The sequence below is a fragment of the Leguminivora glycinivorella genome, chromosome 17 (assembly GCF_023078275.1).
Source record: "Leguminivora glycinivorella isolate SPB_JAAS2020 chromosome 17, LegGlyc_1.1, whole genome shotgun sequence".
NCBI classification, from domain to species: domain Eukaryota; kingdom Metazoa; phylum Arthropoda; class Insecta; order Lepidoptera; family Tortricidae; genus Leguminivora; species Leguminivora glycinivorella.
The window spans coordinates 12,436,795-12,490,698 of record NC_062987.1 but is presented as its reverse complement, the minus strand read 5'-3'; the positions used below and the strand labels follow the sequence as shown (position 1 = coordinate 12,490,698).

Below are 53,904 nucleotides of genomic sequence, written 5' to 3'. Positions count from 1 at the left end.
CAGGAGGGGCAGGGTAATTGCTTGAGATGATGTTTAATAAGTTTTTAATGGCTGCGACGATGCGGACCCACCGTTTATCCGATACCTACACTCCACCAACTCTCCTTGATCTTCCTTACCCCTCTCTACCCACCAAATTTAAGGGTTATTATTCACAATTCTTACTTGTCGTGTCGGCACATATGTGAACCAGTGTAAGACTTTTCGCCAATCTCAAAATATTGTAAAGCAGTGAGTTCAAGTTTTGTTAGGGAACGTGATAAGTGTAAATAAATGCATTGTGAATTAGAAGGCCAACGCTGAAAAACAAAGGAATAACAGTGTCATCAATGTAAGCTTAATGCACAACCATTTAAGATCGAGAATATAATTGTTAATATTTTCCTTGAACCCAATGGATTTTAAAGATGGAAATGACACAGCGCTACTTCTATTGGTGTCGAGATATTTTGTCTGTAGTTCTCAGGAACGTTTCAATTTTGCTTTAAAATGCACCCTTTGCCCTTTGATGGTTAACTTTACATTTTGCACGAGCCTGACAAACAGCAAGTGTTCAACGGCGTTTATAAAAACAATTCATTTTATGCAAATACATGAATAAAATTACAGTTTATAAAAGAGCGGAGGCTGGCAAAAAATCATATTTGGGAGAATCCTGAGTTTGAAATTGTTGAAATATTTATTGAAAAAAGTTACTCATGTCAAAGTGTTTTGTGTATAAATCAATAAAATTAATAAATAAATATAAATAAATAAATATTATAGGACATTCTTACACAGATTGACTGAGTCCCACGGTAAGCTCAAAGAAGGCTTGTGTTGTGGGTACTCAGAAAACGATATATACACGGTGTTTCCGTTATCACTCAAAACCTCAGACACCCCAACTGATTTTAATTTTTTTAAACTTATCTTTTCTTATCATTTTTTAATCTGATGTTCATTTATTTTTTAAATTGAATGTTTCAATTTCTGTGCAGCTCTACTCGACTTTTAACTCTACACTAAAATAAATAGTTGCTAGCTACCATCATAAACCTTGAAACTACTTATTTGTGTACGTTACTGCAACGACATAAGGTTTACCATAATGTCACTGTAAAACATTTTAAAGCTTTGTCACAGCAAACTTCAAATTGGACAGATAATCTCAGTAAGCAAATTTAAACCCAACATTTAAAATAACAAGGTTGTAATTAGGTACGAGTTCAATTTGTTATGACTTATGACTTATTAGTGTAAACATTAAAGTAAACATTAAAATTAAACTGACAAACAACGTCAAACTCGTAGCGGAAAAAATAGTCGTCCAAGTAACCAGCCAGTATGAATACCTCTAAATACTGAAAAAGGTATAAAACCTCTAGCAATGCGATATTCACACTGTTGTATTACGAATTTGTAGAATGGGCACGTAAAAAATAACTAATAATACAAAAAAAAAAATATATTACCCCCATCAAGATATAGCTCAATCGATTCTACTCTCGATTCTGAACAAACGGTTTTCAGGTTTTGAGTGTTAAGTGAAACACGGTGTATAATATATAAATACTTATATACATAGAAAACATCCATGACTCAGGAACAAATATCTGTGCTCATCACACAAATAAATGCCCTTACCGGGATTCGAACCCGGGACCGCGGCGTAGCAGGCAGGGTTACTACCGACTGCGCCAGACCGGTCGTCACAACCAATTACACACACACACACACACACACACGCACGCACGCACGCACGCACGCACGCACGCACGCACACACACACACACACACACACACACACACACACACACATCACATCACATCACACACACACACACACACACACACACACACACACACACACACACACACACACACACACACACACACACACACACACACACACACACACACACACACACACACACACACACACACACACACACACACACACACACACACACACACACACACACACACACACACACACACACACACACACACACACACACACACACACACACACACACACACACACACACACACACACACACACACACACACACACACACACACACACACACACACACACACACACACACACACACACACACACACACACACACACACACACACACACACACACACACACACACACACACACACACACACACACACACACACACACACACACACACACACACACACACACACACACACACACACACACACACACACACACACACACACACACACACACACACACACACACACACACACACACACACACACACACACACACACACACACACACACACACACACACACACACACACACACACACACACACACACACACACACACACACACACACACACACACACACACACACACACACACACACACACACACACACACACACACACACACACACACACACACACACACACACACACACACGCACGCACGCACGCACGCACGCACGCACACACACACACACACACACACAATCACATCACATCACACACATCACATCATATTAATCAATTCAATTCATATATTTTAATTTTGAAATCCAAAATACCCCGATTTGTATACTTATCCCAATGGTGAACTAAGGAAGCCAGTAAGACACGTATATACGCGTCTTTAATGTCCCCCTTACCTCCCTTGTTGCACAATGTACTATTATAGCTTAGTCAAATTTTGTTTGTGCAATAAAAATCCTTGGCAGATTGAAACATCCTTTGCCTGAAGTATTCTACGGATGGTATTAATTTTTAAAACTAAATCCATTATTCCCTTGGGAATAAAATAATACATTATGCTTCAGTACACGTAGACGCAATGTTACCTTTAAACAGCAAATGTGATGAAAAATAAGCAACTAGTAAATATAGGAAGCATAAAGACACTGCGTTTGTGTGTCAGTAGCTAAGTACACTACTAAATGAATAAACTAATAAATTATTCTACTGCCGGTTTGCTTCAGTCGGAAAGACCTTGCATCAGTATCTCTGGACCCCTGGGCCTCCTCAAAGGTCCCTCACCTGCCAAGCCCATACGTTAACCCCTTAAAAGCTACCTTTACCCGCCCCACGAATCGTTTGACGACTAATTCCATAATTCATCCTTTTTAGACCATTTTCCGAAATTAATTATTTATATGCTGTCCCCGATTCGTTCAGGTTAAGAAATAATTAATCTTGATTTGAAACGACGTATTTTATTTATCTCGTAAAATTAACAGGCCAATTATTAGGGAACTGGGGAGTGACTCCACCCAATCATTTGAAGCATTGTTGGTGTTACAATAGATGTTACAAGTAACTATTATGCTAATTGTGGTTTTGTTTTGTTACTTTTCAAGTGGGTGTTAAAAAATAGGCGATGAAAGCGCGCTTCGATTGTTTGCAATAATATTTTGACAGGCAAATTATAGTTTTATACCTCGTTTGGAGTTCCACGGCCACTCGAATATAGTACTGAGTGAGTTGACTTAGGGCTTCTGATATGTGCCGAATATAGTTGATTTGGCACGTGCCACCTTTTGTGTTCATTGAAACGGTTAACTTTTTTACTCGAGACACGTGGCTGAGACTTTTTTGTTCGGGAGAGGCGTTTTTGTATTAGATTTGGAAATAAATTGGTCACTCTGAGTTTTTGTTGACGTTTGGAAGCAATGGCGTCTAACAAAAAATATTAACTATGAAGATAAAAATTGCATAAGTACTTATTTTAATGGATACTTTGTTTTATGGAAAAGATAAATGAATAAAAACACGGTTTTTCCCATGTTTTTCTAAATAAATAATTCAGGTACCTCTAAGCTGTTTATTGGTTTATCTATACTAGTTTTTCAATCAAATTTTTGATTCTCAAATATTTTTGGCCAACATTTTTGAGCTTTATAAACTTTTGTGAGTGTCTTTGTGTTTGCAAAGTTGAGAGACTTGAGAGGCGATCATTAAATAGAAACATGTCTGTTTATTAGCTTGTCAGAATACACACAGAATATATCAGTTTAGGTTATAGTGCGTTTTCACATTATCCGATCCGATATCGGATGTAGGACCGATATCCCATACATTTAAGCAGCCATCTTTGATTTTTACTGAAATCTTTCCGACATCCGATATCAGATCGGATAATGTGAAAACGCACTTACATTAGTTTACCCTTAAGCCTTATTAGTTTAACCTTATTTACATTAATAAAACTAATAGGTTAATAACCTAACCACAATATTAAAATGTTCAAAAAACCCCCGACCGCGACATAGTCGACCGATTTTCATGAAACATGGCTAAGAACACTCCCGACTAACTCAGCTTTCAGACAAAAACAAACTAAATCTAAATCGGTTTATCCGTTCAGGAGCTACGATGCCACAGACAGACACACACACACACACAGACAGACAGACAGACACGTCAAACTTATAACACCCCGTCGTTTTTGCGTCGGGGGTTAAAAACAAGCGACAAATATCCAAGATAAACAACTTCGCTTAACCCCACACATTAACAAGATTGTGACTAAGAGTCGGTTTCTAGATGTAGGTACCTAAGTACGCGACTAACTCGGTTTGCCATCATACCTCTTAAATCGCGAGTCGAATGTTTGCTACGCTGTTTCATATGACCACAGTCGAGTCGAAAATTGTTACAGATTTATTCTGATTTACATATCACTGTGTTTAAGTAATATTTTAGTTATTTACAGGTGACTAAGAGGTGGTTTCTAGATATTTGTACCTAAGTACGCGGATAACTCAGTTTGCCATCATACCTCTTAAATCGCGAGCCGAATGGTTGCTACGATGTTTCGTTCCACTGTTTCACATGTCTACAGTCAAGGTGAGAATTGTTATGAAAAAGGTGAGAAATTGTTGCTCTCAATCTTATGCTTTGTGTAAAAGTAGCAAATAATATCATAACTACACTCTGCATTTAAGTTGAAGTAGATAAGATACATATATACATTATGTTATGTAACATGTAGTTTAAAAACTGTCTGGAGGTAATATGTAGAACGAAAATAACTTATTTAATATTTTTTCTTTTTCTTAATTATTTCTAAGCTTGGTTACAAAAACTTATATTTTTATTGTAGGTATATTTCGGCTAATTAATAGGTATTTTTGAAAAATGTTGTAGTTGTGTATAAAAATATATCTAAGTATCAGAAGAAAAATGTCATTTCCCTTTATGTTTTGTGTAGCCTACAATAATGTCAAATTTCTTTTTTACCGACGCAACTATAACCGTTGATCAATTGTGGACCACAATTTGTGGCCAAATTTTAAAACATAACGGTACATATGACAAAACCGGCAAAGCAATCACCGCACCAACCTACACCCCCTTTTACTTTTTTCTACACGCTTTTTACTTTTTTAAAACAGTATTTCGTAAACAAAATGTCCGCTTAACTCGTCGCCAGTATAGCCTAAGAACGGTGCGATATTTTTGAAAATAATTCTACAACAGTAGTTTTTTTTCATATACAGCGTTTAATCGCAATTTAAAAAACCTATATTTTCGAATCCACCAATAGTTTGGAATGGAAGATATTAAAAAAAACTACGCCCAAAAAATAAGCATTTTCTTTCGGCAAAATACCTCACAGTAATTTAATGGTGGACACATGTAAAAAAAAATCAGTTTTAAGGTTTACAACCCGAAGCCACCTAAATATATGACGGGAAATAAGACTTTTTTTAATGATATAGAAGTTTTGAATTTTTTCTAACGTGCTCTAGAGCAAATATAACAACAGATATTTTTAAGCAGAAATGAATAGCACATAATATTTCAGATATTTAGCATATAAAAACCACCAATATATTTATATGGAAATAAAAAAATCTAAATATTTGACCGGGCAAATTAGTAACAGATAATAGTACTAGGTTGACTTTTACTGTCCCTATTTAACAATATTAACAGCATGATAATCCACCCAATAAGTTTGACCTTTACTTAATACTTTAACTTAATAATATATTTACATTTTTGCGTGGTTTGGTTTGGACCTTAGTGTCTTACATTTAGGAATTCATATGGCAAACCACCACGCCAGTGAAACTGGGCCGAGAGTAGGTGATGAGCCGTGTCGCATGCTTTTTATTCTGTTCTTCTATTACACATTAACGTAAATGAGGAGGCACACTGACATTTTACCCCGCCAGGCGGCGCCTATGCAAGAGTCTAGGCATGTCACTGTCATTCATATGTGAGAGAGAGAAAAAAACATAATTATCAGCTTCTCGCTCTCACGTCTCACGGACTAATAGGGTGGCGCCATCTGTCGTATCCTTTGAGTGTTCCTCCTCATTACATGCCTATTTCTACATAAGTAATATTTTAGGTAGATTAAAAACAGACGTTTCCCACCGATAATAAAGTCCAAAGTAATTTAAAAAAATACATATTTATTTTAGGCATGCGATTTGACAGTCGTCGAAAAGAGTATATACTTGTCAGTACATACATCTATCTCACATCTCACGTTTTTCTCTTCTACCATTTGACAGATCTCCGTCATCTTGTGAAATGTATTCTTCCATTCTTCAGAATCGTTGAAGCAACGCTTGTTACAAACACGCGAAAGCTATGCAAAGTCTAATTTCGACCCATATGTCACGGCCAGGTATAGCCCCGGCGATTATCGTTAGACTTACAAGCCACAGGTCACGGGTTCAAATCTCAGTCGTCGCATACGTAGGTGCGGATATTACAGCTTTTTTAATTAATTATTTTTAATGTTTTATTTATATTATAAGTTGATAAGTACAAGCTACTGCAATGACATTAAATACAAGGACGCACAATTCATAACAAAAATGTTTTAAAAACCTGGGTCTAAATTGCATTTATACCATTCTTGTTGATGCTAATAACGTTAACTTCTTATCTGCTTAGGAAAAAAATCGTTCATGCCATAACCAACTTAGTGTATAAAGACCTAAGTATCAAAATTGCAAATAGAACTGTGACACACTAAAAACTCTTTATCAAAATACCTTTTGTCATAATATGCTCAAATGACTTAAATGTCAAAATGAATTGCGAACGAATATTGAACGAATGGAGCCGCTACCAATATATAATAAGTATAGAAATACCTAAAAAAGGCCGCAATTTTACTTCTTCATTACATAAACTTTAAAAATACCCTACTGTATCATCTTTATCTTGGTCACTTGTACTACGTTTATTACAATAAATGTATGTAATGTATGTATGTGTAAATTTCCTGACATGTCATATCTAGTTGTCACAAAGAAAAATTTACAGGGCTTCCAAGAATCTCGAGCTGGAAGGATACAAATTAAAATATTTTCTATGAAAATAATTAAATTCGACAGCAGACAACCCAAAGGTTAATCGGATTTATTTATTATAGGCATTTGTTTTAAATTAAATACCTGGCTCTGATCTGATCAGATAGTGGGATATTCTTTAAAATTTATTTTCAAAAGGAGATTTAATGTTGGTAATGCCATTCAAATAATATTAGAAGTGTCTACGCGAGTGTCCGAATTTAATTATAGGATAGCACATATTGAAAGTACTGTAATATGGGTACAGAAGCCTGCCTATTGAAATATAAAATACATAGCAAAAAGTATAGAAAGAACCTACTACTTTTCGACTTTTTATTTACACTACATACCGACCATACAACTGACTCTAATTAATCTTGGTTTTCAAAAGTGTAAAATGTAGACCTAAGTGCGTTTTCGCATTATCCGAACCGATATCGGATGTCGGACCGATATCCCATACATTACAGGCGGAATCTTGGATTCATCTATTGATATCCTTCCGACATCCGTTATCGGATCGGATAATGTGAAAACGGTCTAATAGCGACTCAATTAGTTTTTGTTCCTTGACGGTCATTAATTTGAACTAATAAAATTATTTATTTAAATCTATACAATTACGAGTATTATACATTCATTTTGTAATGTAATCCAACGAAATAACTTATAGAAATATATTCTACCCTTTTTGCTTGTTTTCCGATTACTATTTAGCCAATTTTTCATTGAGTCATACCATGGACTTTCAATAGGGACTGAGCTCACACTTTTTTTGCCATAATAAATTGAACTTTATCACCGGTGCAGAAAAACGTTCTTATTAGGATAGTAAAAGTGTATCCACATGAGAGGGTCAAAGTTGGGGCTGGTGTCCCTCTCGCACGTGTGACCAGTGTTAAAGAGATTACTATAGTAGTAGTATTTTTACCTGTATGATAACTAAGTTAATAAACTTCTTAAATTATTTTTGTATTATATCGAGGCAAGGATATTAATACCTTGCAGCGAATTGGTAAGTCATTATTATGAAGCCATAAAACCAAAGATTTGCGCAATTAAAAAAACCTTTAATTTCGGTATTAGTAGATTTGGTAGTAACTTTGAATATTGACTGGTATCCCCAAATAATGACAGTGATGACGTCATTCAAATAATTTTGACAGTCGCAATAAGTGCGAGAGGGACACCAGCCCCAACTTTACCCTCTCATGTGGACACACTTTTTGGCCTAACAACTCAATCTAGCTTAATAATATATAAATCTATGAGTCATACCGGACAACTGTCACTGTACATTTGTAATCCTTATTACAAGGGCATAACGTCTAGCGATGGTTAGCTAAGACAGAGTATTGCGGTTGCGGGGAGGAACGATGTTGAACCTTAGGTTACCTTCAATCAATACTAATACTGAAATACAGTTTTCAACCTTATTGCATTACATGTGTCTAATAACATTTTAAAATGGCTAGGGAATTAAATATCTTGACTGTACCTAAATTACTCGCAGCATTAAATAAAATGTTATATACAACAAAAAAAACAATATTTTAAATAAAGGGGGTAAAAAGGCGGTAAAAGAAAAATAAAATAAAAATAAAAACCAAAAAAAGTTCATTTCGATTTCGACTGCCGGGGATCGAACCCACGACATCAGGACCGTCCGTCATTTTACGTTACGCTAGTACAACCTGCCCCTCTAGCACAACTTGCCTTGTCGCGCGCGAGTCCATACTGGAAGTCGCGCTTGATGTATGGACTCGCGCGCGACAAGGCAAGTTGTGCTAAAGGGTCTGAGCTATTTAAGCGATAGTAGTGGCGACGAAATATATTATTATACCATGATGTAATGAAAATGCGGTTGAACACATGAGTCACTTTTGAAATAATGCAGGAAATTACATCGTCAATGGTAGAGAGTTTGTAGGCAAGAAGAATATGAAAATACTTATTTCAGTACGTATGTGGTTTTAGCGCTTCTTGGCGAGCATTTAAAGGTGGATTAATTTTTATTCTTCTTTATTATGATCCTAACGAAAAGTCTGTTCCAATTTTTTTGCTTATGTAATTTTTGCCGTGAATGTTATTCCGAGCTAGTAAAATATTGAACATCCGTCTTGTTTTTGGGGTGGTTTCAGTTTTCATAGTGTTTCAACACATAATGTATATACAAAACAACCATAACTTCACTTGTCCTTTTATTGCTTGTGTCATAACTGATTTAATTAGTCCGCTTTTTGCTACTACGAAGTATCATTCACAAAAATAGGTGGTTTCTTAATGTGTTATAAAGGTCATAAATTAAAGTAGTCGAATTTAAAACAAAAGTCCTGATTCCATTTTCGCCTGATTTTTAGTGAATTAAAATAATTTTTTTTAATTCTATTATACGTTTTTTGTCACAAATTTTGGTGGCTTAACTAAAAAAACTATTTCAAATTACCAAACTTAATTTTTGGTGACATAAAAAGTACTGTTATAGAATTAAGTTATTTTCCCAGTAGTAGCAAGACCGGATGGTTCCTAGGCTAGTACCTCTGCGACGTCAAACGAACGCGCGGCAAACTTAAAAGCTCACCAATTAGGGGCTAAAAGCACCTTCGGGCCCTGCTTGCGCGGTTTCCTTCCTTCATCAATTTTGTACAACGCTCTCTGCTGCTAAAAACTTTCTGCTACAAAAATACGGTAAACTTCGGAGCGGCGCTTATGTTTTTTTTTTCAAGGTTGGGGTCGATTGAATTAGGAGGGAATAGGCTTTTGTTTCAGCTCAGGCTGCCATTCAGGTCACTTGCGATGAAATGTGCGTGAAGGGTGTACAGAATTCGAGACTATTGTGCACTTGTACAATGGTCTGCAATAATATTTCGCTGAGCTATATTAAAACAATGTATGACGGAAACTGCTCAAATAAATAAAAAAACGTTTCCCTCTTACAGGTCTTCAAATAAGTCCGCGATGGCATAATTATATAACTATCTACGTAAAGCTTCCTATCATCATATTTATGATAAACCCCGAGATTTATGATAAATGAATGATCCCAGCAGTTTATTATTTTTCACTTAATAAATAATGTTAATGAAATACAGTTTCTCACATCTAACTTACAAATACGAGTAAAGTTTCAGAGAAAATTAATAGCTTAAATATTTTCCTTTAATTGAAAAAGTTACTAAAATATGAGAAGATTTTAAGAAATATTAAGTGTGGCGTATAAACGTATAATTAGCTAGAAACTAGAGACCTATAATGTTGTGGATTTGGAATGGATGACACACAATTTATGCTAATTTGTATTATGAGAATCTATTTTAAATACATAGACCGTATCGTATATGATCGTGAAAGCTTTTAAGTTCCAGTATCTTGTAAAAATTAGTTTAAGTAGAATTATTTCGACTCGGGACGGGAAACTTCGCCATTACGAAGCATATTATCTCTTGCACGTTTTTCATCCATCACGTTGTTTTCAACTAAAAGAAAGCGAATCTGAGAGCCACAAGCAAACCTTAATAACTTTCCGACATGAAAGTTTAAAAGTGATCCGAGTCCCCACCCCACGCCGTTTGGGGTGGGGGGAGGGGGTTGCCTGGCAACGACTCCCCGCCCTACGCCGCAAATCTCCGTTTGATACGGAAAACCGAAAATTTATTGTTTCTAACAGAGATTTCTGCTGGTCATAAAATGCTGGAGCAAATTTTGCCGACTGACAAAAATATGTGGCTTCGTGTTTCATTGATATTTTACAGTTTACGTATTTTGATAACATGATTCTGACTTTCTGACATACCCAATGTTTCTTTCTGGGTAATATTAATACCATAAAATATTATTGTTCATCACACCCGCTCCCTGGGCCTGGGGAGTTATGACATTTCTAGTACCTACCGTATATACTGTTAGTATTGTACCTTTTTTATCTTTTTACCTGTTTTTATACCACAAATGTGATGAAAAACTTTTTGTTACTTGGGTTGTAAAAATATTGAAAACTCGAGTCTTTATATAGCTCTGGCAAGCCGTTGCGATTATAACTTACTTTCGTTAGCAATATTGTAATTAATTGATTGCAGACCAAATCAAGGATTTTATATCTGTATTCCGTATAATTGTATATGTATGTTACTTATAAGTACAGCGGGACAAATTTTGACAAATGTAACTGGTCCATTTTTTATGTTTTACAATGAAGGCTGTTGTAGGAGATGGTAACTTATTACACACAGAAGAGGTGTGTATAAATTATAGATGTTGTTAGTCAATTTATAAAACTGCATAATTCCTAAATTGTTAGACGTACGTTGACACACTACAATTATCAAACCGCATTAAAGTTATTCTCTGTCCAAAGCTGAATCGTTCACACATGGAACAAAAAACCTCCACGGCTGAACGGAGAAGGCAATTAGCATGCAAATGTAAGAAAACGACCATTAGGGAAGCCTTCGCCACGCAGTACGCAGCCCCGGCCGTATCGATCATGCGGACCCCACACGCTTACATACGCCCGTCTCTTTTTAACTCCCTCACAACAGATCACTATTAAACATAAATATTTTCATTACCAAAACGTCTTGTCTCTTTCTTTCATCCAAACCAACAACAACCATACTGTCAGAAATTTAAGATTCGATTTCGGAGGTTGTAACGCAAAAGGCGTTTAGCATTTTAGGTTGTCGGCTGAAACGTTGTTGTGCTAGCAAATTCCGTATCTATTCTTAAAGGAATAAAGATCTATTTCACGAGTGGGTTAATAGAAAATGAATCCTATTACGGAATTTGAGGGACGATTGTCGATAGGTAGCGAGACTTGACGAGGCCCGCTTTAAGTTGTTGACAAGTCGGATTTTGTATATAAGGAGGGTATACGAGGAAATGTTACATTTTAAAGTTGCCTGCAGTTTCGAGTTAGTACTTGATAAGTTGATAAGTGTATGTATTTAGGCAGTACTTGTTCTCGATGATTGGATTTAGGAAACAACTCCAAATAACCACAAAATTAAAATTTTGAAAAAACTCCCGACCCCGACATAGTGGACCGATTTTCATGAAAATGGCTAAGAACACTCCCGACTAACTCAGCTTTCAGACAAAAAAAAACTAAATCTAAATCGGTTCATCCGTTCGGGAGCTACGACGCCACAGACAGACACACACACAGACAGACAGACAGACAGACACGTCAAACTTATAACACCCCTTCGTTTTTGCGTCGGGGGTTAAAAACTAGATAGTAAAGAGAGATCCAGGACGGGAAGCATGGTCGCGCGATAAATGATAAAACATCTGGCCGTCCCTATCGCACTTACTAATAGTGCGATAGGGACGGCCTGATATTTTATCGTCTATCGCGCGACCATGCTTCCCGTGCAGGGCAACCGCGACTAGAGAGAGGTCATGTTAGGTGTACCTACTCAGATAACACGGTTGTCGTCAAACCAGAGGTGGCGCAGAGCCAGAGGTTGCCATAGATGACTAATATACTACCTATAGGTATAGGTCTGTTATCTGTTATATTGCTAAGAAATAATTTTGGTTTGGTCGAACCCATATAAGATATTACCTGCCTCTTTCCGTGGCGGCCTTCATGCCTTGTTTCTTAATTTTTTTTTCTTAAGAGGATACGGTAGCGAAAATGCTAAAATGGAAAGGAGCCCCTCTTTCAACTTGGGGATTTTAGTGAAATATACAAGTGTTATTAACTAGATTTATCAAAAAAAAATTGTCCATAAAGAACAACTCAGTGAAAAGATATTTCAAAAAAATCTTTAAAATCGAGGTTCCGCTCTCGACTCTTTCCTCCTTCAAAACTTAATCAATCGGAACGAAATTTGAGAATCTGAATAACAATGAAATAATCAATGTCGGACCGTTTAGCTTTTTTGATTAATTGTTACCAATCTTGTGTATCACACCTTTTTTTGCGCCACAATGAAAAAGGCCGTTTTTGGAATTTTTTGATTGGCTCTAGAATCTTTAAAAAGCAGAACATCAAAAAAATCAAAACGGTCCGACACAGATAAAAATAATAACAATTTGTGTTGAAAAAATCATTGCTCTATCTTCAAAAACCAGGGAGGAAATAGTCGAGAGCGTTTGTAGGGAGAATTGACCCCTACCGTTTCGTCTTAAGATGTTTCTTCTTGAACAGTCTCATGTTGTGACAATTGTTACAGTGTAAAGTACTTACAGATTCCTTAAAACTACACTCATGTTTTAATGTCTCTCATTATGCACCAGTCACATAAATAACTATTATTAAAATGTTACCTGTGTTACTACTTAATGCGGTATATGTATTTAAGTACCTTGTATTACCTTTGTGAGACTTTCCGCTCAAGTGCACATTTTGACCTGCCCTGCATTTTGAATTTCTGCGCCCTGTTCTTTACGAGATCTAGACATTATAAATTGGATATTTTTGTACTGTTGCACTGCACATGCCACCGTCACGAACTAACACACACAAACACACACACTAATATATCTCAAACCTATTTGTTTATTTTATTATTCAATTATATAACTAGGTAGGTACTTATTATACAATACGTACCCATTATTCAATACAGTAAAAATATGTAAGTGATATCCCGTGTGGTGACGGGTTAAGAATTTCACCATCCCTTTTCTTGAAGGGTGTCGTAGAAGTCGACTGTGGGATATGAGTTAAATTGTGGCGTAGGCGAGAGGCTGGAATGTCACAATGTATTTTTTTTTTTCAATCCCTTATTTGCCAAGAGTTGCACTGAAACTTGAGTAGCTTCATGTGCTATGCCTACCACCTTATGGGATACAGGCGTGATTGTATGTACATATGTATGTAATAAACTTAAATGATCATATTAACATGAAATTTGTAGCATCTACTAGTACATGTTCGGAACCCAACCGAGAAATTAAAACGAGACCAAGAAATATTAAAATTTAGCGCTACGACGGTGTTGTGAATTGATATTTGGCCGTAGTTACGCAATAACGTTCCAATCCATCTGAAATTGTCATTGAAATGAAAGACTTTTGTTTTTCATACAAGGTCTAAAACTTAATGACAATTTCATGTGGATTGGAACGTTATCGCGTAACTACGTCCATTTTGTTCCTGAGTCATGGATGTTTTCTCTGTATATAAGTATTTATATATTATATATATCGTGGGTACCCACAACACAAGCCTTTTTGAGCTTACCGTGGGCCTCAGTCAGTCTGTGTAAGAATGGCCTATAATATTTATTATTCATTTATTTATTATCCTACCTAAGTAACTGTACTAGTATACATAATCAAGTTAAGACATAATTTTTAAGAAAAAAAAAACCGCCGCCTTTGGGGTTCTGGTGAAAGCTACTTGCGAATGTTGGATTACGTATTTCGGTTCTGACCATCACCAACAGTTCCACTGCACCAAATGTCACTATTCTGGACGTAAGTGCATGCTGTTCTTATAAAAATACCAAAGTCACTATAAACGTGCCGTTCAGATTTGAGGAGTTCGGTTCTGACCATCATCAGCACTTCCACTGCACCAAATGTCGCTGTTCTGGACGTAAGTGCATGCTGTTCTTATAAAAATACCAAAGTCACTATAAGCGTGCCGTTCAGATTTGAGGAGTTCCGTTCTGACCATCATCAGGAGTTCCACTGCACCAAATGTCACTGTTCTGGACGTAAGGGCATGCTGTTCTTATAAAAATACCAAAGTCACTATAAGCGTGCCGTTCAGATTTGAGGAGTTCCGTTCTGACCGTCATCAGCACTTCCACTGCACCAAATGTCACTGTTCCGTACGTAAATTCATGCTGTTCCTTTAAAAATACAAAAATCACCATATGTATGCCTTTCAGATTTGAGGAGTTCCCTCGATTTCTCCAGGATCCCATCATCAGAACTGGGTTCTGAGAAAAATGGGACCAATCTGTATGCATATACATATACATTCAATCAAAAAAAAATAATTTCAAAATCGGTCCAGTAACGACGGAGATATCGAGGAACAATCATTAAAAAAAAAAACATACAGACGACTTGATAACCGTCCTTCTTGAGAGATATGAGGCGACGGTTAATAACTAGTAAACACGTTGTTTACACCTTTCATGCATCAAAATGTCCGAGGCATTATCGACACGTGTCGAACTGAGTAACTAGTAACTACATGCTAACGTAGTTTGCATGTTGAGCGGAATTTAAGCGTAAGTAATGCGTATTTTTGCAGTTTCGCAATCCCGGCGCGACGAGTTGATTATGGTGACGTATTTTAAATTAAATTAAGTTACGCTGAAACTACATGAATATTTGCTTAAGCATATTTAAGCTTTATGGATTTTTGGAATGGATTATGTTTATTTTATAGGTATACTAACTTTTGCCCGCGGCTTCGCTCGTGTTAAAAAGAGACAAAAAATAGCCTATGTCACTCTCCATCCCTTCAACTATTTCCACCTAAAAAATCACGACGATTCGTCGTTCCGTTTTGCCGTGAAGCACGGATAAACAAACACATACACATTTTCCCGTTTATAATATTAGTATGGATGGATTACAAGAACGATATAATACGGGACTGACAAAGCCCATACATAAAAGCAGTACCCTGGTAAAAAGGTACCCCTGAAATGTATTGGCTTTTTATGCTTAAAACTAGATGACGCTGTTTCGCAGCCTGGAAGTGGCCAAAATTATAATTTCCCCTAATATTTTTGCGTGTTTTTATTTTTTATAAGAACAGATGACATTTTGTCTGTTTTACTTTTTTCCAAATGTGGGAAATTGTATTCTTTGTCTACTCAGAATCATGAGCTCTTTCGATTCCGTAAGAGAAAAAGGTTTCACATTTTTTATGCCGTTACAATTTCTCATAGAACTTATACACGGAGATATAAAAAGGACCGTTCAAATTTTGCATAGTGACTTTTGAGGTCATAATGAACAAGATTTGCTAAGATGCTGAAATTGCAAAAAAATTTCTATGAAACAGCCAAAATTTGGCTTCGATTTCATTGATTTCGCGATTTCAGCATTGGTCCCAACTTTTAGTTGTTCATTACGACCTCAAAAGTCACTATGCAAAGTGTGAACGGTTATTTTTATTTTACCCTGTATAATCGTTTAATCGTTATTGAGAAAAAGGAAAAAAAAAACATTTTGGGATATGGGAAAGGGTTCATGATTCCCAATAAAAAAAGTATTAAATTTTCCAAACATTCATGCTAATATTATAAATGGGAAAGTCTGTTTGTTTGTCCGTCTTTCACGGCAAAACGGAGCGACGAATTGACGTTATTCTTTAGGTGGAGATAGTTGAAGGGATAGAGAGTGACATAGGCTACTTTTGTCTCTTTCTAACGCGAGCGAAGCCGCGGGCAAATGCTAGTAAAAAATAAATAAAGTCGACAACGAACTATATTAATCCGCTCAAATACAGGTAAACGAAACGGGCTTCTTTCGTTACATGTAACGACATCTATGGAGTGGCGCAAACACTAAACAACACCTTAAGATGACATGCGCAGAATCTTCGCATCTTAGCCAGCGATTCTATGATCTATACAATAAAGTTTGAATTCGCTTGCAGTTTTCACGCAGGCGCCCTACGATTGATTTTCAGTGTCGCTGTGAGCTTGACAGATGTATGTTGTGGAAATCTATTTAAGATCATTTAAAGGCAACAAAATAAGTGTTTGATTCAGCAATAATGAAGATTGAAGGTAATTTACTATACTATTTGTTTAGTAGCTATTACCCGAATCTTTAGGAGTTCCCTTTTGTGAGATTATCAGACCACTGCGTTACAATTCATTATTGTGGATCTTATTGCTTTGTTATCAATAATTTAGAAAAATACCTACTTATTATTAGAAGAGAAGTTTTAATTCAGTAATAAACGTAAATAATTATCTTTGTACATACACCTGTGTTTAAAAAATAGCCATTATAATGTTTTTTGGTTATGAATGTTTACATTGTTTACGATACAGTTACACTTATCAAAGTTATCAATCATCATAATCAGAGGATGTATACCCGGGTAAGATGAGCAATTTTTCTGCGATACCCACGGGAAGAAAGGGGGTGGCGAAATTCTTAACCCGTCACCACACGGGCAAACAAATAATACATTATTAAAATGTAAAAATCTACATCACTACTTTTGGTGCTATCTGCACCTGTGATTAAATAACTTTTTTTCAAAAACAACAATAATTATCCTCGTATTATACCAGACTTGATATCAATCAACATGCTCATTGTCATTGACATACATGTCCACAAAAGTGTATTTGGTGAGCGGATAAAGGAATTTTTGACCCGTAAGGGCATTGTGAGCGGTGGGATTAGGGCGTTATCGGCGTAATACGGTGGGTCGCTGATGAGTACCACCAGGGGCCTTGTTCGATGAGACACATTGCCGGGAAGAATGGTAAGCTTTGTCAACATAATTGGGGCAATAATATTTTTTATTGGTTGTACGGTCATTGAGCTTAACCATATTTCTAAAGAAAGAACTATCGAAGATGACAAGACGAGACGACGAAAAGACGAGAAGGGGCTTAAGCTACTTAATATCCCCACGAGACATTATGAGCGCGAATATTTACATTTGGTCATAATGATGCCCAAAATAATAATTTTACATGTTCCCATTCAAAGTCACACATACAGACCCAACCACAACAGTAGGTGCTGGGAATCCACAGCCAACTCGGCACCAGCCCCTCTAGCACAACTCTAGCGCGACAAGGCAAGTTATGCTAAAGGGTCAGTTGTCTATTCGTAGTCGTTTCCCTCGACAAAGTGAGAAACGGTTGGATTCCCCTCCAAAAACGTTGGCACTGAATTCGATAAGATGGCTGTCTATACAATTGGCCAGTGTGTCAGTTCACTCTCTCGCCGCTTGTGACAGACACCCCGACATATGGACCGCGCACTTGTCGACGCAAGCGCATAATTTGTCCTCCATTACGCCTACAGGTCCACAACTTTACAAACCACTTGCATCTACCACTAACCTCGTAGAAATACTGTTCATTTTGATCAAAGTAGGGGCTAAAATAAGTTGGTGGAACATAATAGAGAGGGTCCGATTAAAGGCTCGTCTTTCTGCCAACTGTTCGATCCGAGAGAGGGTGGCCACATTTAATTATGCATTCCGACTATTGAAAGTAGTACTTTGTAATGGATTTTATAGTGACACAGTACCTACTTAGGAGTAGATGTTAATAATATTAATGTCAGTGATCAAAGACTGTTAAAAACACAAGTATAGGGTTCTTCAAAAAAGGAGTGTACAAGTTTCAAATGGGTCGGCAACGCGCATGTGACACCCCCTGAGTTGCACGCGTCCATATGTTACAGTGACCGCTTTCCATCAAGCGGACCGTATACCTGTGTGCTACTGACGTGGTGTAAAAAATGTGTTTCATAAAGAATAAAAATTGTAATTAATTTTACTTTTAGAAGCAAAATTTTACTTGCTTACGTAAATAGCCCTAGTATAGGCTATTTACGTAAGCAAGTAAATTTTCCTCAATAGTACATTAGGTACATTTAGTTGTGCTTGCGTTATTTTTACCAACCGTAAAGTAACGTTCACTGGCTATTTTAAAAATCAACATAAGACTAAAAAAACTGTCGTTTTTAAATTTCTTTAAAGTAATTTGCCATTCGATGTGATCTTGATCAGTTCAAAATGTGTCAGACAAAGTTTGTATATACAATGACTCATAACATAACTATTAAAATTTTTTACAAACTTTAACAATATGTAAAATAAGCTAATTTGACGTCAAACATTTAATTTGACGTGCATTTACAAATGAAATGGGCAGGAGTGAAATGAAGTGTGAATATTGTCTCCGCGGGGTATGGGAGTCCCCTGGGGTTGCCAGCTGCCCTACCCTACCCTTTAGTACTCGTACAATGGCGTTCAAATTACAGACAGGTACCATTCAGTGTTGATCTTGTTTCATTGTTTATTTGTCGCGAATATTGACGGCACGTGCGGACTGTTGTGACCGAGTTTCGACTTAAATTGATTTGGCAACTGTTGCGTGTTTTGATTTACTGTTATCTTGTATTGTTACTTGTTTGGCACACGCATTTTCTTATGGGAAAGAAAGAAACCTAGGTACTAAATCTGCGAATTTAACCCGGATATTGAACCCAAAATCTAAAAGTAAATCCTGCAGATTTAGTAAGTCAGAAAAATAACTAGCAGACTTCTGGGTACCTAACTAACCAATCTCACAATCGCTTACGCTTCGCAAAGTCGTGACAGAGACAGAGCCAGACTGCGTTTCGATAGCGACGTAGTGACAACGATTGTGACTTCGGCTAGGCCAGCTGGTTGGCAATGACCTGAATGTTGACCACTTATGACGAGCTGTTAGTTGAGTTTGCAGTTAGTGCCCTAGTCTGGACACACAAATAATACTTTTAATTTCTAAAATATTATAATCTATTGATTTAAAGCATTCATAGTACTGTTCCTGTCCTCACTGGTATCTGCACTGCGTCGTGGTCCACATCATCCCCACGGGCAGTCGCCGGTAGACCAGAAACATCACCACTACAGACCGCCTCGTAGTGCGGAGTCTCTCACGTCAGACGCTCAGTTACTCCACGATGTGCAGTGAGTGCTTTGTTTTGAAATTATTTCTAGTCTCAATAGCCTTGGTGATGCGGTATGGACCACATCAACCCCACGGGCAGTCGCCAATATACCAGAAACACCACCACTACAGACCGCCTCGTAGTGCGGAGTCTCTCACGTCAGACGCTCAGTTACTCTACGATGTGCAGTGAGTGCTTTGTTTTGAAATTATTTCTAGTCTCAATGGCCTTGGTGATGCGGTATGGATCACATCAACCCCACAGGCAGTCGCCAATATACCAGAAACACCACCACTACAGACCGCCTCGTAGTGCGGAGTCTCTCACATCTGACGCTCAGCTACTCCATGATGTAGGTACATAACCGGGTGTAGGTACAGTGAGTGCTTTGTTTTGAAATGATGTCTACTCTCAATGGCCTTTGCAATGCGTTCATCCCCACCACATCATCCCCACGGCCAGTAGACTAGAAACACCACGACTTCAGACCGCCGTCATAGTGTGGGGTCGCTTACGTCAGATGCTCAATTACTCCAAGATGTACGTAAGTAAAGTAAGTGCGATGATTGCTAAGATTGCTAAACAATAGAACTTTGAAATCCAAATGACCTTCAACTAACGATAAGTCTCATGGAGATATTAAAAGAAGAAGATGTTTGCCTGGTTGTGATTTAATTAAAAATTGACTTGTCTCCTTTCAGGCACATAGAAGAAGACTCAAAGGTTTTGACGCCAGAGGCGCTTGCGAAGATGACACCTGAAGAACTGGAGTTCCACTATTTCTCCGCTCACGATTTCGACAGGAATTCTAAATTAGATGGGCTAGAACTACTGAAGGTAATAAAACTTTAATAATTTAAAGAGAGAAAAGAAAAATGGGTAGGTAGGTACTTGACTTTCATTTCCAAAAAAAGTTTATGAGGTTCAAGCACAGAAGGCGATTGTAGCTCCCAGACATCGGATTCCGTGGGGCGAAACTTCTTGACAGCTAGGGACTTCCTATATCGATAAACTCATTTATCGATACTAGTTCTATATAAGGTCCTAATTTATTAGTTGCAGATATTTTAACACATGATACTTTACATTAAAATAATTAACTTTAAATATAAATTAAGAAATCTTTTCATGTAACTTTTTTGATTTCATTTTCCTAACAAAAAAATTAATTATAATTTCGTCTAAAAAAAAATCATCATGTGACAATAACACTGTCTGTCATGTCAACAATTGTTTGTTGTAAATGTCGTAAAGGTTCGGCGGGAAAACTGCACATGTCATTGAAGTGGCCAGTTACAGTTAAGTGGTACGTAAAAGAGGTACTAGAATCTGTTCAATGAGTTTTCATTTAATAATCACATAAACAGGGTGTTTTTACGTAGCAAATTTGTTTTTCCGTTTTCTCCAAAAAACATCGTAAAAGCTGTAATGTTTCACGGTTTAATATACTCCAGAGACCGAGTACTATCAGCTGTAGAAATATCTGCATCTAATAAATTAGGACCTTATATACTAGTGACCGCCCCCAACATTGTGTGTGTTTTTTGTAACTATTGTTCTGAAGACCAGTATGAAATTCATACATAGCGTCTAAAATAAATAGCGTCGAAATAAATTGTGACGAGTAAACTTTTAAAAACGTTTTCAAAAAAGAAGAAGAAAATTGAGTTCTTATTTTATTATATAATGTTTTTTTTTATACTACGTCGGTGGCAACCAAGCATACGGTCCGGTGCGGTGGAAAGCGGTTACCGTAACCTATGGACGCCTGCAACTCAAACAGTGTCACATGCGCATACTCTTTTAATAAAAAAATATTTTCTAAGCAAACCTTTGTGTGATCACTAGTATTTAGAACTAGTATCGATAAATGAGTTTATCGATATAGGAAGTCCCTAGCTGTCAAGAAGTTTCGCCCTACGGAATCCGATGTCTGGTAGCTCCACATGGCATGATAGTGTAATTTTGCTTTCTCATTTATGCAGCTAAAAACCGTAATAATATAAAGCATTATTTTATCTTCATTTCAGGCAGTGTATCATACAATAGAACACGAAGCTCACGATCCTGATAACGATTCTTCTATAGAGCCTGAAGCAAACGAACTGGATGCATATATAGGTATGTAATTTTCATCACACCATTATACACGGCTTTCTTTTTTTTTATTCCACGTCGGTGGCAAACAGGTATACGGTCCACCTGATGGAAAGCGGTCACCGTAACCTATATGGACGCCTGAAACTCAAAGGGTGTCCCATGCGCGTTGCCGACCCATTAGAAACTTGTACACTCCTTTTTTGAAGAACCCCATACTGTAGTTCATCGGAAATACCTCGGCAGGGAGCTCATTCCACAGCCGGAGCGTCCGCAGGAGGAAATTCCTCTGAAACCGCACGGTACGCGACCATTTAGGTTGCAAGGTGTGTGGATAAGCGCCCGCCCTGTCGATGGCGAGCGGTGCGATGATGAAAAGTGGACGTTGGCATCATGTCAAACAGTTCCTCAGAACACAACCCATTGTACAGGCGATAGAACACACATAGGCGAAGTTTCTCCTTAGACTAAATAATCCGAGTATATTCCAATTACTATGCCCATTTCAATTGCGCATGTAGCCGTTAAATAAATAGTAGTTAGGAGTATTTATTATCACGTGGGACTCCTTAATATCGTTATCAGGTTTTTGGACCTCATAGCTAATATCTATAGGTAATTTCTAATTTATATTCCTTGAAGAAAGAGGTGCACCAATATATGCCCCAACTGGCAGGCAAGCATGGTCGCGTGATTAATGATAAAGCACTAGGCCGTCCCTATCGAACGTACAAATAGTGCCATAGGGACGGCCTGATTTTTTATCATTTATCGCGCGACCATGCCTGCCTGCCTGATCTGATACCTCTGCTAGACATTCGACGAGCGGCGTGGGAAGTAGCGAGGGAAGTAGGCAGAGGCATAGTGTGGCCGCGCTACTCGTCATGCCGCTCGTCATGCTCCTCGTCATGCCCACCGCTCTCTATTTTGTCGGTTTTTTGGCGCGAGTCAAAGGGCCGCCAACAATTTAGTGCGATTAGTCGCTCGAGTAGGGCAGTGTGTGGCCGGAGAGGGCACCACTGCAGCAGCGCGAGGGGCAGCGCGAGGAGCATAGTGTGGCAGAGGTATGAGGTACTATGTATTTTACAGCACTAGTGGACCGGACTCTACAAAGTGACGACACAGATGGCGACGGCTACGTGTCGTACGCGGAATACCGCGCCGCCCGCGCCATCAACCCCAGCGAACGGACGCCGAGGGTTCTCGCTGCTAACTCTCCGCCTTAACACTGATCCTTGTCATTGTTAGACTATACATAGTTGGATTAATCAGGTCGTATATTTTATTTAAAAAGCTAAAGCCATTGGTAGCGAGTATGTATCTCACTGCACAAATGGTTCGTGCACATATATATATATTTCGATTTTCGATTTCCGATTTCTGTGGCGGCGACCTCAGCAACTATGGATTACGCCTTTTATGGGCTCTAATATAGCTGGCCAGGCCGAACTTCGTCTTAAAGACTCTTTGGCAAGTGCTACAATAAAGTTGGCCGGAGGTATTGTATGTATACGTAGGAGGGCTTCGGTCTGTCTTTGCGTTGCTGGCGTTTGGCATCTAAAGTATTGAGGCGGCTTTCCTCGAATACTTTGATATTCTTAACCTCTACCTACGTAGTGTCACAGGTAGTGTCGTCAACTGACAAGAAAGAGGACAGTATGTATCAAGTGATAAGATGTACATGAATCATGTTTTGGCCTGTCAGATAATTATGAACAAACTGTCTGTCGCTGCAGTCAGCATAAAATAAGAATTTTCTGTTGATTTTGACAGAATTTGACAATAAAGACAATGTTTAGGAATGGAATTGGTTGAGCCTAAGAATGGTCTAATAATGTAGGTACCTAGTGTTTTTTACCATAAAGTAAGAGTCATATTTGCATCTGGTTAACAGTGTGCAGCAATGTGCGTAGCCGAATGCACAAACGCTCACGAAACGCTCACGATAATATCTCTTTCGTAGCTATCTATCTCTATCGTATTGGCGCGACAGAGCCAGACTACATTTCTGCGGCGTTTCGGTGGCGTTTCAGCTACGGGGCCAGGTTACATATCTTTATTTGTTTTGGATAGATATAACTGCAATTTTTGATTGGAGGGGTGTCACTTTTGACACAGACAAAATTCATAACATGTTATTAGTTATTATTACAATCAAAATATTCCTCTAGGTTTACTTAAGTATGAAGAAAATGTGACCAAAATACATTAAGAACAAGGAGTAATTGCAGTCTATATTTGCTTGTCTGCACATTACGTGTACAAATATTGTCAAAATATTTAATTATTTATTACGTAATTATGTTCCTTTAAAATGACAACACGATTATTGTAAATAGAATATGTAGTTTAATTAAATGTTACATTTTAAACCTTCATAGGTATTACACATTCCTGTACGTGTATACTTATTTACTATTTACATGACTAAACAGTTACGAGACCATTAACTGAGAACAGTCAAAAGTTAAATATAATAAACTGAGCCCAAGTAGCAATTGATAATATTTACAGTTCTTCTTATAGCTTTGTTAAAACTTATTCTGATAATGACGAAACTAACACCCGGTAATCAGACATGTATAAAGAAATTTGGGAAGAGAAACTAAATTTAGGTACGTGAATATAAGTAGGTACATAATATTTATTTACAAAATACTGACTTATAAATAAGGTAAGATACTTATGATATTCTCTTTCCCTGATTACTTAGAATTACCAAGACTGTAATTTTGGTCAGACAATTGTTTTGCAGGGTTTTGGAAGAAGATATCATTGTGTGTCAGTTTGTTTGTAGGAAAAAAAAAATTCAACTTTGTACATTTGTCAAACAGGCTGCCTTTTCTACTGTCCAACCAGGTATGTCAGACTATATTATTAATTAATAGGTCTATTTGTTTGGTTATCCATTTATTTCTTCACATTGGTAACGAGTGTCGCAGTTCATGCCTTCCTCGCCCCAGGCTGATGCTTCCTTGATGCCCTTTGACACCTCTTCGTATGGTTCCAATTCGATGCTGTTCCTGTAAAAAAAAGTAGTCCAACTACAAATGTGTCCAAAGTTTATAAATTGGGAGTTCGTAACAGCACCCAAAAAGATCCAATACTTGGGTTTTGGTATAAGTTCCACAGAAGAACTAATCTATGGCATTCAGTAGATACGGTCACCAAAATGTATGAAAGCCAAAGTTATTTTCGCTAAACTACGAGTAAAAGTTGCTCATCATAACCTATATAAATTAATTGACTGTGATCATTTTGTGTGGAGTTGGACCATGCTTAACACGAATTTCCATGCTAAGTGTAAATAGTACTACGAAAATATACATGTATGTATTGTGTTGTCACTGCCCGGCCTGCAAACTCTTCCTAACTATCCTACCAAAAGGGTACCAGTTGCCGTACCCTTGCAGCAATCTCGCTCCTTGCAGCAGAATCTCAGCTCCTGATGAATACAGATCAGCCTACTGTGGCTTATTGCACTAGACGTGATACAGGCGCGCACTCTCTGGTTTGTTGTCCCGCTAGGTAACTTAGGTATATCAAAATCTCATCCTCTCACCTATGCGTTGTTACTTGTTACTAACAAGACAGTAAACTTAAAGTTAGAACACCAAGCGTGTAACTGTAAAGTCAACCAATTTGAATCATAGGCCACTGAGAACCTTTGCGCAGTAAACTTATTAAATAAAATATCTGTGTCAAATAGAACACTGTGTTAATAGGACAGGGTTCTAGAGTGACAAATTGTGCTTACCCTTGCAGCAATCTTGCTCCCTGCAGCAGAATCTCAGCTCCTGATGAATAAAGAGCAGCTTGCTGAGGCTTCTTGCACGAGAGGCGGTACAGGCAGCCGTAATCTCTACTCTGTTGCCCAGCAAGGTAGCTCAGGTACAGCATGATTTCGTCTTCCGTGATGTATGAAGCGTTTGTGTTATCTGGGAAATTAAAATAGTGAATTTAGAGATACGAATAAGATTGATAAAGGACCGGTACCGATTTTTGAATCTCGAACGCACGAATTCGCCGTTCAAAAGTCTCTGGAAAACGACGAAATGCTATTTTTGAAAAAGAACGACTTGTAATTTTGAATTTAATGATAACATCAACTCACAGATGTCATATATACCATAGATCAAGCAAACGTATCTACTTAGCGTGTCAAATGAACTCAGTGAAATCCACTGAGTTGTCCGTCTTTACTCGCAGCTTGCAGCTTTCGGGCGTCAATTTTTGTAAGTTGAAGTCAACCAAAATATAAAAAATGCCTCGTTACGTGATATTCAATTGCAACAACACAAAAATTATGAACAATCAAGAGCCTGAGACATATTTAAAATTACAGGCAAGAATCAACTTCAGAACAAAATTTGACACGCTCGGCCCCTATACAAATATATGAATTTGTTTCTTCTATCTAAATTAAGTTCTGTGCATCAACTCCTTTTCGATTCTGTTAGTAGAATTTAAATCGCTGGTAGTGGAGATATTATTGAAAGAAATTCAGGAAATCGAGTGGTTGTGGTTGACATTCAAAAATTGGCCACCTGACCAAATAGATTTGGTCTTTGATATTAGAATATCAAAAGGCTTATCAATTATTTTATTACCTACACCCAATTATACAGAAGGACAAACAAGGTTGCAATCCACGATTTTAAACTACAATGCACCAAATAAATATATGTAAAAGTTACTTTCGAAATTAAGTGTTGAATATCGGGTCAAATATTCGATCGTCGAAATTCCCAGTAGAAAAAGAAATGTTTATGTTTAGTTAGACTAACAAATTGATTTCTGTTTTCTCGGTTTCTTTACATTTTGTTATTATAGTTTGTGTTATCGACTTATCATGAACGAGAACGATTGGTAAAGAGGGCAGGCAGTTATAGTAACTGAGAAAGCCTGTATCCAGTTGTCAGCAGTGGTTTCAAGTGTTCATGATGAGGTACAGCGGGCCAAATCTCGACTGGAGGGCAATCGTACCTGATCATTTTTTTCTATTAATACACTAAAATGTTGAGACTGAACACGCCTACCATGTATAACCGGTGGACACCCTATTTAATAATGCTGACATTGTAAAACATGGAAAAAATGGACCAGATACATTTGTCCCCCAGTCGAAATTAGCCCCGCTTTACCTTATGTAAAATTAGCACTGTGCTTGTCTAACTTATTCATAAATTAGTTGACACTTTGGGACGATATTAAATCCTCCGGGAGCTGGTTCCAAGCATAAAATTAAATCAGAATACTGGTGAATTACTCCCCAAATGTATGGGTCTATATTAATTCGCATAACTGAATACTCCTAATATGAATTGGCATACCGTTTATTACGCATAACGTTTAATACGCATATCATTATTTCGCATAACAGATTTCGTATAATGCTAATGCGCATAATGTAAATTGTTATAACGATGAATTGGTATAAGTATAATAAGCATAACTTTGTTTCGTAGAATGTTTAAATGGCATACAAGAAAATTATATTTTCACCACACTAACGGGTAACGGCTTACTTTTCTGTTCGAAAACAGATAGCAAAATTGCATTTTATCCACAAGAGTGCAAAGTAATTTCATACAAATTTTAACTTGATGTCTTAAGCTAGCTGATAGAATTTTACCTATAAATGATGATTTTGAATCATAAATATTGAAGAAATCGATGGATTTGATTTAGTTTGATGTTTTATAGTCAGTATTTTGTTCGTGTTGGGGTGGTGAAAAATTTGGTTTTCAAACTTATATTTGAATCTTCCGCTTGCTCGGGTATCAGTATCGGCACGTGCGATCAGCGAAAATCTGAACGATGAGATAATATTATTTATTAAATACTATCCATTTTCAATTTCTTTAGTAAGGTACAGCGGGGCAAATCTAGACTAAAAGGCAATTGTAACTAATCCATTTTTTTCATTACTACACTATTTCCATTATTCCATTATTACATGTACCCACTGAACACACTTACTACATAACTCGTAGACATTCTATTTTCTGAAATAATAAGTAATGTATAAATAAAATAAAGACTCCTTAACTCAAATAATCTTTTTAATTTAAGATTAGTAGATAAGTTCATAAATGCATGTATGTTTCTTAAAAATAAACAGTTTTTTTTTTAATAATGCAAACATTGTAAAACATGGAAGAAATTGACCAGTTACATTTGCCCCCCACTTGAGATTTTCCCCGCTGTACCTTACTTAGCCCTATTTTTTTCATGCTTAATAAGTGAGACAGTATAAAATTAAACACTCAAAATCGAGCGCTCGAAATTGGAAAATCAGCCCCTGATTGATCCAATCGCTTTCTCCATACAGTTAGTAAGTATGGCAATTCATTTTAGGATAATTAAAGTTATACGAAATAATAGTATGCAAATTTCAATTATGCAAATTCATTGTTATGCGAAATAAGAATTATGCATTTTTAATATTATGCTTATTCAATGTTATGCCAAATATGTTATGCGAATTAATGATAGGCGAAATAGAGGGCACCCCAAATGTATAGTTAAGGCATTTAATTAATTGTATGTAACAATGAACACTAACACTTAGTACGAGCTGATCAGGAGCCAGACGTGTCGGATAATCTCCACAATGGGATTAAGTGCGGACACGACAACCACATCAGAGGGTGGACTCATCTTTGACAAAAATAATTCGTACGTATTTAGCGAGGCGTTTAAATAAAGGTACTTATATATTGAGCCATTCGCGGCATGCATCGCCTTAATACGGCTTGCACTGAGACATGCATGGCTTAAATAAGTACAGTCGAGTTCATAAATATGTGTACAGTTTTTCATCTTATTGCAACGAATTAAGGTGAAGAAATGTACACATATTATGAACTCGACTGTACATGGACTATATATTAGAATTTAGATGTCAATTAGGTACATTTTTATTTTGATAATGCTAAGTAATTTTGTGAAAATATTTCTCGTTTTTAAGCAAGACAATGCACTTGGTCGATTGCTACAGGAGCGCTTTGACAGGACATTTGTGTAAAGCCTGATTTACGAGATCTCGCGCGAGAGTTTCATTACAATGCGGTATTTGATCGGCCAGCTTAAGTTGATATAACTGTCGCACCAGTCCGCCATGCAACTAAAATCGCATGCGAAGTCGCGGATGCAACCAAGTCTTGTCCGTATGGTAAGCGATAAAGTAGGCCGGACTAGACTTCGACTCGTTGTTAGTTTACATCAAAGAAGAATCCTTATGCTTCATGTGCGATAACATCCTTGCCGTCTAACATTCCAACGATTATGAGCCACATTTGGGAGTAATTTCCAGTATTTCGATGTTCACGATGACGTGGCGATTTAGTGAACTTACAAAAATTTAAAAGAAAAAGAGAAAATTGAAATTAATCTATTTAAAAATATTTTAAGCGGGTTACTCACGTATTAAGTCGATATAGCGTTCGACATGTTTCGGTTCTATTTCGAGAACCTTTCTCAAGAGTAGCGACCCCGCCTTTACATGTCGAGAGCGCGACGCATACTGCGGGCGCTTGCTCGAACTCGAACATGTCGAACGCTATATCGACTTAATACGTGAGTAACCCGCTTAAAATATTTTTAAATATGTATGAATCTCACGGGAGTTTTATAGTTAAAATTGAAATTAATCTATCTAAACATTTCCTTTTCCACTAGTTAACTGGGAATTTCGACGATCGAATGTTTGACCATACTCATTTGATTTCAAAAGTTACTTTTGCATATTATTTGATTTATTTGGTGCGTTAAAGGCTCAAATCATGGACTGAAACCTTGTTCGTCCTTTTAAAAACTGTGTAACAATCTATAGGGAACTTGACTGTAGTTAAAATAATAGTTATTTGTTTTACAAGGGGGCAAAGTTGTTTAATCGCGCGTGCCAATATTGAAACCCGAGCAAGCGAAATATTCCAATAAGTGGAATCTTGAGCGTTGCGAGGGTTTCAAGGCACGGAGGTTAAACAAACTTTGCCGCCGAGTGAAACACAAAATGTTTCACCACACCAACACGAACAAAATACTGACTATAAAACATCAAACTAAATGAAATCTATCAATTAAATATTTATAATTCAAAATCATCATGTACACTTGTACAGGTCATTTCTACCAGCCAGCTCAAGATCCAGCCAGCTCTTGTGGATAAAATGCAATTTTGCTATCTATTTTCGAATAGCAAAGTAAGCCTTTATCAGTTGGTGTGGTGAAAAATATTTTATACCATACACGAAATAAAGGATCAGATAATTATAAGAAAAACATGGACAGAAGTTATTTTTGTCCAATACAAAGTAACCGAGTTGAACGTGACGTCACTAAATTCGATTTAATATAAATTCCATATTAACAAGTCGTTGTAATTCATTTTGACACTTCTTAAAAAGAAGCTGATTTGACTAGGAGGCAAGTAGCCTATTGACTCTTGCTTTAAGTCTTTTCATAATAAATTCGGTGAGAACAGTTAATAGGCTAGTTTCCTATACTTTAAAATAATAGTACATTACTACAGAGGCCGGGACAAATGTCAGACCTATCCGGCCTCGCTTCGCTCGGCCGTCTATATGTCTTCGGCCGGCAACCCCACTTCCCGCCGAGGTATGTATAGTGCTTTTCTCAAACATGGTATGAAATAAATAAAGTCTACTGAAAATAGTAAGTTTGGATGGCTGTATCTCCTAAACGGTGCGTCGTAGCGCAAAAATAATTGAATTTTCGTTCCCCTTTAATGCCCCGTATACGCCTATAAAAAAACAAAAAATTAAAAAAAAATAAAAATAAAAATTAAAAAAAAACGAAAAAAATTTTTTTTGTATGAAAACGCACCCAAAATCAAATATTGTCTAGGGCCCGTACCAGTTGCAGTCGGCACGTCTATAAAGCCCCTTATAGTTTTTTTTTTAATTGGCTAAATACCTGGATGTTATGTCACAATTATCTGTGTTTGGAAATTAAAAAAGAAGACTTTGCCGGCCTTGGTTTGTATGAAATTCCATTATCTATCAATCGTCCTAGCCGCACCTGCAACGTCATACTTCGCTGCCAATTATAAGGCACATAACATCAATATTTCATACCATGTTTGAGAAATAGTTATTTGTTATACAAGGGGGCAAAGTTGTATTTTAACGCCGAGTGTGGAATTGAAAAACGAGCAAGTGAAAGGATTCTATAGTTGAACCACGAGCGAAGCGAGTGGTTCGAGAATAGAATCCTGAACTTGCGAGATTTTTAACACACGAGAAGTAAAATACATTTGCATCCGAGTGTAACACAAAACTTTTCCCCTCAATGTAGCGAGGAAACTACAACGCAAAAAATGCGTTTATCACTGCTTCCAATAGTTCTACAGGTGGTAAATCATCTTTATTACTAGATTCACCTACTTTTATCAATTTTAAAGCAGTTAATTTGACTTTATTCAAGGTCAAATTACTTTATTCACTAGTGGATAAAATGCGTTTTTACCCGCTGGTATTAAACGACAAAACACGTGTTTCCGAGCTAGTGAGGGGAAAAATATTTTATACAGTGCATGAAATAAAGCACCACATAATTAGAAGAAAATATGGACAGTAGTTATGTTTAAAAATAATTTCTGTTTAATAAGTCAAAAAGAAAGATATAAAGTAAATGAATTGACCGTGACGTCACTCCTCAGTATTTCATAGTAATTCCATATTAGCAAATCGTTTTGACAGTTCTTAAAAAGAAGCTGATTTGACTAGTAGGAAACTAGTCTATTATCTATCTATGTTCGTATGTGAGCAACGTGTGACCGTAACGGTCTAGTGGAGGCAGATGGTCACTGCAGATTAATCGCTTGATGGTCAAACAGTCACCGTGATGGTCATTTATCGAGAGTGCGCCGGATTTCAGTAAATGGATTAAACCGAATTGCCGGAAGCTGTTTTTATTACGTTGTGTACAACGCGCGCTATCAATAATCTTGTTAAGCATGTTTGAGTAAACACCTTTAATAACATCGAATGGAATAGATGTTACATAAGTTACATTTGGTTACTCAGATAACGGTGGTGACTGTTAGCCCTTGTGATGTAGTAGTTAGATGTAGTTTAAAAAAAGGTTGGTAAATGCGCAAAAGCAAGAATATAACTGTTTGTTTTTTCAATATTGTCCATCATGGTATTATGAAACAAGATGGAAAAGCATATCTATTAACTTAATTGAAAATACTAAAACATGAAGTACAGGATGAAGAGGGATAAAAATTTGACGAAAGTTAGTAGGAAGTAATTTAGCGGATTTTAGAGGCAAGTTAAACCATGGAAAGGAGGAGATGAAATCTAGAGAATTAAGAAATGACCTACGACAGTGAGGCATGGAAGAATGAAGTCGGTTAGGGCCACTTGCACCAAGGTTAACCCGAGGTTTAACCCACCATTTTATATGGAATTTGACAGATGACATGCCACTAACCCTGACTTAACACTTTCGCTACCAAGAACCCGACTGTCGGGTACACCGCTCGTAGAAGCGTAGCCGATTACATGGGTTTCCCCGTATGTAGCGAAAATGTCGTAGCGCCGCGTAGAGCCCGGTTTCGAAAGTGTTAAGTGGTTGGTGCAAGTGGGCCTTAAAAATATACAGCGTGTGTATTCCATACGGGCGAATATTTGAATAACGATTAGTATTGGACCTAAGGAGCCTACATGGTTTTTTTATTGAATAGATGAGATTTTTTTTTTCATACATAATAATTCAGCACGCAATGTATTACGTCCACATCAATTAGCGTACCTACATAAACGTCATTACGACATGACGTTTATGTCATGTCAAGTTAATATGGACGGCGTACATTTTAAATCTGACCAAGTAGGTCAGATTTAAAAAAATAATTTCTCTTAATTAATAACACTTTTTAATAAAATGATTATACTATATGATTTGTATGGTTAGATACTATAACTGGATACATTATTCGCCCGTATGGAATCCACACGCTGTATACCGTACCAAGCACAAGTGGGAAAAGCGTAAGCGGCTGATAATTTGGATCGTCCTATTTTGAAACCTACCATCGAGACTCCTGGCGTAGTGATGGCCGCCTTTCCACGCTCCGGCGCCGAAGAACCCAGCAGCAAGGATCAACGCCTTCAGCACGATCAGGATCACCAGGTTTGTCAGGTTCAAGCTGAGGACCTGAGAGAGAGGCGTGTCAATAATTAGATAACAATCAAAACGGAAAATTCGTGCGTTTTCACATTATACGATCCGATATCGGATGTAGGACCGATGTCTCATGCATCACGGGCGCCATCTTGGATTATTTCTATTGAAATCCTTTCGACATCCGATATCGGATCCTATAGTGTGAGAACGGTGGTAAAAGACGTGTGGGTGTTAGAGCTAGTGCCATAAAATATTTGCGTTTTCATAACCAGTTACTAGCATGTACAAAACTAAAGTCCTGAGTTAGTTACCAGTGATACTTAAGGTTCGTAGCGCAAAAATAATCGAATTTTCGTATCCCCTTTGATACCCCGTATACGCTTATAAAAAAACAAAGTTAAAAAAAAATAAGAACTTTTTTTTTTCTCAAAGAAGATATATACAACTTCACTTAAATGAGAATTAAATTACTTATAGTTTAGCATGCATAACATATTATTGTACGCTATGTATTCGTTTACAATTACAAAATTCGATTCGAGTGACTGTGTGTAGGTGACAATTATTACAATATACAAGCAGTAGTTATATTAGCAATTTGAAATTTTTAACAAATAAAAATAACAGTGAAGAATTAATGTGATGAAGAGAAAAGAATAAGATTGCGTCAAATTTTGCAAGGTGCGTAAATAATATCGTTTAATGTAATACATTACCTACCACGGTTACCAGTGCAAGAAGTATAATATTATAATCGAAAGGTTCGAAAAGTGTCTTATAACAAGGGTGAAATAAAAAAGCGAATGTCTATTATGTGAATGTGTTTAGTAAAACGTCCCACTATGTCGGTTACTATTAAGGCGAGATCTACGAGTACTATTGTATCTTTATATGAATAAACTCATGACGAAACCTGCGTTGCGGATACTAGGTTGTAAAATATTTAGTGTTATTTTTGTCCAATAAATATTTCATAAATAAACTGACAAAGCGGCTTTATAGCAGTCGACAATGTGGGACGTTTTCCCGTGCACACTCACATATATATACTTACTACATTAGTTTGTAAATAATAATATGTTCATTCTTCATAAAGGGCATGTTCTTGCCTTGTTTTGATACGACCCCTGAATAAGTCATGCTGATTGGTGCGCGCGAAATTAAGTGAATGAACTTGCGAAAGTATAAGAGCACGCCATTACCAAAATGTACATACATACATACAATCACGCCTGTTTCCCAGAGGAGTAGGCAGAGATGTAACGAAATGTAATAATTCAATAAGCTATTACATTAGCAAATACATTATTTTATTAATTTATTCTTTGTGTATATTTTAGTTATAGTTTTTTATTTATATTTTTTGCAATACTCTAACAGGGTCTCATGTTGTGTTGTGCCTTGACTTTTATATCTGACACCTGTAATAATCTTGTACCAACATGGAAGCAATAAAGAATTGAACTGGATTGAATTGATCTTCAAAGTCGTATCATAACCAGTACAGGACCATAAGCAATTGATAAACCGATATTTAGGTAGGACTTCTTTGCGTCTATGGAATATTTAAAGATACGAAAAAACTTATCCGGCATTATTTTGGCAGACCTTGTATTATATTGGCCACGTTACCCACATATTTGATCGCAATGTCACTAGTAACATAAAAAAAATCTAATAATACTCAACGACGTATTACCGCTAAAGAAATAAACCTTGTATTATTTGGAAACAATGGCCTGCGCCGTAACAGTAACAGTTATCTATAAGGGTGCTTTTTTAAGTGTGCACAAATGATAGTGTATGCGTCATAGTTATTGTATGTAGGAAACCTTTTAAATATTACGTCATCGGTCTGAGAAATAGTCATTATCAGATGACTCAGCGACAGCCCTATTTGCCAAAAATTACTAAAAAAGGGCTTTTTTATCTTCGCGCACAGCCGACAATTTCAAATGCATGTTCTAGGTCTATCTATTCTAGCAGTACTAACATACATACATACATATAATCACGCATGTATCCCATAAAGGGGTAGGCAGAGCACATTAACTACTAAGTTTCAGTGCCTTGTCAAAAAGGGGTTGAAAGAAATCCAAATTGTGACATTGCAGTGACAGGTTGCCAGCCTCTCGCCTACGCCACAACTTAACTTATATCTTACAATCGACTTGTACGATACCCACGAGAAGAAAGGGGGCGGTGAAATTCTTAACCTGTCACCACACGGGGCACGAAAACAGGGCTTTTCAATCTTAGCACACAGCGGACAATTTCAAATGCATGTTCTAGGTCAATCTATTCTAGCAGTACTTACTAACAATTTTAAACTAAATGATATTAAGGTAGTGTCATGTCGACGGTGAAGCACCATGAACTCCCAACTACTTAGGTTTTCGTACTTAGTTAGGAGTTCTAGCACTTCGCCATCGATGTGTAATATAGGCCAAAACTGTCGGAAGCATGAACTGTTGGATTGGAAGGACCATGAATTTATGGCCATATTGAATCGAAGATAATAAATAGGCTTTGGATTTAAATATAAAACAGAAGTTGTTAGTATTTCATTACAGTAAATATTGTTTAATAATGAAATGAAAGTACATAAAGTAAAGTAAAGAAAATAAAAATATAAAGCTACGGATGGAAGGTAACCTAAAACTATTTTTCCGCAGGATTAAATATTTACATGTGATCAAATAGTACAAAAAAGTTAATTGTATGTAGTTAATTCATCATGCATGAAAAGGATCTAAACTTTGAATATCAAAGATGGAGATCTGTTTAGTTTCCGTACACAAAAGTTTTAGGAATCATTCTGGCGTTGATCGATAATTATAATTACTTACGAGTAAATGCAACTGACACTAAGGGCCAATTGCACCAATGAAAAAGGAGGGTTAACCCACCATTCTGTTTGTAATTTGACAGATGACAGCCTACTAACCCTGAGTTAGAAGACATATATAACTCCGTATAGACAGATAAAGTCTAAGAAAAAAGCGTACCTCAGTACCATACAGAAAAAGGTACGGTGGCCTAGATGGCATTACACCATTGGGGTACGCTCAGCTAGATGGCGCTAATGTTAATATTTGACAGTTTAAAACATATCAAGCTAAAAATATGGGCTAAATTGTCAAAACTGAGGCTCAAAAGTTTTAAGCCTGTGTCAAGAGATGGCAAACTATGCACTGTGATTACACATTTTACTTCGACAGTAACTCTCTATAATACTCGATCCTCTTTGGTTGCAAGTAAACATTTTTACAATAATCCTGGCACAGGCAGATGTTCAAAGAATGAGTGCAAAATAGAAAAAAGTGCGATACGAACCTGCGAGACGCAGTCAAAACCAACCTGGCTGCTACCCGTCGACCGCCCCACAAACTCCTTCGCTAAATTCGTGAGGGCCTGCCCCCCAGCACCACTCAGGAAGCTCCCCGCCGAACTCAAGAACGACGACCTTCCGTACTGAGCCGTATCGTTCCCATCACTATCATATCGATCAATCTGCCTCTTGAACGGTATCGGAGGCTTCTCATTAGGCAACAACGCGTTCGTATCAAAACTGTCAAACTTCGGATACATTTTCTTAGCATACTGAGGCGAGGAGTACGCTCCAGAATGCTCCGAAGCTACCAGGAGCACAGGAACGAATAGGAGTGCGTAGGCGACCATGTTGGGCGAGGGTGGGTCCGCGACTGGAGGAACAGGTAGTGCTGATAGGATTGAGACGGCTCGGACATGCCTGGCTGTTTTATCTCTTCCTTCGCTTTTGTTTGTCGCACGCACGATGACATCTGCTAATGGTGCTATTGTTGTTGCTTTGTAGTGGCCGCGTGGTTATTTCCATGGGGAATGTTGACGTTTTGCAATAGGGTATTAAAATGTTGGTATGATTTTGTAATGTGTATAGTGAATTAATACCGTCCTAAGTAAGGCAGTAATAAATACGTTGTACGTAGAGTACATAATGTAGGAATGCTTTTAAAGACATTTAAGAAATGCTCTATGTTTATACATACATAGTGTAGTTTGTAATGTAAACAAATTTCTCTTGTTTCATGAATAAACAAAAATTTCAAGCTAGCCAGGATGTCGCCGTCGACGGATACGTCTGGGAGGACATCATCATCATCAGTTTGTAAGTAATAATAGCCATAACTCGAGCAGAGTTTTATTAATAACATTGACATTTGTTCGTGGTATGATCGTAATCATTTTTTTAGATGGGCTTATTCTTGGCCACAGACTAGCCAAAGACGTGGCTTACGATGGAGTGACATCGTCCAGAAGATGCCTGTTCACCCTAGATTTGAAGGTTGCCGGGTTATATGATTTCGGAAATATAGCCGCCGGAAAGGAATTCCACTCCTTAGCAGTGCGCATAAGAAAAGAAGAATCAAAGCGCTTAGTGCGAATTCGCGGAATATCTACCAAGTAAGGATGGAAACTGGCCATGCGTCTAAGAGTCCGATAGTAGAATTGGCTGCTATGTGTGTAATGTTATTCAGCTGCAAAGAGAAGCAACTCCTTGTGCAGACAAACCTCTTATGTAAGCGGGTCATTTCCTCACTCCTCTCAGCAACTGTACATACAGCACCAGAGTAAAAAGGCGACGGTCGCAATCTCTGCAGGGTGGCGACGGCAAACGTGGCGGAACATCTTTGTTTACCTCGCGCGTCGATTGTTTCCGCAATGCACGGAATGTGGGCCACGCTGCATTTCGGTAACTCTGACATAATGGCCCAGCACCGTGGCGACACCATTTTGGTATGATCTAATTATTGTTTGTTTGACCTACTTAAATTAAGACGTAGACGCAACAGGAGCGAAAATGCTAAAATGGAAAGGAGCCCCCCCCCCTTTCAATTTGGTAATTTTAGTTACAGATAGGTACGCGTGTTACTAACAAAATTTATAAAAAAATCCATTAAGAACAACTCTGTTAAAAAATATTGCAAATAAAATTTAATCAGCTCTCGACCGTTTCCTCCTCAAAACTAAACTTAATCAATCGGAACGAAATTTAAGAATCTGAATAACAATGAAATAATCTGTGTCGTACCGTTTAGTTTTTTGGCTAACTGTCACTAATTTTGAATAACACACCTTTTTTGCTCCATAACGAAAAAGGCGCTAGCGTCTTTAAAAATAAAAATATCAAAAAAATCAAAACGGTCCGACACAGAAAAAAAAATCTGTGTTGAAAAAATAATTGCTCTAGCCTCAAAAACCAGGGAGGAAATAGTCGAGAGCGTTTGTATGAAAAATTGATCCCTCCTGTTGCGTCTTAAGGTGTTCATACCCGTGGTTCACACAGATTGTACAGCATGGCAAAAAATTCTAGAAATTAATAGGGGCGCGGGGCGCCACCGTCTATGTAAACCGTTTTGCATGTGGCAAATATTGAGTCAGTTTTGTACAGTCGAGTTCATAAATATGTGTACATTTCGTCACCTTAACTCGTTGAAATGAGGTGAAAAAGTGTACACATATGAACTCGACTGTATTAGAACCAACAGTAAGTGTTGCTCTGATAAAAAAATTCACCACACCAACTGGTAAAAGCTCTCTTGATGATTCGAAAATATAACAAAATTGCATTTTATCCACAAGTGTGCTAAGTAATTTCATTCAAATGTGAACTTGATGTGTTATAAGTTGGATGTTATAGATTTTAATTATAGATGATGATTTTGAATCATAAATATTAAAAACATTGGTTGATTTGATTTAGTTTGATGTTTTAAAGTCAGTTTTTAATGCGTGTTGGAGTGGTGACAAATTTTCTTTCCCTTGGTGGCAAAGTTTGTTTAACTTTCGTGCCTTGAAACCCTCACAACGCTCAAGATTCCACTTATCGAACCACTCGCTGTACTTGCGGTTCAATACTGGAATCTTACGCTTGCTCGGGTATCAATATTGGCACGAGCGCTTAAACAACACCTTTGCCCCCTTGTAAGGTAACAGACCCAATCATGGACAGTTTAAAAAATTTTCGCCTCTTTTTGATATTTCACTCATAAACGTAAAATTTTAACAAAAACTATCTATTCCAGACTTAGTAACATAAAAAAAGAAAGTGGTTCCACTAAGCGTTCTGCAAAACAAAATATCAATTTTAACATAAAAAAAGAAAGTGGCTGCCCTGCAAGTAACAACGGAATGCCCCGCGGACAACGGAATGCATGTGCAAGTGCACTAAGATTGTATCGATTGTGTTCGTAATATTCGTTAAATGGGGCGGATAAAAACTTTGGATAGAGATTCTCAGTTTATTTGTGAAACGAAAGCGATACGCCGCTGGCTCTGTCGCGCCAATACGCAAGCGCGATAGAGATAGATATCTACTAGCGCTTCGTTTCGTGAGCGTTTCGTGAGCGATTGTGCCATTCGGCTAGCCACCCTGTTTTACGAAAATCGTAGTTTACGTAGACTATGATACGATACTAATATTTAATGAAAGTTTTTTTTATTGTATCGATTGTCTTCCTTTAGTTTTTAACCCCCGACGCAAAAACGCCGGGTGCTATAAGTTTGACGTGGCTGTCTGTCTGTGTGTATGTCTGTCTGTGGCATCGAAGCTCCCGAACAGATGAACTGATTTAGATTTTTTTTTTTGTTTGAAAGCTGAGTTAGTGTTCTTAGCCATGTTTAATGAAAATCGGTCCAATATGTCGGGGTTTTTTCAAAATTTAAATTTTGTGGCGGCAAGGAATTCCACTCCTTGGCAAAGCGCATAAGAAATCGCAGAATATCTACAAAGTCCGATGGCAGCATGGGGACGGTGGAATAAGCTCGTGTAGTTCTTGAGCACACTCCCCGAAGTGCAACCTGTAAAACACCGACAGACCGGCGACTTCAATGAAATACTATATCGTCACTACTAATCTCGATTTTCATAAAAAAACTAAATCTAAATCGGTTCATCTGTTCGGGAGCGGCGCGAGAGAGCCGGACTACATTTCTGCGACGTTACGGTGGCGTTTCGCGTCGCAGAAATGCCATTCGGCTACGGGGCCTGATATTTGTGAGTACTTTTCCCTCTCCGATATATATATATATATATATAGCAACCGTACAGAGCGTTGGATAAAAACATGTTCATTCGAATATTCTAGTAATAGGTAACAATAGGCTACTTGCCTCCTAGTCAAATCAGCTTCTTTTTAAGAACTGTCAAAACGAATTTGAACGACTTGCTAATATGGAATTAATATGAAATCTAATTGAGTGACGTCACGGTCAATTCAGTTACTTCATATATTTCTACCTCGCTTGTTAAATATAAATTGGATTTAAAAATAACTTCTGTCCATGTTTTTCTTATAATTATCTGATGCATCGGTTCATCTGTTCGGGAGCGGCGCGAGAGAGCCGGACTACATTTCTGCGACGTTACGGTGGCGTTTCGCGTCGCAGAAATGCCATTCGGCTACGGGGCCTGATATTTGTGAGTACTTTTCCCTCTCCGATATATATATATAGCAACCGTACAGAGCGTTGGATAAAAACATGTTTATTCGAATATTCTAGTAATAGGTAACAATAGGCTACTTGCCTCCTAGTCAAATCAGCTTCTTTTTAAGAACTGTCAAAACGAATTTGAACGACTTGCTAATATGGAATTAATATGAAATCTAATTGAGTGACGTCACGGTCAATTCAGTTACTTTATATATTTCTACCTCGCTTGTTAAATATAAATTGGATTTAAAAATAACTTCTGTCCATGTTTTTCTTATAATTATCTGATGCTTTATTTCGTGCATGGTATAAAATATATTATTTTAAGAACAGTCCTTATAGGGGACATTACGCAAAACCCTGCTCAGAGGGCACCTCTAGCACACATGTTAAACATGATGCCCCTTTGTCGCACTTCTAATTTCGCACGACATAAGTTCGCGCGGTATGAACTTTGTAACAAACAGATTTGAAATGTCATATTATTATTCATATTTGAAAAAAAGCTGTTGGTTTATGTGCGATAGTGCTGCATTCTGGCAGCAAAAATTTTAAGTAATATTCCCTATTCATATATTACACGTGGCATCCTCTAAAACAGCATATTTTCATTTGAAATAAAACGTAGTAAGGTGACGAACCCAATCATGGACAGTTTAAGAAAAAAAATCGCCAGTATTTGATATTTCACTGATAAATGTAAAAATTCTACCGCCAAGCGTGTTAAATCTTGAATGTCCTATCCTTCTTCTACATTTCAAGCGTATTGCAGAATAGATATTCCTATTGGTTTCTTCATAGTTAACAAATTAAAACTAGGTGTTTTTTCTCCAATTATGGACGGCAGTTCTCCAGTAATGGATCCCCCATTATGGACAGTGAAATAAGTTTAAAATTTTACTTTTAAAGCCAACTGATACGCAATGAGTCAATTTTATACACCATAAATACAATTAGTTTGGGTTATTTTAACATAGGATTGTTTCTTGTAAATTTTGGTTTTGTAAATTGTTCCTTGTCCATCATAGGAGGTAGGCAGTTTTTCGGGTCCAGTAATGGACACTTGCAAAATAACATCATTTCTTTATATCTTTGGAGCAACAAACTAGTATGTTTTATACCTTATATCATGCTTAATGCAGTAAGTAAAACGCATTCAAGATTACACCGTGCGTTATTTTTTTATTATTTTATACATGAACTCATCTCTCTTAGCAACATTACTAAGAATTCGTCTTGATATTTTTTTCAGTAAACTGGTGAATTTTATCTTGTCTCCAAATCCTTCAGAAATAACCGAATTAATTGAAACTTCAAAATTAAACAGCTCTACAACTCTAGTTTATGGTACATAGCCGTCAGTTTTTAGAAACGTATTTTAGATACTTATTTTTAAGGATTTGTGTTTTTTTGTCCATAATGGCATCACCGTCCATTATGGGGTATTTTACCTTAAACTAGTAATCTAAATTAGGTATAATGCAAGTACGACAACCATCAATTTAATGTGAGTCTGGTAGATTTTTTACTGTCATTTTTAATCATTAAATAGCCATTAATCTATGATTTTAAAATGAATACCGTCCAATGGTACATGTTTTTACAAAATAAGTCACTGATTACTGAATAAATAATTTAGTATGTAGCTATTTGACGAGATAGAATGAAGTTGACAAGATCTGAATTATTTATTTTGTTTCTATTCTATTGCCTAGAGTGGACCTTGGTAAAAATCAGTAATTAACCATTTTTAGCCATACGCCGTATCGCCGTACCTAGTTCGATAAGTACAGTGAGCTGCAAAATTGCATGCACATTTAATAAATTCGCCATGCACTTTTGCAGCTGATAGTACCTACATAAGAGAAACAATATCCAGCTCATATCGCCGTCTAATTACCTAAGTCTAAAAATGTTCGTACACGAACTAGCCTCGGTGAAAAATACAGAGCAGTTAAATAAAGCATTATCTTATTGTCTCTATAGACTTACTTATTTAACTGTGTGTTCTGATGTTTAGGTTTTGGCCTTTCAGGGTGTCTACTATCTTCCACAGCGGTGCAATGTGACATTTGTGAACGAGAATTATGCTTACCACGGCAAGTCATTCATAAAGCGGTATGGGAGGAACAGTCCATACTACTACAATATCGAAGCAGGAATCAAGCATACTTGGGGAAATAATATCACGGTATCGTAATTCTGTCATCATCATCATTGGCCAGAACATCTTAGCAGATGATTGTTGCAGTGACTTTATTATGTGGTGTCGGTACATCGTTTTTGGTGGTTTAATAGTCCAATGGCACCTGTATTATATGCTAAATATTGAGCGTTCCTTACATCCTGTCTCGCTAACATACACACCTCCATAACATACACGTTTATATTATTTATTATTGCCGCTGTTGCCGCTCCACCGAGCTGCACCCCTGAGACAGGCATAGGACCTCTGTGGTGTGTGCATTACGGGATGTTTGAGACCAGTACTTAACTGTCCAAACCCGTACATACACTACAGCAACTTTTGTCACATCTGTCACAGATGAAACTTGAGTCAAGAGGAGGAAAAGCTCTGGAGCGAAGCCTTTTCTGCTTAAGGTTGTCGAGTTAGGCTTTGTCGAGCTCCGTCACCCCGTCGGATAAGTCACGGCGCCATTCATGTATCATGCCCCATACAACCATTTCAGTCGCAAAATCTTCAAATCAGTAACTAACTGTCAAATATGACATAACGCGTGGTAACGTCGTGCAAACAATGCGACCGTATTGATACAATAACAAAATGTAGTCGTCGTGTGCACTCGTTACGGTAACAAAATGTGTACGAATTTGTGGCTGTCAATGTCACTGTCAGAATGACTTTTAACGACACTTTATTAGTCGACGTTTGCACACATAACGGTAACAACATGTGGACGAATTTGTGGCTGTCATTGTCACTGTCAGAACGGTTTCTGACAGTGACATTGACAGAATTTGTACACACATGTGTAGGTCTGATTACCGAACTGCTCCTAAACCACTGTATCCGCAAATGACAATCTGAAATACGAAGGTTTCTCAAACTGTCTTGTGAAGTTGTGGACTGGTTGCTTTGAATCATTTAAATATGAGCGAATTAAATAATAATAAACGACGACGACCATTTAAGCACTCTTCGACATTTTATAGAAATGTGGGAAAGTTAAGAAAAGTGCAGAATGATAATACAAATAGATCGATAAGCACTTTATAGTTACTTAATGTATTAAATATATAATTTTTAATTCTTATTGATAAAAATGAAGTGTAGTGTTGCTTTACACAATAAAAGTAGGAATCAAATGAAATAGAGTATTTACTGTGATATTAATAGAATTTTTGTTGCGCAATGATAGTTTTTTTCAGTACAGATGCTGCTTTTTTTAACGCAGTAGTGCGAGCAAATCAAGCAATGATTCTTTTCTTGTCTGGTCGAAACTCTTAGCTTAGATTTAGGTACTGAAAATCGTCGTACGATACACGTACGAAAAGGACATTCACAACTCGTGTCGATTTAAAACACTCCCTTCGTTCGTGTATTAATTTATCGCTACTCGTATCGATTTTCCTCTTTTCCGCACTCGTATCTACAAGTATTTTGTTTGGGTTACAAAAAAAACACATTATTTACTCTACTACGTTTTATTTATGTCTCTTTAACATTACAAATTTGTAGACACTTATCTATACAAAAATCTTGACAAAAGAAGTACAGATCGCTGAAATTAATGTTGATAGTAATATTAATGACGACTACTTCAACAAGTGTCAATTGTGAAATGCCGCAAAATACTAGTTGCTCTATAGAAGACCATAATAATATGATCCCCGATCCTTTACAACCCAGCAGCTCGGTACGCACGTTACAATTTTTTTAATCTTCTTTAGTGAGGGCAACTGAGTACGACGGCATATTTAATTGTTTATAAAGTTTGAGGATACCTGGAAAAAAATAATACAAGAAGCCATTTTGCTTTCGGTCACGCGTGTACGCTGCGACCATTTTGCGACCGTTTGTCGACCGTTTGGTGACCGTTTGGCGACTGTTTTTTACATGGAATATTACCGTCTTAATCCATATTTTAACAACTTTATTGGTTTTCTAGGCATTATTTTTATTATTTCAGTATAGTATATGCACCGGAGCACTAAAACTTCACCAATCAATATACATAACACGCAAACACCGAGTAGTCAATAATATTATTACTGGTTAAACTGAGGTAAATTGATGGCGCCTTGATAAATTTAGACTTATTTTATGAAATCACTCGAGCAATTTAATTGGCCATGGTAATTAGCCCACATTATATTACAAATGCAAACAATATTTTATCTTTAACAAATTCTTACGCCATTACATTTTAATGTCAAATGATTTTATTTCTTTTTTACTTTGACGTCTCTGACAGTCGCCATTTGAAAAGAATGAAATGAACGAATGATTTTGGGAAAGTAGTCGCCAAACGGTAACAATGTGTGCACGCGTAGTGCACACTTCTGTCACTTCTGTGACCATTTGTGCCTGTTACCAATCGTCCCCATTTGGGTCGCCGCGACTAAACGTCGACCGTACTGCGACTAAGCATTGAGACCCGAAGACCTGTGTGTACACAAAATAGGAGGATTTGCGTAGGAACGGCGACCGATTATGGTTATATGGGGCTAGTGCGTGTCTCTCAACTGCCCAGGTTTATACTAAAAGTTCTACACGATCGGATAGTGTCCTTGGTCGGGTTGGTATAAAAATGAAACCCGATCGATATTTGGTTGATGTCAACAAGATCGCGAGCGCAATCCTCACAATACGCTGCGTGCGTAGTTGCTCCCAATCAAAGAATATAACATTCACTAGGAGAAGAACGCCAACTTCATACAAAAATATGGCTCCTTCCAGTCACACACACACACACACACACACACACACACACACACACACACACACACAACCTTCACACTTTATACTATTGTTCCAGATTTTTAAGTTCACATTTTTGACACATTTGTTTTGAAGTATGTTGCGATGTGGCTAAGACGTATTGTTTGCCAAATCTAACGATTAATTTCGAATTGGTTGAATCGATTAGGCCCTATGTACAAGGAGGTACTTAAACAAATATACGATTTTTATCAACTTAGTGAAATGTCATTTGAATCGAAATGACAGACTCTGCCACAGCACTAGTTTAAAAATAAAAATGAATGATAAATGACATAATAAGTAAATCTTGGGTGATAAATTAATATCGTAAAATACTCACTAACGAAGATCCGCAAAAATGTAACATGTGTTAGATTATGTTTAAAGTAAACGAAATATTGTTTTTAAGTACTTGATTTTTCTAAATATTATTACAGGATTTTATTTAAAATTTCATTAGGTTGCGCGAGTTTACGTATTGTGGACGCTGTCATGTGTCAAAAAGAGGTTCTTACAAATCTGGTACAATAGTGGCAGTCTCAAATAAATTCCAACGGACATTAATGGAACTAAAATTGACAACAACCGGTTTAGCGCATGTGCGGATCCAGGGGGCTGGAGCCTAGGTTGGACATACAAATCGACCACATATGTATTTTTTATGCCTGGTATACACGGCCAGTTAACGGCCAATTACTACATGCGCATTACAAGGGGTCTTATCTTTCTAAGAGAGTTAACAGGCCTTGGTCAGAATAATCTGACACATCATCTGAACAGTTTGGGAACTGCTCTAAATTAACGAGTTTATTATTCTACAGGTTCATTTGGTGTTTTTCGAAAGCGTACAGCTTAACCAGTATAAGCGCAATTTCTTTGAGATTCATCTGAAGCTGTGTGACATGATCGAAAATGATCCGTATGTAGGAAAAGTCGTGAATCTAATTCTATCCATGCGTGGGTATTCTTGCCCTATTGCACCGGTAAGACTGTTATATCGTATTTTTTATTTATAAATATTTACCTCTATAGCCTAAAACTTGCATTATAGTCCGAACACTTTTAAGCTACTGTCTGGTAGAAAGCATGAAACTAAGTACATTATAAATATGTAGGTATAATAAACATATTATAACCTATACACATGCCATGTACAGTCAAGTGTAAAAATATGGGTGCGTACAACTTATCAAAAATATGTCCCATAGCACTTTAAGTCGGCGGAATAAGGTCTCGGTACATATTTTTGAGCGGATAAAATCGATACGTATTTTTGCACTTGACTGTACTGTACCTTCATACAAATTTCTGTAAATAGGGCACACTATTAGATGAAGGCATAATAAATAATTAAATCGAAAAAACTCTTGAAATATTTACGGATGTTCTTTATTTATTGGATGTGCAGAAATATTTAGGCACACATCCAAACGACGTTGGTGTTTTGTTATCATTTATATAAGTGGAATCATGTATAAGTTAGTCAGTAAAAATTTTGTACCTACTGATTTTTTTTTCAGGGTATGTACAAACTACACAACCTGACGCTGCCGAGTATGCCCAATATATTAGCCATTCAGAAGGGTAAAATGGAAGCTACGATCTTTCAGCTACCTACAAATGACATTATCACACAATTTTACATTACATTTGTCACTAAAGAAAAAAGTTTAATATAAGCCCTAATATAAACAAGTGAAGTGTTTTAGTATTTATCTCCTAAAAGTATATTTTATATTTTATTCCAAGTAGAAACACTAGTAGGTATATAGTACATAGAGGTATAGTATAAAATAATAGTTAAGTATTTGTTATACAAGGGTGCAAAGTTGTATTTTAACGCCGAGTGTGGAATTGAAAAACGAGCAAGTGAAGGGATTCTAAAGTTGAATCACGAGCGAAGGAGTGGTTCGAAAACAGAATCCTGAACTTGGCGAGTTTTTCAACACACGAGAAGTAAAATACATTTGCACCCGTGTGTAACACAAAACTTTTTCCCTCACTATTTAGCGAGGAAAGCACAACGCAAAAAACGCGTTTATCACTGCTTCCAGTAGTTCCACAGGTGGTAAAACATCTTCATCACTTGATTCACCCACTTCTATCAATTTTAAAGCAGAAAATTTGGCTATATTCAAGGTCAAATTACTTTACCCACTAGTGGATAAAATGCGTTTTTACCCGCTGGTATTAAAGGACAAAACACGTGTTTCCGAGCTAGTGAGGGGAAAATTTTATTACTGAACAATAAGTGTGTTAAGTAATATTGGATTTGGTTGAAATTACCCGACAGTCGAAATTGTCCCCTTGTACCTTACACAAATTATTTGTATTGGGACATTAGTACTGTAGTTTATGTTCCTGTGTGTGTTATTATGGGCCTGAATAATGTTAATAAACATAAACATATTTAATAGAGGAATTTAAATGCATTTAAAGATTGTATTTACATGATAGCCATGCAATAACAAATAATTTTTGATACGAGGCGGTCTTCCTTTTACCTACACCAAAATGTATGGTTTAATATTTATAACAATTGGATGTATCCTTTCTTTAATATGCTTCCAACGCGTTTTACTTATGGTAAGCTTTGTTATTTATTTATTTGTAAATGAATACACGTGGATAATATAATAATAAATAAATAGATAGATACCATTTTATTAAGCATGCGTTCAGTGTTTAACCCTAGTATTTCATTTATTCGTTGTAGATAGATAGATAGATAGAATACTCTTTATTGGCACACCTCAGCAAGAGATACAGAAAAAAGATACAGCGGAGACAAAACAAATGATAGTATGTTGTAGTCATGTACAATAAAATTCAGATGTTACATAATATGATACAAGTAAGGCCATGACACCCAGGAGCTTTCACTTTCACATATTAGCCCTGGCCCCGTAGCCGAATGGCATTTCTCCGACGCCAAACGAAAGCGATACGCCGCTGGCTCTGTCGCGCCAATATGCAAGCGCGATAGAGATAGATATCTACTAGCGCTTCGTTTCGTGAGCGTTTCGTGAGCGATTGTGCCATTCGGCTAGCCACCCTGTTCATTTTATGACACGGGCAAGAACAACATCCGCTGGGTGTACTTTTTAAATATATTTCATAAAGGTGTCAAAAAGGTATATGCGTGTTAATTCTGCGCATGTCTCCCAAGTCCCAAAGGTCCAGAAAGTTCCACGATTTAAAAGACATGATTCATTACTATATAAATAATCTGGTAATTTGCAGTCTACAGAGGTAATCCTTGAGCGAGCATCTATTGATTACTATAATAAGAAGTACCTTAGCAATGTTTCTGTCGCGGTTCGAAGAACTGGCAGGAGAAGCCCCTACTACCTCAATGTAGAGGGAACCACGCTGGCATGGGCAGGAGACAATGTAACGGTGAGATACATTATTGGCTATTATTGGGACCGTGCGCGACGACAACGCCACGTGACAGGTGACCATTATGGACAATATTGTCGCCGCTGTCAAGCGAGAAGTAAGTAAACATTGTGAAAAAATTAATGAAATCTTGTGTTATTTTACTATATTAGACAATTTTGGACGATGGTGGTTATAACATTATCGCCAATAACATTAAAATTGTTATTTTCAGTGAGAAAGTAACAAAATGGTGACTAAAACGGGGTTTCGTGCCATCACTCACGAAATCATTTTCCAACCCGAGACGATGAATAAATGCAAGAAATTGGTGCTAGCTGGGCATTTTATAGAAATTGAAGACATTATTCCACCATTTGTACTTATGTGCAATAGAGTATAAATAAATCATTGGCTTTTGAAATTGTTGATCAGTTCACTGCTATGCTATGTCATTTTCATAGGCTAACTGTAGGTATTATTTATAAATATCATTTACAGGGTACAGGGTTTATTGTAAAATAAAAACAAACTGTATAATAACTTTTAATTATAATATACATTACAAAAACTTGTTTCATTTACTTGAAAATATTGGAGGTTTACCAGATATCACATCAAATATGTAATCATCAATGCGATGAAATAAGTTCTCAGGAATTTTATTTAAAATGTTATAAGCCTTCAGTGGATGGACTGATTGGATTGCTCTCATGCTTCTTCATCCCATTGAAACCTCGATGTTTACGCATTTTCGTCAATCCGTTTCGATTTGTATACAGGAGCACACATGAGAAAACAACTCAAATGATTTAGGAACATACCTAACTGGGATTGGCTTCCACGTCGGCTTTTCTACCTCCAATAAAGTTTGCACTACAAATTCACCGTAAATTCAATTCAATACATGTATCAAGTGATTACGCACTTTATGTAAAACTTCAGAGGTGAGATGACACTTTTCTTCTTACGGCAATAACGGCACTTAAACGGTGGTTACGTTTCCACCACGGTCTTGGAAATAGCTAGAATTTAGTTGCTATTTTTCTTGGAGTCATTACAATTCACCACAACAAACTTTACTAGGCCCATATTAAATTTATCTCAAAAACGATATGAAAATGTTTACTGCAATATGGATTTGACAGCGTAAGTCAGCGACAACAATGTCAATTTTGGCCGTAGTGAGCGCTGTGATCGTTTTAGTTACCCCCTCCACCCGCTTTTCACCCTGCCAAATGAGTGACCGAAGTGTCATATAAAGAGTTTGAAAAGTTTATCGTATGATCAAGACAAATCATTTGAGTATGACAACTCAGCGAAAAACGCTTTTTAGGGTTCCGTACCAAAAAGGTACAACAGGAACCCTTATGGTGCGACTCTGTCCGTCTGTCTGTCCGTCTGTCACATTGTTAAATATCTCGAGAACTCTACTTATGCTATCGATATGAAATTTGGAATAGTTATAAACATTGTGAACCTCTACAAGTTGAAAGATTTTTTTTTTAAATTAATTAATATAAATGATAGAAAATGGCCAAACTTAAAGGGGGGCAAACTGAAAATTTTAAGTAACTACATAGGTCAAGTGGGGTATCGTTAGAAAGAGCTCAAACTGTACATATCAAAACTATTTTTTATAATTCTTTGGTTGTGGAAAAAAAATGTTTTTTGAAGGAAAATGTAAAAAAAAAACGGTTATCTCCGAAGTTTACCGACATAAATTTATGAAATTTTCACCAAACATGGCTATTATAATGAATATTACAGGAAAAATAAAATCGTACACGTATCTGTCAAGTTTTCACTTTTTTTTTAATTTATAAAAAAACCTTTCAGATTTACATTTTCAATTTCAACACCCTTGCCCCGTGTTTATTGTACCTGTATTTTTTAACAAAATAACAATGAAATTACCTGCTTTCAAATAGAGGCAAAATGGTTAAAATCGGTTCACGCAATTAACAATTATTCCATAAAAATCATCCTCCATACTAGCTCGCGCGCATTAGTTTACTCAATTTGCCGATAGATGTCGCTGTACGTTGAACGCTCATTTCCTACATCGCATTTTTCCTGATATAATGAGGTCGGTTCAGGAGCGTCCTTGCGACATGTCGTAAGTCGTAAACTATTGAAGTCGAATAGTCTTGATTTTATTTGGACGTTGTCTAAGAATAAAATTGTATATTAAAATATTACTTGTTATGTGGGAAATTGAGTCTTGAGGGATTTAGTCAAATCTGTAGAGTTCTATGAATAACATTTTGATGATTCAACTATTGAAAGTTTGTACGGAACCCTCGGTGAGCGAGTCCGACTCGCACTTGACCGGTTTTATTTTTTATTTACATAGTAACTTGGTTTAGACTTTCTAGCGATATTTAACGGAAATTCTTGGCGGATTTTTTGGCGTCCGATCTGGTCTAGTCGATAGTGACCCTGACCCTGCTTGCTAAGGCGATAGTCCTGCGTACGAAATCCAGTAAGGATATTTAGTTGTTTGATGGCCCATCACTGATGGGCACGAATCTTAAATTTCTAGTTATAAATTTAAACGCAGTTTGATATACATCCAGACATTGTGACGATTTATCACAGAAAATACATGAGACAGCTTTCTACCATTGGCTCATCAGCCATAAGGTTTCACGATGCGATCGAATCCTAAACATTTACTAGTATATATAGTATACGTCCCTGTCAGAGACGGAGAGACAACCCTAACCTGAATGTACCTAAATCAATATTTGCAGCTTCAAGCAGTATTATTCGAGTACCTTCACAACGAGTACAAGCGCACCTTCGTTGAGTTCGAGCTGACTCTTTGCGACTTGACGCAGAAAGAGCCGTGGCGCACCTTCCTTGGCGCAGCGCTGATGGAGAGAGGCTTGGTATGCCCCGCACCACCGGTAAGTTATTTGATCGGTCTGTTCTAGTTGACAGTAGGTATCTGGACCATTTTATCCCCACTTTTTTTTGGATTTGGAAATTTTTATATGATTTCCAGTGTCATGCTTTCTAGCGGTGACTTGGTATCGTATGGAATCCAAAGTTACATAAAAAAAATGTACGAAAATTGTACTAAATTGCACGCTAATTAAAAAAAAATGTACTACACGCAATTACAAGAAAACAATGATCAATATGTCACCGCTAGAGAACAATATGTAACAGACATAGTGAAATAGATAGCGTCCGCCAGAAAGTGTGCTCTCTAGCGGTGACATATTGATCATTGTTTTCTTGTAAATTTGCGTGTAGTACATTTTTTTTTAATTAGTGTACAATTTAGTACAATTATTATAGAACAATACCTTATGTAGCTGACCGTACCAATTGGCGTGGTGAAATTTCTTGTAAATACGTGAAGTACATTTTTTAAGATTGTCGTGTAATTTAGAACAATTCTCGTACATATTTTCTGATTTACAAGAAAGTTGAAAACCGGACTGTTACATAGTGAAATAGATAGCGCCCGCCAGAAAGAATGCTTCTTAGCGGTGACATATAAATCATTGTTTTCTTGTAAATAAGTGTAGTTATTTTTTTTAAGTATCGTATAGTTTAGTACAATTCTCGTACATTTTTTCTGATTCATAAAAAAGTTGAAAACTGGACTGTTACACAGTGAAATAGATAGCGCCCTCCAGAAAGTATGCTTCCTAGCGGTGACGTATTGATCATTGTTTTCTTGTAAATGCGTGTAGTACATTTTTTTTTATATTAGCGTACAATTTAGTACAATTGTCGTACATTTTTTTGATGTAACTTTGGATTCCATACGATACCATGTCACCGCTAGAAAGTAAGACACGATTTCCACTCAGAACCGCGAGCTATTTCAATCCTAATAGGAGAAAATAAGTATCCCAAGGTTTTTTCCCGTTCCGTTACCATTTTTTCATACATTTTGTATGGCGATAACTGAATGGAAGGTCTGAAAAATGTATGGAAATCTTGGGACATTTTTTTTCTCCTATCAGGATCGAAAGACCTTGCGATTCTGAGTATGAATCGCGAAAAAAATACCTATATTACATAAAAAGTGGGGTGGACAACTTAACAAACACAACAAATGACATGACAAAAAAAATGGCACAACTCTGCCTGCTAAGCCGATGGGGCAGGCAAGGGCTGGGATTTGAACATTTTGAACCTATGACAGTATTTATTTGGTGGTGGAGTCCAAAGACCTTTACAGGGGACAGCTCAATCACATTTTTTGCCATACGAAATTAAACCTTATTACTGAAACAGAAAGTCGATCGTATCAGACTAGCGAAAACGGTCCACATGAGAGGACATTGTTTGGGCTGGTGTCCCTCTCGCACGTGTTGCCAGTGTTAATGAGGTTCCCATATTAGTAGTATTTTTATCTGTATATTACCTGACTTTATAACTTCTTATTTTATTTTAATGTTATATTCAAACTAGGGTTTCGATATATTTCAAAAAATTTGAAAATAATTATAATGTAATTATTTTGATGCCAGTAAATCAAAGATTTGTATAATTAAAAAATACTTTCAATTGGGTGTTAGTAGATTTAGTAGTAACTTTGAAAATTGACTGGTATCCCCAATTTATGACAGTGATGACGTCACTGAATAATGTTGACATTGTCAGCAAGTGCGAGAGGGACACCAGCCCAAACAATTACCTCTCATGTGGACACACTTTTTGACCTAACCAAACAATCTAGTTTAATAATTCTAAATCTATGGTGGAGTCATGGATATTTTCTATGTAATTAAGTTAAGCAGAAATAAACAATTGGCAATGGAATAATGAAAAACATGGAATATTAATTAATAGTTCAAATTACCCGCCAGTTGAAATGCTTTTGTACCTACCTTATTTACCTACATACCTATAACACAAGAGATACAGATTTACATATTTATTTAAGATA

General features: G+C 36.9%; 2 protein-coding genes across 3 annotated transcripts; one reads left to right on the top strand and one right to left on the bottom strand.

The window, feature by feature from the left end:
• The first annotated feature begins 16,949 nt into the window (after positions 1–16,949).
• Positions 16,950–24,552, top strand: LOC125235417 (multiple coagulation factor deficiency protein 2 homolog). The gene is made up of 5 exons (XM_048141974.1): positions 16,950–17,028; positions 19,793–19,952; positions 20,635–20,770; positions 21,964–22,054; positions 23,120–24,552. Exons 1-5 carry the CDS (start codon positions 17,016–17,018, stop codon positions 23,254–23,256), a joined length of 537 nt encoding a protein of 178 aa, XP_047997931.1. The 5' UTR covers positions 16,950–17,015; the 3' UTR covers positions 23,257–24,552.
• Positions 24,553–24,639: 87 nt separating this feature from the next.
• LOC125235416 lies at positions 24,640–36,935 on the bottom strand. Of its 2 annotated transcripts, none has more exons than XM_048141972.1 (4): positions 36,527–36,935; positions 33,097–33,220; positions 25,788–25,968; positions 24,640–25,053 (listed from the first exon to the last, which is right to left on the bottom strand). In XM_048141972.1, the coding sequence occupies exons 1-4, from the start codon at positions 36,869–36,871 to the stop codon at positions 24,933–24,935; spliced, it is 771 nt and encodes a 256-aa protein (XP_047997929.1). In that variant the 5' UTR covers positions 36,872–36,935; the 3' UTR covers positions 24,640–24,932. The 2 variants fall into 2 exon arrangements, with proteins under 2 accessions (XP_047997929.1, XP_047997930.1); XM_048141973.1 differs by having other exon boundaries at positions 36,551–36,935.
• Positions 36,936–53,904: the final 16,969 nt, after the last annotated feature.

Bases quoted from the DNA above. Each gene is read 5' to 3' on its own strand.
- LOC125235417 (XM_048141974.1), top strand. The intron at 19,953-20,634 runs GTGAGTGCTTTG...GTCTCCTTTCAG, and splicing joins CAGTTACTCCACGATGTGCA to GCACATAGAAGAAGACTCAA. The intron at 20,771-21,963 runs GTAATAAAACTT...TCTTCATTTCAG, and splicing joins ATGGGCTAGAACTACTGAAG to GCAGTGTATCATACAATAGA.
- LOC125235416 (XM_048141972.1), bottom strand. From the start codon at position 36,871: ATGGTCGCCTACGCACTCCTATTCGTTCCTGTGCTCCTGGTAGCTTCG. The intron at 25,969-33,096 runs GTAGGTTTCAAA...TTAATTTCCCAG, and splicing joins CTACGCCAGGAGTCTCGATG to ATAACACAAACGCTTCATAC. The intron at 25,054-25,787 runs GTAAGCACAATT...TTTTTTTTACAG, and splicing joins GGAGCAAGATTGCTGCAAGG to GAACAGCATCGAATTGGAAC.